Source organism: Pseudorca crassidens, chromosome 1, assembly GCF_039906515.1.
Source record: "Pseudorca crassidens isolate mPseCra1 chromosome 1, mPseCra1.hap1, whole genome shotgun sequence".
NCBI lineage: Eukaryota > Metazoa > Chordata > Mammalia > Artiodactyla > Delphinidae > Pseudorca > Pseudorca crassidens.
The window spans coordinates 7,015,416-7,087,504 of record NC_090296.1 but is presented as its reverse complement, the minus strand read 5'-3'; positions in this window follow the sequence as shown (position 1 = coordinate 7,087,504).

Below are 72,089 nucleotides of genomic sequence, written 5' to 3'. Positions count from 1 at the left end.
CAAACTCCTTCAACAAATGTTCACAAATGAATTAAGTGGAATCTATGCTTTAATCAAGTTCCTTCTATCTCCATCAGATCTTTCTCTGCAATTCTATTATGCACCCACTCACCCTTTCACATATTTTCCCGCTAAATTATTCCTTAAATGTCCCTGGGTGGCAGACAAATGTGTCCTACTTCCTGATCACAGAAGTCCTATAGAGGGAATATCTTAGTTAACTTCATGTTTACTCAGTTCTTTGCACGTAGTCGGTACTTAATAAGTTTGTATTAGAACTTCTACTTTTAATAAAATTAATAAGGGGAGCAGAAGGAGAACAACAACAACAACAATTGTGGGTCAGAGTGAACCAGACCATTTGCGTGAACAGTTGTTTTTATAACAAGACCTAATGTATGAATCTACACACTCCTTCAAATGCATAAACCGATTCCATCAGCTCAAACTGGAAATTCAAACCAGGTAAATGAAACTGAAAACAAGCTTCAGTATATTCTGTCTAAATTGCTGAATCACCAGACTCCAGTAAATACTGCTTCCACCTCCAAATACCTTCACAGATCCAATGAGAAACAACGCCATTCTTTTCTGTAGTAGCAATAATTGTCTCTGCTCTGAGTCAAATCTTCTCTCTAATCAGGCTCTGTTACTTATTCCCTGTATGATCTCAGAAAAATCACTTAACATGTTTCTACCTCAGTATTTTCAACAGTTAAAAAACAACAGGTTGACAATAAGTATTCCCTATACCTCAAAAGGAAAGTCTTTTTAGCAATATTCCCAAATAACCAGATATCTATAAAAAAAAAGTAGCCTCAACCTCTGTCACACAACCATTTTCTCATACACAAAAATTAATCAAGACCAGTCATAGATGGAAACATACATGAAAGCTAAAAATTACAGAAGAAAGCATAGGTGAGGATCTCTGAGTTTAGCTTAGGTAATGATTTCTTAACATACAAAAAGTACTAACCAAGAAAAAAAAATGGAAAACTTGAACTTCAACATAATCAAAAACTTCTCTTCATCAAAAGACACCAACCACTCTGGAGAACAGTATGGAGGTTCCTTAAAAAACTAAAAATAGAGCTACCATATGATCCAGCAATCCCACTCCTGAGCATATACCTGGAGAAAACCATAATTCAAAAAGATACATGCACCCCAATATTCATAGCAGCACTATTTACAGTAGCCAAGACATAGAATCAACCTAAATGTCCATAGAATGGATAAAGAAGTCGTGCTACATATATACAATGGAATACTACTCAGCCATAAAAAAGGAATGAACTAATGCCATTTGTAGCAACATGGATAGACATAGAGATTGTCATACTGAGTGAAGTAAGTCAGAGAAAGACAAATATCATATGATATTTCTTATATGTGAAATCTAAAAAATGGTACAAACAAACTTATTTTCAAAACAGAAATAGAGTCACAGGTGCAGAAAACAAACTTATGGCTACCGAGGGGGAAAGTCGGGGGGGATAAATTGGGAGATTGGGATTGACATATACACACTACTATATAGAAAATAGATAACGAATAAGGACCTACTGTATAACACAGAGAACACTACTCAGTACTCTGTAATGACCTATATGGGAAAAGAATCTAAAATAGAGTGGATATATGTATATGTATAACTGATTCACTTTGCTGTACAACAGAAACTAACACAAGATTGTAAATCAACTCTACTCCAATAAAAAATTAATTTTAAAAAAGACCACATTGGGCTTCCCTGGTGGCGCAGTTGTTGGGAGTCCGCCTGCCGATGCAGGGGACACGGGTTCGTGCCCCGGTCCAGGAAGATCCCACGTGCCACGGAGCGGCTGGGCCCGTGAGCCATGGCAGCTGGGCCTGCGCGTCCGGAGCCTGTGCTCTGCGGCGGGAGAGGCCATAACGGTGAGAGGCCCGCGTACCGCAAAAAACAAACAAACAAACAAAAAAAAAAAGACCACATTAAGCAAAAGAATAGCCAAGCCATGGACTGGGATAGCATACCTGTATATGCAGTATATGTATCTGATGAAGCATCTGTACCCAGAAATATAGGGAAATCCCACAACTCAATAATAAAAATGGGCAAATGACTTGAGTGTATTTTTTGCAAAAGTAGATAACAAATGGCCAGTAGGCACATGACATCACAGAAATACAAATAAAAACCACGTGAGGTATTACTACATGCCTATTAGAAAGGCAAAGTTAAAAAGGCTGATAGCACTAAATCTTGGTGAGGATGTGAGAGAAACAGAGCACTCATCCGTTGGGGATAAAAGTGTAAAACAGCAGACAACTTTGGAAAACCACTTGCCAACTTCTCATAAATTAATCACATACTACCTCTCTTAGTCATTGGCTGCTGTGTAACAAATTATCGTAGACTGGGTGGCTTAAGTAACAGGCATTTATTTTGCACAGGTCTGGAGGCTGGGAAGTCCAAGATCAAGGTGTCAGCTGATGTGATGTCTGGTGAGGACCCTCTCCTGGTTTGCAGAAGGTTGCTTTCTTGCTGTCTCCTCACATGGCAGAGAGAGAGATCATCTCTCTGTGTCTCTTCTTTTAAGGCCATTAATCCCATCATGAGGGTTTCATCTTCATGACCTAATTGCCTCCCAAAGGTACAATCTCCAAATACCATAACATCGGGGATTAGGGCTTTAACATATGAATTTAGGGGTGGGGGACACAAACATTCAATCTGTAGCAGTACCTAGTTGCTAAGCAAAACCATCCACAGGGTTTTACCCAACAGAAATTTACATAATGACATGCACTTGTCTTTATTCAAACAGCCAAAAACTGGAAACAACTATTTTGGAAATGAAAGTCAATAGAAAGGTAAACAAATTATGCTCTACTCCTACAATGGATTATGACTAAGCAATAAGAAAGAAAATGAAACCCTGACATGCAACAAGATGATAAATTTCCAACTCATTGTACTGAGTGAGAGAATCCAAACACACAAGACCACATACTGTTTGATCCTGTTTATGTGAAATTCTCCACCAGGTAAAAATAAGCAATGGTGAAAGAACTCCAAACAGTAGTTATGTCATTCATGCCAAAATAAGATTAGATTTAAATTTTTAGATGAACTGTTTCATTGGTAATTTTATATTTCTATAAGTATCTGGAAAATAATACTGCTTTTAAAGTTGTAAAAAGATAACATATCTACATTTAGGAAAATTTCACATAAGCTTTCCCAAACCCATGATTGCCCTAATAAAAATTTATTTTCTCAAAAAAAAAAAAGTTACTAGATCATACGGTAGTTCTATTTTTAATTTTTTAAGGAAATTCCATACTGTCTACCATAATGCCTACACCAAATTACATTCCCACTAACAGTGTATAAGAGTTCCCTTTCCACCGTGTTCTCACTAACACTTGCTCTCTTTTGTCTTTTTGATGATAGCCCTCTGACAGGTGTGAGGTGATATCTCATGATAGTTTTGATTCTCATTTCCCTGGTAATTAGTGATGTTTCACCTTTTCATAAACCTGTTGGCCTTTTGTATATCTTGTTTTGAGAAATGTTTATTCAGATCCTGTGCCCATTTTAAAAATCAGGATATTTGTTCCAAAGGAAATGAACTCAGTATCTCGAAGATGGTCATAGCAGCACTATTTACAATAGACAAGGTACAGAATCAACTTAAACTTAAGCAGATGAATGGATAATGAAAATGTGACACACACACACACACACACACACAGAGGTAACTATATGAGGTGATGGCTATGTTAATTATCTTGCTTATGGTAATTATTTCACAATGTATACATATATCAATATAAGCATATATATATCAAAACATCACATTATGCACCTTAAATATATACAACTTCTATTTGCCAATTATACCTGGAAAAAGCTGAAAAAATTTAAATGATGGCTTCTGGGCTGGAGGGTCTTGGCAGATTTACTTGGGAATGTACATAAGGGAGCTTTCTGAGGTGATAGATATATTTAATAACTTATAGTGGTATGGGTTACACAGGTGTGTCAATTTGTCAAATCTCACAAAATTTTATACTTAAAAACTTATGTATTTTACTGTATGTAATTCTATCCCAAGTTAAAACAAAACAAAAAAGTAAAAAAACCTCTTTAATGCCCTACCTCTCAGTGTGTTTGAGAGAATAAAAAAAAAGGATTCTGCCTATAAACTAGGTTTGGTCAGAGTGTCTGGTTTATAGCACATACTTAATGAACTAGGTCTTTTATACACTAGTAGAAGGCTGATTAAATAAATAGAAACAAAGTACTATAAGCTATCTAGGAAAATGATAATTTTCATCAAGGTTTATTCCACCACCTAAAGAGCATGACAAAGTCCAAACACAACCATTTCTAGAATTTTGATTCATCTACCAGCCTGGCCCTCCTACACTTACTCCCAATCATCTTAGCATCCCAGGTGGGGACCAGGTGAGCAGCCTGTGGGCGTGGCTTAATTCATTAATTTTTTAACTTTGTTTCTGTACGGATTTGTGCAATTCAGGTCCTTATGTCGCTCCACCGGTCACTCATTTTTCTCTGTAATGGGTTGAAAGTGTGTGCCTATAGTTCTCCATTCTGCAATATCAGAGAATCAGGGAGACTTTAATTAATCCCTTTCTGCCTTCATGTCTAAAAGCTAAAAGACATTTTAATGAGAAGGCAGCAGCAGAGAAAAAAAATCAGTAATAAAATAAATAAAAAATAAAATCATGAGGCTCATAAGCAATCCCACAGATGGAGGCATTCAGCTCAATGAAATAAAAGATTAATTTATTTGACTAATGTAAATAGAGAGAAAATGAGGCACTTCCATGGTGCTCAAACCGACTATGAATAGATGAGTAATGTCAGAGTGTCAGACCCACGGTCGTAAACTCCCAGGCGCCAACAATGGTCATGCCCGATTTAATGAAAAAACAAATGAAATGCTACATATTACTGTTTGCTTCCCCCGTCAAATGAGTTGTCTGAATATTTTATTCAGTAAGGAGTGTTTTATATATGAAAGATAATTAAATATTGTAGAAAAGAAGTGGGTTATATGATATTATGTTGGGGAGCGGTGAGTGTATGGTGGGGCTGGGGAAAAAGCAACTAAGCTACTGTGCTTTCGACAGTGAGATTACAGTTAGGAATGAGAGCTTCCCACGTGCCCAGCACTGTGCTAATTAAACCATCAAGGATGGGATTCAACTGCAGGCGCTGTGGTACACACCAAGAGACATAGAAAAAGAGAGCCAGGTACCAGGAGACATCACAGTCTCAATGGGAAAGTAAGACAAGGCAAAGCCTTGTATATCGTAGTTGTTCAACAATGCTTATCGAATGAGTAAGTGATTGAACATAAATAGTGGTAAAATAAACATGTCAAACACCTAAACGAGAGCATCAGTCTCTTAGATGCTACAGGATGATTCCCTGAGCTTGGGGCATCAGATTTCTCTACTTGGGGACGGTGGTTAGATAGAACAGAAAGAGGACAAGTTTTAGATCAGGGTTTCCCGATCTTGGCACTGTTGACATTTGGGGCTGAAAGATTCTTTGTTTTGGGGGACCAACCTGTGCACTGTAGGAGTTTAGAAGCATCCCTGACCTGCCAGATGCCAGTATCATGTCCCACCCCGAGTAGCGACAACCAGAAATGTCTCCAGATAGTGCCAAATGTTAATGTTGCCTGAGGCTGACAATTGACCTGGCTGACTACCAGAGTTAGATAGACCTAGACCTTAACCCAGGCTCTATATCTTATCAGCCTTTTGATGTCGAGAAAGTCACCTCATCTCTTCTAACCTCAATTTCTTCATCCATATAATGAGTATAGTAGATTGAATACTTAACTCTAACTTTTCATTTTTTCTGCATCCCCAACCCTTGATTATGAGCTTGGTCATGAGACTTGCTTTGGCCAAGTCAAGTCAACAAGGCATCTCATGTGGTTTCTGCTGGCTCTTTTGTGCCCCTGCAAAAATCACCACAACAGGAACAAGTCTCAACCAGGCTGCTGGTCTAATAAGGAGGAAACTCATGTGTTGTAGACCCAAACCTACAGAGCTGCAGCCTAAAGATGAGCTGCATCAGTGTACTTGCAGACAGATAGGTACTTGCTTTATACCCCTGGAGAGCAGGAGCACTTGTTATGTAGCATTATTGTGACAAGGGCTAACTGATACAGTAAGAATAACTCTAAACAGACCCAGTCACTTATCAGATGATCAATGCATGTTAGATGCTTTTTTTCCCTCCTCCTTTCAGCTGCCTTCCAATATGAATGTGCCTGGCTCTCTTCTGGCTGCAAGCATGGCCCAGTTTTATCACAAGAACATGTCCTCCATCATTTGGAGGATGATTAAAATAATAATGGCAATAACAACAACAAACACATTACAATAAAAGTTAGAAATTGATTTCCTACCTCCTGCAACGCAACTATACCTTGGCATGCACGTGTTTCTGAAAACAGGACTTAATTTACAATATGCTCCATCACTTAAACCAGATGCATGTTAGAAGAAAGTTTCTACATATCTTTCATTTATGAAACGTGTTATGTCCATGTTTGGGGTCCCAGTTGGAAACCAAGAGTGTATAAAACATGAAGAATCAGTCCAGTCAACACAGAGCTTTAGAACAGTTACATCAGCCTTACAGATATCATGGTGGAACACTCCTGTTCTCCTGGATTTCTGAGGTCCATGCCTCTGATCCTTGTGGCATGCCAATTCTGGAGGAAACCTTCAGCTTCAACTCTGATATTGCAACATGTTTGCTAGCTCAGCCCTCTTGTCATCTCTCTCCAACTGGCAGTCCAAGATGGTTTTCCAGTAGAAGAGGCTATAGGATATAATTGAGACTTCATTCATTCATTCCTCAAACATTTATGGGGACCTTGTATATGAAAGGAATGATTATAGGCTCTGGAGACATGACAATGACTCAACATTGTCTCTACCTTCAGGAGCTTATGAGCCCACAGGAAGAAAGCCAAAGAAGATTACAAAACTATGATAAAACATAAAAGATGTTAATATTCATTGATGAACCTAGAGATTATCATACTAAGTGAAGCAAGTCAAAGAGAAATATCACATGATATCACTTATATGTGGAATCTAAAAATATGATACAAATGAACTTATTTACAAAACAAAAGTAGGCTCACAGACATAGAAAATAAACTTATGGTTACCAAAGGGAAAAGGTGGGAGGGATAAATTGGGAATTTGTGATTAACAGGTACACACTACTATATATAAAATAGATAAAAAGCAAGGACCCACCATATAGCACAGGGGACTATATTCAATATCTTGTAATAACCTATAATGGAAAAGAATCTGAAAAAGAATATATGTATAAATGTATAAGCTAATCACTTTGCTGTACACCTGAAATATTATAAGTCAACTATACTTCAATTTTAAAAAATAGAAAGTATAAAATACAAAATAAATAAATAAAGATGTTCATTCTAATCTCTGGAAACTGTGAATGTAGTAACTTACATGAGATGGGGACATGATCTTAGATCTTAGATCTTTGGGGTGGGCCCAATGTAATCACAAGAGTTGTAGTAAGAGGGAGACAGGGGAATCAGAGTAAGAAAAAAAAGATGTGACAACAGAAGCAGAGGCTGGAGTGATAAATCATGAGCCAAGGAATGCAGGCAGCTTCTAAAAGCTGGAAAAAGCAAAGAACATATTCTCTTCTAGAGCTTCCAGAAGGAATACAACCTTCCCTCTCAATACCTTAATTTTAACATCATCAGATCCTTTTGTATTTCTGATCTCCAGGACTGTAAAGGTAATAAATGTGTGTTGTTTTATGTCACCATGTTGGTGGTAATTTGTTACAGCAGCAACAGGGAACTAATACAGGGGGAAAATATGTGGTAAGATCCTGACACATACTGGAAGGATTAAGGAGGGCTTCCTGGAGGAGATAATGAGAAAAGTGAAGGACATGAAGGAATGAGCCAGGGGAAGAGTTGGGGAAAGGGAATTTCATGCAGAGGGATCAGTATGGAAGGAAGCCTGGGAGAGTGAAAAATATTTTTAAAATCTGATTTGTTATGCTCAGGATTTGGCATATGGCAACCCTCAGTATTTATTGGATTATTTTTATTTAAACATGTACATAGACATGGAATTCATGGTTATGCAAGACAGAGTGTACACAGAAGATAGCAATGCTAAATCCAAAGTAAGGGACCAGCAAAGACCCCATGGGGGATCAGTATTGGAGCTGAGTCCTGGAGAATTTTGAGGCATTCAAGGAGCTGCCCCTTTATTTATCCCATAGCCTATGGGAAGCTTTGAAACTTTTTGAAAGTTATATGGCCATGTTAAAGTTTGGGTCATGGAGTAGCCACTGTGGTATGGAGACCAGAGAGAGGTAATGTCTAAGTCAGGTGACCAGGTAAGTGGTTTATTGCAAGAGTCTACACAGGAAGGTCAAGGATTCTCATTCCTATCAAGGACAGAGCTGTTCACACTACTATTCATTCAACAGTTCCTATAATCAACAGTGTACCTTGGCACACAGGGGCTTTTGTGGCATGGCCTTTTTCCACCCTACATGTCATGTCTGAGACAGTTGAAGACTCACTTTTCTGTGCCAGAAAAAGCCTTTTTACACACCAAGTCAATCAGGTATCTTGCCATATTACCAACCTGCTTCCTCTACTGTCTACATAATTATGCAAGATCTCGAAGATGTTTTATTCATTTTGATAACCAGAATCCTTGGTTTTATAATTGACATATAACATTGTATTTGTTTTAGGTGAACAACTCAATGATTTGATATATGCACATATTGTGAAATGATTACCATAATAGGTTTAGTTAACATCCATTGCCTCACGTAGTTACAATTTTTTTTCCTGTGTTGGGATCTTGTAAGACCTACTCTCTTAGCAACTTTCAAATATACAATATAGTACTGTTAACTATAGTCATCATATTGTACACTGTATCTCAAGAACTTACTTATAAGTGGAAGTTTGTGCTTTTACACCCATTTTTCCCCACTCCAACCTCTGGCAACCACCAGTCTGTTCTCTGTATCTCTAAGTTTGTTTTTTTAGATTCCACATATAAGTGATATCATACAGTATTTGCCTCTGACTTATTTCACTTAACATAATGCTTTCAATGTTCATGTATTTTGTCAGAAATGGCAGGATTTCTTTCTTTCTTATGGCTAATATTCATGCATTATGCATATATATTATTCATATATATATAATATTCATATATTTTTTTTTCTTTATCCATTCATCCATCAGTGGATGCTTAGGTTGTTTCCATATCTTGGCTGTTGTATATTGATGCAATGAACATGGGAGTGCATAAATCTTTTTGAGTTAGTGTTTTCATCTCCTTGACATAAATACCCAGAAGTGGAATTGTTGGATCATATGATACTTCTATTTTTAATTTTTTGAGGATCCTCCACTATGGAAACATAGTGACTGCACCAAGTTACATTCTCACCAACAGTGTACAAGTGTTTCCTTTTCTCCATATCCTCACCAACACTTGTTATCTCTTATCTTTTTGATGATAGCCTTCCAAATCGGTGGGAGGTGATATTAAATTGTGATTTTGATTGAATAACCAGAATTTTAACATTCTGAAGTTACAATTTTAATAGTTACCATTTATTGAGCACTTTCTCTTTGCCAGGCACTAGACAGTAAACTCCAAGAGGGCAGAATCTGCTTCTACCTTGTTAAATATTTTACCCCCAGACCTTGGCATAGTGCTGGCATCAATCCACTACTTGTGTTAGTCAGGATAGGCAAGACTACACTTTGGTTACAAATGAACCACAGCATCTCACTGGCTTAACATGACAAAGATTACTATCTCACTCATAGTGTATGCTCAACACAAACTGGTATGCTCAACACAAATGGGTCCAATTGTGGCTCCCAAAAAGTTGTGATGAAGTCCTGGCCCCAGTATCTGTGAATGTACCCTTATTTGGAAATAAGGGCTTTGGAGGTGTAATCAAGTTAAGTTGAGGTCATTAGGGTGGGCCTTAATCCAGTATGCTTGCATATCCGTATAAAAAGAGGAGAGGACGATATGATGAAAGGACGATATGATATAAAAAGAGGAGAGGACGATATGATGAAAGCTGCATCACTGGAGTGATGCAGCTTCAAGCCAAGGAGAGCCAAGGACTGATGGTTATCACGAGAAACTAGGAAGAGACAAGGCAGGATTCTCCCAAGAGTCCCAGATGAGCATGGCCTTGCTGACACCTTGATTTCAGATTTCTAGCCTCCAGAACTGTGAGACAATACATTTCTCTTGTTTTAAGCCACCCAGTTGGTGGTACTTTGTTATGGCAGCTGCCCTAAGAAGCAAATATGACTTGGCTCCACATAGTGACTCAGGGACCCAGGCCAACCAAGGCTCTGCCCCATTGTAGACACACATTCCCATTTGTCAGAATCCAGGTGTGTGGCTCCAACTCAACTCCAAGGGCAGATGAGAAATATAAGGAGGCACATGGAGACTTGAACATCAATGGTCTCTGCCATGGTTTAAGTCAATATTTGTTGAATAATTAAGTACCTCCCTTTTCCATATAGATCTCACAATGACCCCAATGCAATTGGGACCTATTGAGTTCCACCTGTCATCAATGAGGAAACTAAGGCACAGAGAGATTAGTGACTTTTCCACTGTCACACAGCACATACTTGTCTAATAGGGGCAAGGCCAGTGTTCAAATCCAGGGCAGTCAACTCTGAACTCTGTGTTCCGGCCTCTCAGTAAACGAGTCCTGAAGGAATGAAAATGGAGTCCTTACAGCAAGTGACCTTGTGCTACATCACTTAAAGGTGTTCCCCAGGCAAAAGGCTTAACTGTTTCAAAGAGCAGAAAGTTTTCCTTCCAATTAAGATGTGCCTTGTGTATAAAGCTCCCTTCCGTATGCTCAGAGATGGTCTGCTCACCATCATCTGAATTTAAAGCAGGCCATTTGGCATACCTCCATTTTATTGCCATTAATCTAGTCATTTTCAGGGGGAAAAGTCTATAGCCTTCGAGAAGAGCTCTATTTCTGACCAGGAAAGCAATGAGACCTGGAGGTCAGAGCCTGCAGTTCAGCCTTGTCCTGGATCTTGAGAAAGTACTTGTCATGTTTGATGTCGTTCTCATTGGGTGAGGTATTTTAATTCAAATTGTGCCGACTGATTTGGACATCTCTGGTCAGTGAAGATCTATCATCAGAAATTGACGGAGGCTCCGCACTGCCACATTCTCTTTGACTTGACAAAAGAACGCTGGTCTGGTGGATGCTGCAGAAAGCAGTTTTGCAACTTAATGCTGATTTTGCCCAGACGTAATTAGTTCATTAACTGTGAGCACAGGAGCTCATTAAACGGGGAGGTGGATGATGCAAATCAGTGGCCTGTGTAAGTCCGTCAAAAATGAGAAGGAGCTGGAAATGGTCTGGCTCAATCTTCCTGCCCAACACCTTCATTAACCAAAGAGGTTTCTCAAAGCCTAAGAGTCTCTGGAGATCAGCGACATTTAAAGGCACCGGCTATGCTGGAAAGCAAGGAAGACGGTCGGAAGAGGAAGGACAGAGGGAACCGTTTATGGAATGCTTTTCAGGGAGCCTACCTTATACCAGGCATCTCTACTTTCAGGATCTAATGCCTGCAGAAGCAACCTCACTGCTTTCTACACATGGGCGTATAGGCTCAGAGCATTTATGACTTGCCAAATGTCTCAGTGAATCAATGGCAGAGCTGGAATCCAGACCTGTGTCTTCATGAACCCCCCAAACCAATGATTTTTCCATCACATCAATACATTTTCCAGCCCAACTTGGAGACTCAGTCACATGACCAGCTCTGGTCCTCTTATCTTCTAATCTCAGAACACATTTGGAAGCATTCCTGGTCAGTGCTATATTGAACGGCAGTTTGCAAATGTTTATTTACAGGGGATTAATTAACTTTGCTATTTGCAAGTACTGAACTAAGGGGAAATTGGCTTTCTCAGAGTAAGTGTGGTGACATTCCAAGGTCCTCAACCCCAAGCTCGAAATGTCAAAATTCTTCTAGGCCAAACCCTGAAGAAAAAAATGGTACATGGTGTGACAGGCAAAGAGAATGGCTGTAGGGGCTCAGAAAATGTGGGCAGATGCTGCAATTTCAAGTCTCTGCCTGTCACTGAAGGGCCATTGGGACCCCAAGCAAGACCACTTATTTCTCTCAGCTCTGATTCTCTCTGGAAAGAAAAATAAGGAACAAAACATGTTTCCTGAAGTCCTGCATGGTTCTGAGACTATCTGAGGAGAGCCTGGGGGGTCTGAGTCCTTGTCCACAGAGAGAATTGAAGTGAGGCTCTTGGTGGAAGATGATAGATCAAGTCAGGGGTCATGAAGGAGAGCTTCCTGATTCCTGGACTCTGGTCTAAGCTCTCCCACCTCAGGGGAGACACCCTAAAGGAGAAGGGGCAGAGCTGCCTTCAAGAACACATCCCAGTACCCAGCAGTCTCATTCCAAGATGTCATAAATGTAGTAGTGAGGAAAAGGAAAGGATGCTTCCCTCTGCAATAAGAATAGTAGTTCTCCCAGGGCCTAAGAGGTCAGGAGCATCTAAGGAAGAGTGTGGGTGACCAGAAACACAGGAAGAGGACACCAAGAAAGGGGCAGATAGGATTATTCCAGTGTCTTACACAATCAGAGGATGAGCGTGCCAGCCTGCAGGACATGCAGAAGAGCCATTCCCCCTCCACTCACTCATGAGTCCACCCACCCCTTCATCCATCCATCCAACCATTCATCCATCTATCCATTTATTCATTCAACACCTGGTCTATAGTGAGAGCTGTCCTTGGCCCCAGGAGATAAATGGTGAGTGAGAATACGCACAGCTCCGTCATCATAGAAGGTACAGCATAATGAGGCAGAGTCTTCTTTTTAGAGAGCATTGCCCACAAAAGGAAAATCCAAAGGCTCAGCATGACATACATTGAAGACAGAGTCAGATCCTTTGAACTTCATGGCGAGCATGCTTCTAATCCCCTCCCTGCCTCCCTCCCTCCATCTGACTCTAGTGAGTCAAAAGACACATGGACTTGGAGAGCTGAAACCTTAGACTTGGTTTCACCCCCTTTTAACAGAATATCTTTGAGACCCACTTAACCCTACCTCTAAAATATGAATGATAATGCCTTCCTAGCCTGCATCATAGAGTGCGAGAAGCAAATGAGAAAAGGGAGGCAAAATAGTTTATAAACCATTAGTTTATGAGCCATGAAGACTCCCTGCATGACTATTGAGTCTGTGGTCATAACTGACCTGGGACTGATCTTGGTGGAATTTCTAGAACCTGTTGGATCAGGGTGTCTGCTTGACTGTGGCTGTGCAGCATCCCGCGTCTGGGTTTCATCAGGCCAGGTGTTGCCCAAGCAGCTGGAGACAGATGCTGCCCAGGGAGACAGGGAGGCTAAGCCTGCACCGGGGGGCTCCCTCCATCCAGGAAAGCAATAGCAGCAGTGGATCCCAAGACCCCTGGGAGGCCTGGCTCCGAAGTCTAGGCACAAGACCAGGAGCTGATGATCCCAGGAACAGGTCAGAAAACACAGTTCAAGGTGAGAGGAGGTGATAAGGAGCCGTGGATTGCCGAGGACAGTTTTGGAAGTCTGGAGGCTGCCCTGCTTGGGAGAGGAAGGTGTGGGTCAGGCTGGACTGCTGGTTTCCTAGACTCAGATCTGGGTCAGGAGCAGTGAACTCTCCATCCCCAGGTACAGGCTGCATGTCAGGTGACTGATAAGGCTGTGTCCTGCTAAACACCATGTTAGTAAGGATTGCAGCTGGACGATCCCATCAAGTGGGGGTCCTTTTTCCCAGATTCTAAGTGAGAACTGAAGCCAAGTCAACTGTGAAACCCTTTGCTGAGCCCACCTAAAGCCCAGGTTGCCTGTAACACAAAGGTTATGCCCCTAAGATCGTGGCAATTTGTGAATATTGCCTGGGAAAACATCAGGTTCCTTTATAAAGCTCCTTGGACAGAACTCAGAATGACACGCCTGGAAAGCATGACTTTCCAGGAGGGACTAGCCCTTGCCAGCATTTTCCCTCACACAGGCTCTGCTACCATAGCTGGTCTGTCATGGCGACTCTGCACCCCCGAGACATGGACGCAGAGAATTGTTATCCATTCCTCTCTCCACTCCATTCCCTTCCAAGGATTCCGAGAAGTGATACATCTTTTCCTTGCAGCCATGGTCAGTGCAAAAGGAAAGAAGCACAGAATAGATGATCCCACATTTGGAGTAGAGGGGTGAATTATTTACGAAACATAGATAGAGCCTCCAGTGGAGTCTAGGGCTGGGCAAAGTGTGAGAGATTCTTTTGTTCTTGCAGCTGGCCTTTGGAGTTGCACAGAGCCAGGGCAGTAAATAATACTGCTATTGTCTGCCTGTGTCAGAGACAGACAGAAGGTACATTTGGCCCGTGTCCAAACACCGCAAGGGCCACTCATAGTCACAGTGTCCAATTACTGCTGGCTTGACTATAAAATGCACTTCTTTTTTTTTTTTTTGCTGTGCTAATTTAAGAATGGGCAGTGTTAATGGTCCCTGCACAAAGAGGGGTTTTGCTGCATCTTTCAATGGGGGAAAATAAAGTTACGTTCAGAACAGAAACCAAACTGGCATGGGGTGGAGATTGTCCAAACAGCAATCTATTGATAGCAAGGTAAACTATGTTTGGGTTCCCCTTTAAGAAGAAATAGAAAAAAATTAAAACTGGGCTCTGAGTTTACTTACAGGGTATATTCAGGATGTCAAAGAAGATGTAAAAAGGAACAAGCGGAAACCAAAGAATTGGACAGCTCTGGTCCATTCCCACAGACACCACAGGATGCAGGAGAAATGTTACCCCATCTCTCAGTGAACAGATTACGATGACAGTGACCATAAGGTCATGATAAGAGGTAGCGTCTGATGGGTTCTAACTATTTGCCAGGAGCTGCAATAGCACTTTTTTCTCCTTTGACATTCCCAACCATCCTATACAGGTTTGCAAATATTTTATGTATGAGGAGAATCTGAAGTTTACTTAGTTCAAAGGACTCCTTTAGCTTCACAGAGTTGGTAAGCAGGTCCCTGGGATTTGGAGAATTTGTCTGACTTCAGATTGTCTGCTTCCTTAAATACCTTAAAATGCTTTCTCAGGTTCCCACAGGCTCCCAGGCTGACAGCCTACACTGGGTGTCCAAGGATATGTTTTTACACCCAGCCCTGGTTGGGACCTTATGCTACTCACCAGCCATCTGGTGATGGTTAGCAAACAGGAAAGTTCCTTAGGAAGAAGCTGCTGAGAATCCAGGCAGCACCTCCCAATGCAGCATCTCTGAAGAGATAGTATTCATCCATCCTTTGTAGGTTCTGTTGATCTGAGGCCACTGTTCCTGCCTGGATTTGTCCTTGGAAATCTTCAATTCTAGCATCATCTACTTAATGGGGCTTCCGAGATCAGTAATTGTCAATAATCTCCCTTTGTCTACCACTTTCCCCAACAGGGAAGCATTCATTTGTGTTTTGGATAAAGAAAGGACGGGGGAAAGGGTGATATTACATTTAAAAGAAATTTTTTTTTTTAAGTGGAGCTTCAAAACCCTCTGTCTCCATCACCAAACCTGTCACTTGCACACTGAAATGTCAGAAAAATAAACCTAGGATTTATGTTCGGGAATGTTAGAAAACTGTACACAACTTGCTCTTTCCTTCCTTGTAGGGGGAAAAGCAGATGCATCTTTCAGATATATTCGCTCCAAATTTCAGAAGGTTTTCAAATACGCGTGTCTATGACACAGCAGGGTTATCAATCAAAACATTAAATCCTCGATAGGCTCACGAACGGTGAGTTCGACCACTGTCCCTTTCATCTTGAGATGTCTCACCGAGGGCTTCATTTGGAAAGAGACTAAAAAACCACATCAGTGTAATGAGGAGGGATAAAAAGGAAGAACCGTCTATTCTGATTTGCCGGTCAGCAACATGGAGAACACAGCACATCATCTGTCAAGGAAAATGCGGACATTTTTTCTTGCCCCTTTGAATCCTGAAAAGATACACGTGCTTTGGGAAGAGAAAAAGTGATGTCTCAATTCTTAAGGCAAACTTTTCAAAGAGTTGAAAGTTGGATAGAGCCAACACTGATCCTTGTGAATTATTGGCTTATGGGCTGTCTGATATCTCAGAGAAGGGGAAACGTTGAAGACATTGATCTTCTAAGTGATGGCTATGGATGGTGAGTCCATGCAGAGAGCTGCTCAATGACTGACAGCAGGGCTGAGGGTGCCGCACTGGGGAGCTACCTGGAAAGCTGGCCAGATTCATTGAGGGCTTCTTCTCCCCATTTCCCTAAAAACACCAAGATCCATTTCTGCCTCTCCCTCATCTCGTTATAACCTCAGAGTCTTTCCCAAAAGCCCTGTAAGGTCGACTTTTTCCCTATTGTGTTCATTTTAATTAATAATTTTTATCCACTGAGAGTCAGGCAGACCTCTTAAATCTATACAAAAGTAGGTCAAAACGTCTTGGTTTGCTCTGAAGCACCCCTAGACTTATCCATTAATTCATTCCTTTAACAAAAGTGTCTGGCATCCAGCATGTGCTTGGTCCTGGGGATGCCCAGACAAATGAGATAGGCATTCACCTCCTGGAAACATTGTGCAAAGAAGAAAAGGAGCTACCATTTTAACAAGTGGTAATAAGTGCTCAGAAAAGACAAAGACAGGGTGCCCATCCCAGTCTGCACAGGCCAGAGGAGGCCTCCCTGAAGCAGGCATGAAAGATAATTGGAAGTCACCCAAGAAGAGGTGTAGCATCTATGTGGGTAAGGGTGTATGTATGTGTTGGGAGGCACAGAAATGCACCCTATAAAATATTATACTTATTTTTGTAAGCACAGCTCAGATGATGTCACAGCCCTCACGGTAGACCTATTAATATTATAACTAATATTATAATTCAGACTCTTTATTGTACCACTCAAGATCCAATCATGCTTTCTCCCTTTGCTTTATATCCCCCCATACCTGCCCATGAATATCACAATATGATTTTGTCATATCAGGTGCCTTGCCAGTCACAGAACCTGTCAGTTCAGGGGTAATACAGGCTGTTCTTAAACATTCCATGTTCTGTCACTTTGGTCTGGACTGTTCTCTACACCCACCTCTTCTGCCCGTCAACATCCTCCTGACTTATATTAGTAGTCCTTCTCTTGAAATTTCTTTTAGCCCTGGTTGCAGAATAAATCTCCTGCTCATGTGTGTGCATGCGTGTTTATATGTGTATGTGTAGATTTGCAGAAAACTTGTAAAGATAGTAGAGAGCATTTCCGTAGACCCTCCTCCCAGTTTTTTCTGCAATTAGCATCTTGCATTACTGTGATATATGTGTCATAAATAAGAAACTAATATTGGCACATTACTATTCATTAAACTCCATGCTTAATGAAGATTTCATTAGCTTTCCTGCCAATGCCATTTTTCTGTTCCAGGAGCCAATGCAGGACAAAACATTGCACTTAGGTACCCTTGTGTTTTCATTGAATTTTGCTTGTGCCTCTGATTTAGCACTGGTTACAACTGCTTTCTGTTAGGGTTTAGAAATGAGAGTCCCAAAACTGCTCAGTGTGGAATTCTGGAATTCGGGAATATCATCTCATGTTATTCTGTGAAAAGCAGCATCTCTTTCAACACTAAGTTCCAGTCATCTGGAAGACACACTTTGGAATTGCCAGCTGGTCTTATGACCAAGACTTTCAGAGAAAAGGAGGATGATAACCTGTCAACAATTCCATGAGTCATCCCATTTGGACACAGACATCACTCTGAGGTTAAAAGAAGCAAAATGCATCACTAGTTATTAGTTACCAAAGGTGGACTTACTTGACTACTACTCTGAATGGCATCATCCGAAATAATGGTGTACAATTGACATTTTTGATATCAGAGTGAAAAGTAAGACAGATATAAAAATGTTGAAATCAAGTCAAATGAAAGACATATGCATTGTGAGCTATAATCCTATTTGTCATTCTTGTAAAGCAATTTCAACTCTGGTAGAGAGAACTCCCTTCCTTCCTACAAGGAAGGAAACAATAAACAATGGGAGTCTCCAATACAGCATCATTAAGACCAAAATTGCATGAGGCTGATATCAATATTTGTCTAAAATTTTTCTAGATCAGCCCATACTGCATTCAAGAATGACAGCATGGCAAGAATGACAACATGGCAAAGGGGAGAACATTGCCATCTGTGTACATCTCTGTATGCAAGGGGAGAGCTTCTGAACCATCTCAGAACCTTGACCGAGGGTTCAAGGGTCTTGCATGGACATTGGGAAGAATTCAGAACAGGAGACAACCATTACTATCTCTCACACCCATGGTTGACCACCTCCTATATTGGTAATTTCTTGCTATGTAAAAAATCACACAAACTTAGTGACTTAAAACAACAAACTTTTATTAGCTCACAGTTTTTGTGGGTCAGGAATCCAGGAGTGGCTTTGTTGGGAAGTTTTGACTCAAGATCTCTCATGAGGTTACAGGTAAAGTCAGCTGGGGCTGCAGTCATCTCAAGGTTTCAATAGGATAAGATTCATTCTCAAGCAAATTCATCAACTATTGACAAGTTTCAGTTCCTCACCACATGGGCTGCTCCATCAGCTACCTGAGTGTCCCTATGACAGAGTGGATGGCTTCCCTGTCACCTGGACCTGATTGCCTGCTGTATGGCAGATGGATTCTCACAGGATAAAGGAGGTGATACACACACACACAGATAGAGAGAAAGAGAGGAGACCCAAGATGCAAGCAACAGTCTTTTTTATAAATTTATGACATCCCATCATGTCTGATGTATTCTGTTTTACAGAAGTGAGTTACAGTCCAGCCCATACACAGGGGAGGTGTATCAAAGAATTTGAGAACATATCTTTAAAACAACCACACTGTCCTTAATGGTGTAGACAAAGGGGATTCATGTCTTGTAAACATTAATTACGCATCTTCTATACTCCAGGAATTATACCAAGAGAGGATAACAGGACTAGGTAGACGTAGTACCAAGTAAAGATATGAAGAATAAACTATAACCTACCATTTCTATTAAAGTAGAATAAATGTGAACTAAAAGAAAAGAAGACAACATTTTTCAATCACTGTGCATCTCACACTCACTGCACCTAGAACCTCTGTGCTTTTTTATTCTTTATTCCCAAAATACCTTAAGCCCCTTTCTTCAAGGAGGCAAATTTGAGATTCTCCTATTGCTTGGCTACCTTGTAAATAAACTCTCTGTTTGCTGCAAACCTTGGCATCTCAGCATTTTATTTGCTGCCCATAGGCAAAAACAAGCTGGTACGGTAACACTAGGACCTCAGGAGTTCACAAATGGGTCTTGGTGCACTGGCCAGGTGTCAGGCCTAGGCCTTAGAGGTGGAAGAGCTGAGTTCAGGACATTGGACCACCAGAGACCTCCAGGCCCCACATAATATCAATGGGCAAGAGATCTCCCAGAGATCTCCATCTCAACGCTAAGACCCAGCTACACTCAACAACCAGCAAGCTCCACTGCTGGACACCCTATGACAAACAACTAGCAAGACAGGAACACAACACCACCAGTTAACGGAGAGGCTGCCTAAAATCATAATAAGTTCACAGACACCCCAAAACACACCACAGGACTTGATCCTGCCTACCAGAAACACAAGATACAGCCTCATCAACCAGAATACAGGAACTAGTCCCCTCCACCAGGAAGCCTACACAGCCCATTGAACCAATCTTAGTCACTGGGGGCAGACACCAAAGACAATAGGAACTATGAACCTGCAACCTGCCAAAAGGAGAACCCAAACACAGTAAGTTAAGCAAAATGAGAAGACTGAGAAACACACAGCAGATGAAGGAGCAAGGTGAAAACCCACCAGACCAAACAAATGAGGAGGAAATAGGCAGTCTACCTGAAAAATAATTCAAAGTAATGATAGTAAAGATGATCCAAAATCTTGGAAATAGAATAGAGAAAATACAAGAAAGGTTTAATGAGGACCTAGAAGAACTATAGTGCAAAAAAACAATGATGAACAACACAATAAATGAAATTAAAAATTCTCTAGAAGGAATCAATAGCAGAATAACTGAGGCAGAAGAACAGATAAGTGACCAGGAAGATAAAATAGTGAAAATAACTATCACAGAACAGAATAAAGAAAAAAGAATAAAAAGAATTGAGTTTCAGAGACCTCTGGGACAATATTAAATGCACTAACATTAGAATTATAGGGGTCCCAGAAGAAGATGAGAAAAAGAAAGGGGCTGAGAAAATATTTGAAGTGATTATAGTTGAAAACCTCCCTAATATGGGAAAGGAAATAGTCAATAAGGTCCAGGAAGTGCAGAGTCCCATACAGGATAAATCCAAGGAGAAACATGCCAAGAAACATATTAATCAAACTATCAAAAATTAAATACAAATAAAAAATATTAAAAGCAGCAAGGGAAAAGCAACAAATAAATACAAGGGAATCCCCATAAGGTTAACAGCTGATCATTCAACAGAAACATTGCAAGCCAGAGGGAGTGGCAGGACATATTTAAAGTGATGAAAGGGAAGAACCTACAGCCAAGATTACTCTACCCAGCAAGGATTTCATTCAGATTCGATGGAGAAACTAAAAGCTTTACAGACAAGCAAAAGCTAAGAGAATTCAGCACCACGAAACCAGCTTTACAACAAATGCTAAAGAAACTTTTCTAGGCAGGAAACAAAAGAGAAAGAAAAGGCCTACAATAACAAATCCAAAACAATTAAGAAAATGGTAACAGGAAACATACATATCAATAATTACCTTAAATGAAAATGGATTAAATTCTACAACCAAAAGACATAGACTGGCTGAGTGAATACAAAAACAAGACTCGAATATATGCTGTCTACAAGAAACCCACTTCAGACCTAGAGAAACATATAGACTGAAAGCGAGGGGATGGAAAAAGATATTCTATGCAAATGGAAATCAAAAGAAAGCTGGAGTAGCAATTCTCACATCAGACAAAATAGACTTTGAAATAAAGACTATTACAAGAGACAAAGAAGGACACTACATAATGATCAAGGGATCAATCCAAGAAGAAGATATAACAATTGTAAATATTTATGCACCCAACATAGGAATACCTCAATACATAAGGCAAATACTAACAGCCACAAAAGGGGAAATCAACAGTAACACAGTAATGGTAGGGGACTTTAACACATCACTTTCACCAATGGACAGATCAACCGAAATGAAAATAAATAAGGAAACATAAACTTAACATGACACATTAATAGAGATGGGCTTAACTCATATTTATAGGGCATTACATTAAAAAACAACAGCATACACTTTTCTCTCAAGTGCTCATGGAACATTCTACAGGATAGATCATATCTTGGGTCACAAATCAAGCCTTGGTAAATTTTTAAAAATTGAAATTGTATCAAGTATCTTTTCCAACCACAACATTATGAGACTGGATATCAATTACAGGAAAAAAATCTGTAAAAAAGACAAACACATGGAGGATAAACAATACACTGCTAAATAACCAAGCAATCATTGAAGAAATCAAAGAGGAAATCAAAAAATACCTAGAAATAAATGGCAATCAAAACACGATGATGCAAAACCTGTGAGATGCAGCAAAAGCAGTTTTAAGAGGGAATTTTATAGCAATGCAACCCTACCTCAAGAAACTAGAAAAATCTCAAATAAACAACCTAACCTTACACGTAAAACAATTAGAGAAAAAAGAACAACAACTAAAAAAAACCCAAAGTTAGCAGAAGAGAAGAAATCATAAAGATCAGATCAGAAATAAATGAAAAAGAAATGAAGGAAAAATAGCAAAGATCAATAAAACTAAAAGCTGGTTCTTTGAGAAGATAAACAAAATTGATAAACCATTAGCCAGACTCATCAAGATAAAAACGGGGAAGATTCAAATGAACAGAATTAGAAATGGAAAAGTAACAACTGACCTTGCAGAAATACAAAGGATTATGAGAAATTACTACAAGCAACTATATGTCAATAAAATGGACAATCTGGAAGAAATGGACAAATATCTTAGAAAAGCACAACCTTCTGAGACTGAATCAGGAAGAACTAGGAAATGTAAACAGACCATTCAAAAGCACTGAAATTGAAACTGTGGTTAAAAATCTTCCAACAAACAAAAACCCAGGACCAGATGGCTTCACAGGTGAATTCTGTCAAACATTTAGAGAACAGCTAACACATATCCTTCTCAAACTCTTCCAAAATATAGCAGAGGGAGGAACACTCCCAAAATCATTCTACAAGACCACCATTACCCTGATACCAAAACCAGAGAAAGATATCACAAAAGATGAAAATTATTGACCAATATCACTGATGAACATAGATGCAAAAATCCTCAATAAAATAGTAGCAAACAGAGTCCAACAACACATTAAAATGATCGTACACCATGATCAAGTGGGATTTATCCCAGGGATGCAACGATTCTTCAATATACACAAAACAATTAATGTGATACTATCATATTAACAAATTGAAGAATAAAAACCATACGGTCATCTCAATAGATGCAGAAAAAGCTTTTGACAAAATTCAACAACGACTGGTGATAAAAATTTTCCAGACAGTGGGCATAGAGAGAACCTACCTCAACATAATAAAAACTGTATATGACAAATCCACAGCAAACATCACTCTCAATGGTGAAAAACTGAAAGCATCTCCTCTAACATCAGGAAAAAGAAAAGGATGCCCACTCTCACCACTATTATTCAACATGGTTTTAGAAGTTTTAGCCACAACAATCAGAGAAGAAAAAGAAATAATAGGAATCCAAATCAGAAAAGAAGTAAAGTTGTCATTGTTTGCAGATGACATCATACTATACATAAAGAATCCTGAAGATGCTGCCAGAAAATTACTAGAGTGAATCAGTGAAGTTGGTAAAGTAGCAGGATACAAAATTAATGCACAGAAATCTCTTGCATTCCTATACACTAATGATGAAAAATCTGAACGAGAAATTAAGGAAACACTTCCATTTACCACTGCAACAAAAATACCTAGGAATAAACATCCCTAAGGAGACAAAAGAACTGTATGCAGAAAACTATAAGACACTGATGAAAGAAATTAAAGATGATACAAACAGATGAAGAGATATACCATGTTCTTAGATTGGAAGAATCAACATTGTGAAAATGGCTATACTACCCAAAGCAATCTACAGATTCAATGCAATCCCTATCAAACTACCAATGGCATTTTTCACAAAACTAGAACAAAAAAATTCACAATTTATATAGGAACACAAAAGACCCCAAATAGCCAAAGCAATTTTGAGGAAAGAAAAAAAAAACGGAGCTGGAGGAATCAGCCTCCTGGATTTCAGACTATACTATAAAGCTACAGTAATCAAGACAATATGGTACTGGCACAAAAATAGAAATAGAGATCAATGGAACAGGATAGAAAGCCCAGAGATAAACCTATGCACCTATAGTCAACTTACCTTTGAGAAAGAAGTCAAGAATATACAATGGGGGCTTCCCTGGTGGTGCAATGGTTGAGAGTCTGCCTGCCGATGCAGGGGACATGGGTTTGTGCCCCAGTCTGGGAAGATCCCACATGCCGTGGAGCGGCTAGGCCTGTGAGCCATGGCTGCTGGGCCTGTGCATCTGGAGCCTGTACTCCACAACAAGAGAGGCCACAACAGTGAGAGGCCCGCGTACCACAAAAAAAAAAAAAAAAAAAAAAAGAATATACAATGGATAAAAGACAGCCTGTTCAATAAGTGGTGCTAAGAAAACTGGTCAGGTACATGTAAGAGAATGAAAATAGAACACTCCCTAACACCATATTCAAAAATAAACTCAAAATGGATTAAAGACCTAAATGTAAGGCCAGACACTTTAAAACTCTTAGAGGAAAACATAGGCAGAACACTATATGACATAAATCACAGCAAGATTCTTTTTGACCCACCTCCTAGAGAAAGGGAAGTAAAAACAAAAATAAACAAATAGAACTTAATGAAACTTAAAAGCTTTTGCACAGCATAAGAAACCATAAACAAGATGAAAAGACAACCCTCAGAATGGGAGAACATATTTGCAAATGAAGCAACTGACAAAGGATTAATCTCCAAAATATGCAAGCAGCTCATACAGCTCAGTATCACATAAACAAATAACCCAATCCAAAAGTGGGCAGAAGACCTAAATAGACACTTCTCAAAAGGAGATATACAGATTGCCAACAAACACATGAAAGGATGCTCAACATCACTAATCATTAGAGAAATGCAAATCAAAACTACAATGAGATATCACCTCACACCAGTCAGAATGGCCATCATCAAAAAATCTAGAAACAATAAATCCTGGAGAGGGTGTGGAGAAAAGGGAACCCTCTTGTACTGTTGATGGGAATGTAAATTGATACAGCCACTATGGAGAATAGTATGGAGGTTCCTTAAAAAACTACAAATAAAACTACCATATGACCCAGCAATCCCACTTCTGGGCATATACCCTGAGAGAACCATAATTCAAAACGAGTCATGTACCACAATGGTCATTGCAGCACTATTTACAATAGCCAGGACATGGAAGCGACCTAAGTGTCCATCGACAGATAAATGGATAAAGAAGATGTGGCACATATATACAATGGAATATTACTCAGCCTTAAAAAGAAACAAAATTGAGTTATTTGTAGTGAAGTGGGTGGACCTAGAGTCTGTCATACAGAGTGAAGTAAGTCAGAAAGAGAGAAAACAAATACCATATGCTAACACATATATATTGAATCTTAAAAAAAAAAAAGTTCTGAAGAACCTAGGAGCAGGACAGAAATAAAGATGCAGACATAGAAAATGGACTTGAGGACATGGGGCAAGGGAAGGGTAAGCTGGGAAGAAGTGAGAGAGCAGCATTGACATATATACACTACCAAATGTAAAATAGATAGCTAGTGGGAAGCAACCACATAGCACAAGGAGATCAGCCTGGTGCTTTGTAACCACCTAGAGGGGTGGGATAGGGAAGGTGGGAAGGAGATGCAAGAAGGAGGAGATATGGGGATATATTTATATGTATAGTTGATTCACTTCGTGATACAGCAGAAACTAACACAAAAATGTAAGCAATTATACTTCAATAAAAGTGTTAAAAAAAGAGAGAAAAAAGAAAATAAGACCTCCTATCTGCATTACACCAAAGCTATGTGAACTGAATATACTAATTCATGCTTATTTGTAGTTTATTGAGGTAGCTCCTAAGCCTTTGAAATTCTAGACCAGAGGTTGGCAAGCTTAGTTAAAGGACCAGTGAATCTTTTCAGCTTTGTGGTCCATACATCTCTGTTGCAACAACTCAGCTCTGCCACTGTAGCACAAAACAGCCATAGATAATTCATAAATGAAAGAATATGGTTGTGTTCCAATAAAACTTTATTTACAAAAACAGGTGTCTGCTCTGTGGGCCATGGTTTTTGCTCACCCCCCTTCTAGACTGCAAACTTCTTAAAACTGTTCGATGCTGAACTCCTTGAGCATTCTTCAGCAGAGGCTGTGCCTTATTTCACCTTTGCATCCCTATTCCTAGCACAGCACATAAATGATTAGGCAGGCACAAATGTATGTGAATGAATAAATGAACTTATGCCCCAGGCAGCATTAAAAGATAGAGTCAATGTAGTAAAAATTTTTATTTGAAACTTTTAAACTACATGGTTGATGTATAGAGTGCCTTTTGAATAACTTCAATTCGCTTTCTCAGCTGTCAGTCTGACCTACACAACCCATAGGCCACATTGGAATACCAAGGCCTACTTACAACAAAGACCTGTCATGTCTAAATTATTGGCACAATAGACCATTGTAACTCCTCTGGACTCATTAGGCTTAATTATGTCAAGGTCTCATTGAGGACTCTTTAAATCTGAATATTCGTGAGATAATAAAATATAATAGCTCCATCGGAGCCATAAAGGTCTTTTTATGCCATGGGCTATTTGGAGATTCAATATTCCATAAGATTAATAGCACAATATTGTAAAAATGACAACAATTACCACACCCTCAATGTCTACCAAGTGTAATTTAATAATCAGGATCAAGTAGGCCCACTTCTCATTCACTCTGGGGGTGTTTGTCAAGGAGGAAAGGTGAAGGATTATGTGACTTCATTGTTACCCACTTTCATCATGCCTACTCCCTGGTACACACATCCTTCTAATTCTGGTACATGGCCCCATCTTGGTACTTCCTGGCACAAAGCTCCTCTTCTTCTCACCTGGGGGAGACATGACCAGGTGGGGCTACTTAGTCTTTGCTGTCCCAGTCTCTCTTTGTGTTTAGATACTAGACATGAAATAGATTGTAGGGAGAATCAACAACCTTAGATAGGATATTATAAGTAATGGTCATTTTCCAAGACTACCTCAAAAAATGCTGCTAATGACCTCAACTGAAATCATGTGCTTTTTCAATGACAAAAGCAGAAAAGAGAACTGCTATATTATCTAACATAAGTAATGGAAAAATAATGAAATTCAAGGATAAATGATTGTTTAAAAATGAATTACTGCATCCCTGAGAAAAGATATATTTAATAAAAGGTAAATTAGTTAGTTGATGATCAACTATGGCACTTGAAAGTTAAATTATGTTAAATTATAAGCATAACAACTTTACAACAAATATTTTATCAATAAAAAGCAGAGACAGGAAAGTCACCTGTAATGCTCCAACCCCCAACAAGTTGCAGTTATTTGGTGTGGTGGACAGATTTTAAGGTGGTTCCCATAACCCCTGCCTTCTCGTTCACACCCTTGTAGAGTTATTTCTCATTGTTGAGTGTGGGCAGGGCTTAGACTTGCTTCTAACCAGTAGAATATGGTAAAAGTAATAGGGTATTACTCCTATGACCATGATACATTACATGGCAAAGATGAGGAGACACCACTCCTATGGTTATATTTACATTACATGGCAAAGATGATGGGATGTCATCCCCATTGTCACATTACACTATATAAGACTCTGTTACTAGAACACTCACTCTAAAATCTGTCTTTCCTTGGTACCTTTAAAAATGCAACCTGTTATGACCCCTTCAGCAGCAAGAAAATGAATTCTGCCAACAATATAAGTGAGCTTTGAAGCAGACCCTTCCCCAGTTGAGCCTCCAGTTGAGTATCCATCCCTACTGAAACCTAGATTGTAGTCTTGCAGAAGACCAAGCTAAGCTGTGCCTGGACTCCTTACCCACAGACCCGGTGAGACAATTATTGTGTGTAATGCTTTAGGCCACTAAGTTTATAGTATTTTGTTACAAAGCAATAAAAATACTAATATAATGGGGTATTTTGAATTCAGTCATGTTTTCATCTGAAAATTAGAATCACGGTGCTAGAATCTATCTTCTATACTGTTTATTTGTGTAATGTTAGATCGTTTAACATTGCAGTTTTGATTTAGAATATAAATCCAATGTGGGTAAGGACTTTGTCTGTCTTGTGTACTGTTTATCCAAAATGCCTAGCACAATGCCTGGTACTTATCAAGTGAAAAATAAATATTTGTTTAGTTAGCAAATTAATAAATACAATGATATTAGAACATGGATAATATTTCAAAATGTTGATATACCCTAGTTCACTTAGCTAATAAGAAGTTGATCTGCTAATTAATTTGGCATGTGACATTATAAATGTATTCATCCATATAATATGAGTCAAGTGGGTATTATTTCCTTAGGATATATACCAAAAGTATGACTAAGCTCCACGAGAAAAGAAATTGTTCCTGTAATCAACACTGTATCCCCAACTATTTAGCATAGTGACTATTATGTGATAGATCCTAAAAAAATTATGTTGAGTGAATGAATAAATGAGATTTTTCTTGCCCTTAATTAATATGGTTTGATTATTTTCAGGCTGCATTTATTTATACATTATGAAAACCACTTATCAATGTCCTTATCATGGTGTGAAAGCATAATTATATGGTCCATTTTCCAGCATTGAGTATTAAAACTTTTTTAAAAATTAGTCAATACACACACAGAAAAACATAGTTATTTTATTTTATGTTTTTTTGGTTACTAGGAAGGCTTAGGATGTATACTTATGCTTCTTTACCAGTTGAATTTTCTCTTTAGTTAATTGTCTTTCATGTTGTTTATAAGTTTATATATTGAGATTTCAATGTTGTACTTCTTTATTAACTTTCATGAACTCTTTAGAAATAAAACTGACATTTCTTATTGGGTGTCATATTTGCTACATATATTTGTTTCTGAACACTTTCAAGACTTTAGATAATGATGATAGTATAAATTTTAATTAGGTTTAATTTCACACAAAATGTATAACATTTTCATTTTCTCAATATTGGATATGAATGTAGCAACAGAGCTTTAAGACACATAATGCAGAATCCCAAAGAATTAAAAGCAGAAATAGATAAATTCACAATTACAGATGAAATGTTTCACACTGATCTCTCAGTAATAAAGTAAAAAAAAAAAAAAACCCAAAAAACTTAATAAACATATAGAAGACCTAACACTACTAATTAATTTGATTTATTTACCAATTATAGAGCAATCCACTCAATAACAGCAGAATACATTGTATTTTTCCAGTGGACATGAAAATATAGTAAGATAGACTATATACTGGGTCATAAAACAGGTCTCCATAAATTTAGAGTTTGTTGTCTAATCACAATGACATTAAATTAGAAACATACAAGGAAAATATCATAAAACAATTCAAATAATTGAAAATTGAACAAAACACTTCTAAGTAAACCATGGGTTAAAAAAGAAGTCATAATAATAAGAAGAAAAGATTTTTTTAACTACCTAAATAAATTAAGTGAAAACACAGCATATCAAAACTTTTGGGATGCAGCTTAAATTATTCTTAAAGGAAAATGTATACTTAGAAAGGAAGATTCCAAACCAGCCAGTATTCTTAGTTTCCATAGTAGGAAGGTTAAAAAAAAGAGAAAGAAATAGAGAAAAAGAATTAAGAAGGCAATACCAAATACAGTGAGAAATAATAAAAGAGCAATAATTGATTGAAAAAATAATAGATAAACAATAAAGTAAATCAATGAAACAAAAAATTAATTTCTAAAACAGAATCAATAAAAATTGAAAGAACTCTACTTTGATGAAGGATAAAAAAGAGAAAGGACAAGTTTCAGGAATGAAAATGAAGAACTTACTACAGATCCAACAGACATTAAAAGATAATAAAAAAATATTATGCCAATAAATTTAACCACTTAGATTAAATTGAGAAATTTCTTGAGACACAAATTATCAAAATTGACCAAGATGAAAAGGAAAGTACAAGTAGTCCTATATCTATTTAAAAATTTAAATTTGTAATGAGAAAATACCCCCCCCACACAAAATGTTTTTCCCCAGATGCCTTCACTGATGAATTTGATGACACATATAATGAAGAAATGATGTGAATATACTTAAATTCCTCTAGAAGAACAAACAAAGTAAGGGAGAATACCTCCAAATTCATTTAATAGGGCTAGGTTAACTTTGTTACAACAACCAGACCAAAAAAAAAAAAAGATGTTACTACAAAATAGAACTATAGATCAATATCTCTAAAATAACCCTTCACAAAAATATTAGCAAATTTGTTCACACATATGCATACACCTATACTAACATACATATAATTTAATGCATATGATATATAACAATATATAATATTAATATAATTATTTAATATTATTACATTATATTGTATATACATAAATTGTGTATAGAAATACCACAAAATACAGTAAATTCAAAGACTGCAATGTTGATTTAACATTAAAATCAAAGAGTGAAATTCACTATACCAATTGATTAAAAAAAATTAAAGATCATCTTATTAAATGCAGAAAAATCATTTATAAAAATTGAATACCCATACAGGTTAAAAGCTCTCAGCAAACTAGAAATAGAAGGAAATATTCTCAACTTGATAATGGGTATATGTAGCTAAGATTATACGTAATCACAAAAGATTGAATATTTTTTCCTCTGTGATAGGGAACAAGGAAAAAATGCCCACTCACACCATTTATATTCAACATTGTACTAGACATTGTAGCCAGTGCAATATTATAAGAAAACAAAATAAAATGTATGAAAATTGGAAAGAAAAACTTAAACCATCTTTTTTTACAGACAGTCATAGTGTACCTAGATAATCCTAAGGGATCTATAAATTTTTTTTTCTAGGACTAATAAGGGAGTTTAGCAAGGGTAATACACAAAAATTAGTATTTTTCTATACAATAACAAAAAGTAATTAGAAATTTAAATAAAAATACTATTTTAATAGCATTCCAAAACATGAAATAACTAGAGATAAATTTAACAAAACATGTACAAGACCTATACACTAAAAATTATAAAATACTGCTAAGAAAGTAATGAAGACATAAATAAATGGAAAACTATACTATGTTTATGACAATGTCAGTTCTCTTCAAATTGATTTATAGATTCAACACAATTCCAAACAGAATTCAGCTGGTGATTTTGTAGAAATTTACAAGCTACTTCTAATATTTATATGGAAATGTAAAAAAACTAAAATTGCCAACAAAGTTTGAAAAATAAGAAACAGTCAGATGACTGAGATGTCTGATTTTAAGACTTGTTATAAAGGTAGAGTAATCAAGGTAGTGTGCTACTGGCATGAGAAGAATGTTTGAAAAATGTACCAAAACAACTCAATGGGGAAAATACTATTCAACAAAGGATAGGGGAATGAACAGGCATCCATGTGAAAGTAAACATTTTGTATGTAAAAATGAACTTAAAATGGATTTACAGCTAAACACAAAAGCTAAAATTATAAATGTTTTAGAAGAAAACATAGCGGAACACTTTGTGAACTTGTAGTTGATGAAGACTTCTTAGAGGGAACACAAAATTAATGAATAATAAAAAATAATTAATAAATTGAACTTCATTATAATTGAAACTTTCAGCTCTTCACAAAGCACTGCTAAAACAAACAAACAAACAAAAAAACTCTGCTAAGAAAATGAAAAGGCAAACCACACACAAGAAGAAACTATTTTATATATGTATATTTGACAAAGGATTTATGTCCCGAATATATAAAGAACTCTGAAAACTCAATAACAAGAAAGAAACCCAATTTTTAAAAATAGGTAGAAGTTTTAAATAGACACTTCACTAAAGAGTGTACACAAGTGACAAATAAGCACAAGAAAACAATCCTTAAAGTTATTAGTTGTAAAGTAAAACTGCATTGAAACTCTACTACATACCCACTAGAATGTTAAAATTGAAATGATAAAGAATGCCAAGTGTTGGTGAGGATGTGGTATAACTAGAATTCTCATATATTGCTGATGGAAATATAAAATGATGTAAATGCTTTGCAAAAATTTTGAGTTTGGTATAAATTTAAAACTACTGTTACCATATAACCTGGCAATTCTCCTTCTAGTTATTTACTCAAAAGAAAGGAAGATGTATGTCCACATAAAATTGTATACAGAAATGGTCATAATAGATTTATTCATCAGACCTCCAAATTTGAGTCAACTGAAGTGTTCGTCAACAGATGAATGTATAAATATATTTTCTTATGTCCAAACAATGAAATACTACTCAGCAATAAAAAGGAATAAATTGCTAAGATATGTAACAATGTGAGTGGATCTTAAAATCATTTCCTAAGCAAGCACAGAAAAATAAACACAAAAGTGTCTATGACCTAGGCTCTGCTCTCAAGGAGCACAGGTGCTACTAGGGAAGATCAACTTGTAAGCAGATAGAATACTAGTCCAAAATGGTGAGCACTAAAACTGAGACATGCCTTGTCTGAGGAACATTTATGAGAAAGCTACTGATCTGACCCAGCATTCAGTTGGGTGTGAAAGAATGGGGAAGTTTGTCAGTGAAGGAAAGAACGAGGTACTTCCTATGAAAGTGCAGGGCACTTTCATAGGAAGATGATGATAGTGTATGATCACCATGCAGAGAGCAGCATGGAGACATCTTTACTGATTCTTGGTCTCTGCCTGCCTCCTTCACACTCCTTCACACCCCTTGCCCCATTGCTCACCAGGCTGGAGGCCTCCAAAGATGTCAGGATCTTTCCCACTCCCAGGCCTTCTTATCTACTGCTCATCCATTTGACAAACATATAACAAGACCTTACCGTAAACCAAGTGCTTTTATCGCCATCTGAAATCGAATAGTTAGCAAAGCTTCCTGACTTTATGAAGCTCATATTTTGGTGGAGAGAGACAGAGAAGAATATATAAGTAAACAAATAAGCCCAATAATTTCAGGTAGACACAAATTCTATGAAGAAAATAACAACAGGGTAAGATTAGAGCTACACTGTCCAATACAGCAGGCATTAGCTCCCTTTGACTATTGAGCACTTGAAAAATGACCAGTCTAAATTGAGATGTGCTCTCAGTATAAGATACACACTAGATATCACAGATTCAGTATGAAAAAAATGAAAATATTTCATTAATATTTTTGCATTAATTAACATATTGAAATGACATTTTGGATATATTGGGTTAAATAAAATATTAAAAAATAAATTTCAGCTATTTCTTTTTACTTCTTTTAACACGACAACTAAAAAAAATTAAATTACCTATATGGATTGCATCATGTGTCTACTGGACAATATTGTTTTATAAGGATGGTTACAAAAGACCTCTGCCTAAACAATGTGTTCCCCCAGGATTTTCCTAGCTAACTTGTACCTGTTCTGCAGATTTCATGCTCAAAAAGACATTAATTCATTTTTTTGTCTCTTCTGTCATCAGGAAGCTCTGTGGACACAGGGATTATTGAAGTGTGAGAGAATTGGCAGGAAGTTCAGTGTACTTGGAGGTTAAGCCATGAGAAAAGATTGGCTTTCAAGCCTTAAGGATGTGAAAGTGTCTGAAAAACAACAGGGAAGAACTGTAGGGTCTTCTGCAAGGGGACAGAATCAGCAGGGCACTTTCATAGGAAGATGATGATAGTGTATGATCACCATCAGAGTAGGGAAGGCCTGGTGGATGGAGGGACCAAGTAGGTTCTGATGGAGCCTGTTGGGTAATGACAAGCTATTTCTGCAACTGCTGTGTATCCAGGCTTGAAATATAGATGCCAGTCAAAGAATTTACCTCCAGAATTCCAAAGTATTCATACTGTATCTTAGAATCTACTTAGTACTCACCTGTTATTATTGTTTCATTGTTTAAAAGAAAATAACAATTGTTAGAATAACCTCTGTATTTTTCTGAATGCTTGAAATATTTCCCAATAAAAATAATATACAGATAAGTAGTTAAGACTTAGATAGATGATAGCTAGATAGCTGTTAGATAGAGATAATAGATAGATGATAGATAGATAGATAGATAAACAACAAAAGCTCTCTCAGAATATTCTACCCTGTGTGAGATGATCACCCCATATTATCATAAACTTTCCTACTTGGTGCATTAGGTCCTCATTGATTTTTCATGCACAATTTTCCTGGAGCTGCTTGCGAATGTAGAAATAATACAATAGTCCTTAAAATATGTAAAATTATGTTCAGGTGCCATGCTCTTGCTATCACTCCCAACACTGGTGCACTTGAATCAATTATCTGTTATTCTTTTATGTTCATCTTTCCAACTGGGAAACATCTGTATCCCAATCACTGATAGGTTGACCCATTTTCTGATCAAATTTGTCTTACTTATGGCACCATTAAGTAGAAAAAAAAAATCAACATCAAGGGTTTCACCTCCTCACAATCTCCCACTCACACATTAGATGGTATTTATATCTTGTATCAGGAATGGCAAACCCCAGTTTGCCATTAAGGAACCCCGGTTCCTTAATGCACATGGGAATTTCTGGAATGACATGATTGCATGACTTTTCAGTATCGGTTTAGAGTTTTCACTCCCAGTGTTAAATGCAAGAAGAGAGTTTAAAAGTCGCAGCACTGAAGAAAGAATGTTAAGCCATCCCTAACCTTTCTGAACTCATGATTCTCTGCTTCCCTTTACCTAGCCAAGGAAAACCTACATATGCAGCCATTAAAAATGTGCTATGTTATTTCCCATCCCTACACATTTGCAAACACTTTCACCTCCAACTGGAAAATTATATCTGCACAAAAGTATACCTGAAAAATCCCATTCAATCTGCACAGCTCAGCTTGAATGTTGCATGTGATCTGAGAATTCTCCACTTCACAGCTTATCCTCACCCATATATGTGCATGATCATGCAATATTTGGTTTCCAAATCTCATACAATACTGTTAGGTTTCAATGTTATTTTTGTAATAGTTATTTGTAGCAAGGTTCATGTGGTCAGGACTCAGTAGCTGGACTGCACATGTTCAAACTCTGGCTCATCATACACTAGCTGGGAGCCAGAGCCATGTGTAAGTTAACCTAACTTCTCTTTGCATTTAACAACTGGGAAATGAAACTGTAGTGCCAGCCTTACTGGGTTATTATGGAGATTAAATTAGTTAATATTTTAATATCTGAAAAGTGCTTACAACAGGATCTGGCACATAGCGTTTATTTAAATTTTAAAACATTCACATGCCTATTCATGCCCTAGGAGACCTTTAAAAGTAGGACATATGCCTTACATATTTCTGTCTCCTACATACCTAACACTGGGCCAGAAACAGTTGGCACTCATTAAAAGTAAAAAGAAAGAGGAAAAATAATTTAAAAAAACAACACTTCTCTGTCATTTTCTATAATTGACTGCTATATGTCCCAAATCAAGGGCACAAAAACTTTGGCTACTAAAAATTTTAAAAGGTGATAGACAAATATAATAATATAATAAATAATGGAATAATAGTTTACAACCATAAATTGGATGACTATAAGCCATACAATTACATTTATATAATTTCCTCCTCACCACAAGAAAGTTATAGGCATTATCCCCAGTACAAAGAAACAGAGGCACAGGCTAGTAAGTGACCATCAGAATCCAGAACTTTCATTTAAGCCCTGCCCTTGGCCTCCCTGCCTAACTGCAGACACTAATTCCAGCCCAGGGATATTGCCATTTCAACTCAGATTCCCAGATCCCTTCTCAAAACTGTCTAGTTAACCATTGTCTGTAGGGTTCAACTTCAAATGAGAATTAGGTTGTGATTTTTATTTTATCCAAGCTAGGCAATGATATTCTAGGTAGCTATTTAGCTGAACTTTTGAGAGGGACTGACTCATGCATGCACTAGATACTATCATTAAATTTCTTAGACCTGAAAGACCCACAGTTTCTAAAAGTTGTTGTTGCTATTGTTGGGGGAGAAACACTGAAATAATCAGGCTATCCAGTAGCACTGTTCCATAAAGAGCTGTCCATGTGTGTGTGTGTGTAAGTGTGATTTCTGTGTATTTTCTGAAACAGCAAGGACATTGGAGACAAAGAGATCCACGTTCAAATTCAGGCTTTGTCACTTATTATCTGTGTGACCCTGAGGCAAGTGACTTATAATCTCTCAACCACTAGCTGATTATCTGTAAAAGGGGAGAAATAATACCTCAGAAGAGTATTATAAGTAAACAAAAATATGCAGGCTAAAAGTTTAGAAAAAATAGTTTAGGACAGAGCCTGGCACATACTAGATGTTGAATAAATACTGTTTATGATGTTGGCTGTGATTTATCTTCATTTATGTTATTAACTTAAAAATAAATTGCCTGGTAATAAAATTGTTAGTATCACATAATAATCAGAAAATGCATACATTGGGAACTAACCATATGCTGGGCATTGTACAATTGTACAATGAAACTAGGCAGTACAATTGAAAAATGAAAAATGCCTTTTTTCTAAATACATTACATATATCAACTCATTTACCTCTCAGAACAATCCTGTAAGGTGATATATTTTAGTAGTAAATGAGGAAACTGAGACACAGCTTCATAGACAAGAGGTCTCTTAAGTACTAAGCCAGGCTGTCTTTGATACAAATATTTATTGAGTACCTATCATGTCCTAGACGCTATTCCAGTTACATAGGATTGGAATGAGAAGAAAGGGTTCATGTCTGTGTCTGTTAGCTTTGCTGTGTAACAAACCAACCCAAAATGTAGTGGCTTAAAACAGCAATCCTTTTATTTAGTTCACAATCCTGCAGGCAGTTGAATGGTTTTCAGGCTGATGGCTTGCTGATCCCTTTCATGCTTCCCCAGAAAACTGGCAGCTAAGCTGGTGGTTGGATGATCTGGGTGATAGCCTTCTTCACATGTCTGATGGTTGGCAAGCTGTCTGGAGACTGGCTAAACTATCAGCTGGAGCACCTTTGTTCCCCTCAGTGTGGGCTCTCAACCTCCAACAGTCTGGCTTAGACTCATGCATGTGGTGGTATCAGGGTTCCAAGTGCAGTAGGAAGAGATTAAGCTCCAATGTGCAAACACTTTTCAAGCCTCTCTTGTATCTCATTTCCTACTGGGCAAGGTCAGTCATGTGACCAAGCCCAGTGTATCATGGGAAGTGACTACCCAAGATGATGAAGAGAGACTCCTGTCTCATTAACACTGCACATTTGGTCAAGTCATTTAACTTCTGCAAACCTTAATTACCCTTGCAGTAATTATCCTTGAGTGGATAAATGAACAAATAATTAAGTGACCATTTTGTCATAGTGTTTCTGTGAAGTTTGGATAATAGATTTATAACTAATGGGGAAAGTATGTGCAAATTTTAGTTATTGTTATTAGGAACTGGGAAGCTGATTTTTGTTGTGTATATTGCCTATAGTTCACTTTTATGTTGTCTGCAGAAAGATCATTGAATGACTGCCTGTTGATTTAGAATATTCTTTTCAGTTTTTTTCTACAGATCAGTAATCCTAGCAACTGATCTACAAAAAGATAGTATTTTTTCAAAGTATTTTGAGTCTTAGTTGTGGTATAATATATATTTATATATATATATATAATTCTAGGACAATTCTAGGATTAAATTGGCATTTCTTTTTGTCCAGAATATACCAATCCCTGACCTGACGTTTCTGAGCTCAGGACAGGGAAGTGAGCAGGGAATTTGGAACTGTTTTTTTCTTTTTTTTTTTTTAATGTATGCCATGGGAGCTGATATCTAAGTAACTTAACAATAATGATGTTACAGGAAGTAATTTCTTCATGCAAATTAATGCAAATTAATGTAAATTTTCAATGGCCCACAGGCCAAAGCCTCAAAGTCTTCATGCTGTGGACAAGTAAAATTTTGAATAAAAAAGGAAAGTGTGAAATTTATAAAATTTGTAAAATCCAAATTATATGAGAATATTTTATGGTACTCTATCAGAGAATAATAAACCAAGAAAACAAAAATGAAGAGGAAAAAGATGATTAAAACAAATTGTAATATGTTTATATGAGTGTTCTTATGGGAAATGGACAGTAACACAATAATAGTGGAGGATTTTAATACCCTACTTACACCAAAGGATAGATCATCCAGACAGAAAATTAATAAGGAAACACAAGCCTTAAATGACATGTTAGACCAGTTAGACTTAATTAATATTTATAGGACACTCCATCCAAAAGCAGCAGAATACACTTTCTTCTCAAGTGCACACAGAACATTCTCCAGGATAGATCACATCTTGGGTCACAAATCAAGCCTCAGTAAATTTAAGAAAATTGAAATCATATCAAGCATCTCTTCTGACCAAAATGCTATGAGGTTAGAAATCAATTACAGAAAAAAAAAAAACTGTAAAAAATACAAACACATGGAGGCTAAACAATATGCCAATAAATAATCAAGTCATAACTGAAGAAATCAAAGAGGAAATCAAAAAATACTTACAGACAAATAACAATGAAAACACAATGACCCAAAACCTATGGGATGCAGCAAAAGCAGTTCTAAGAGGGAAGTTTATAGCAATACAATCCTACCTCAAGAAACAAGAAAAATCTCAAATAAACAACCTATCCATACACCTAAAGCAAATAGAGAAGGAAGAACAAGCAAAACCCAAAGTTAGTAGAAGAAAAGAAATCGTAACAATCAGAGCAGAAATAAATGAAACAGAAATGAAGAAAACAATAGCAAAAATTCAAGGAAATTAATAGATGGTTCTTTGAGGAAATAAACAAAATTGATAAACCTTTAGCCAGACTGATCAAGAGAAAAAGGGAGAGGATTCAAATCAATAAAATTAGAAATGAAAAAGGAGAAGTTACAATGGACACCACAGAAATACAAGAGATTGAAAGAGATTACTACAAGTAACTATAAGCCAGTAAAATAGACAACCTAGAAGAAATGGACAAATTCTTAGAAAGATACAAACTTCCCAGACTGAACCAGGAACAAATAGAAAATATGAACAGATAAATCACAAATACTGAAATTGAAACTGTGATTAAAAATCTTCCAACAAACAAAAGTCCAGGGCCAGATGACTTCACAGGTGAATTCTATCAAACATTCAGAAAAGAGTTAACACATAGCGTTCTGAAACTTTTCCAAAAAACTGCAGAGGAAGGAACACTCCCAAGCTCATTCTACAAGGCCAACATCACCGTGATACCAAAACCAGACAAAGATATCAAAAAAAAGAGAATTACAGTCCAATATCACTGATGAACATAGATGCAAAAATACTCAACAAAATACTAACAAACCAAATCTAACAACACATTAAAAGGATCATACACCCTGATCAAGTGGGATTTATCCCAGGGATGCAAGTATTCTTCAAACTATGTAAATCAAACAATGTGATACACCATAATAACAAATCAAAGAATAAAAACCATATGATCATCTCAATAGATGCAGAAAAAGCTTCTGAAAAAATTCAACACAAATTTTTGATTAAAAAACTCTCCAGAAAGTGGGCCTACAGGGAACCTACCTCAACATAATAAAGGCCATCTATGACAAATCTACAGCTAACATCATACTTAGTGGTGAAAAGCTGAAAGCATTTCCTCTAAGATCAGGAACAAATCAAGGATATCCACTCTTGCCACTTTTATTCAACATAGTTTCAGAAGACCTAGCCATGGTTATCAGAGAAGAAAAAGAAATAAAAAGAATTCAAATTGGGAAAGAAGAAGTAAAACTGTCATTGTTTGCAGATGACATGATACTATACATAGAAAGTCCTAAAGATGCCACCAGAAAACTACTAGAGCTCATCAATGAATTTGGTAAAGTTGCAGGATACAAAATTAGTACACAGAAATCTATTGCATTCATATACACTAACAATGAAAGATCAGAAAGAGATGTTAAGGAAACAATCCCATTTACCATTGCATCAAAAAGAATAAAATATCTAAGAATAAACCTTCCTAAAGAGGCAAAAGACCTGTATTCAGAAAACTATGACATTGAAGAAAGAAATCAAAGACGACACAAACAGATGGAGAGACATACCATGTTCTTGGATTGGAAGAATCAATATTGTGAAAATACACTGCCCAAAGCAATCTACAGATTCAATGCAATCCCTATCAAATTACCAAGGGTATTTTTCACAGAATTAGAACAAAGCATTTTACATTTTGTATGGAAACAAAAAAGACCTTGAATAGTGAAAGCAATCTTGAGAAAGAAAAATGGAACTGGAGGAATCAAGCTCCCTGACTTCAGACTATACTACAATGCTACAGTAATCAAAACAGTATTGTACTGGCAAAAAAAACAGAAATATAGATCAATGGAACAGGATAGAAAGTCCAGAGATAAACCCTTGCACCTTTGGCCACCTAATCAATGACAAAGGAGGCAAGAATATACAATGAGAAAAGATAGTCTCTTCAGTAAGTGGTGCTAGGAATGGACAGCTGTATGTAAAAGAATGAAATTAGAACACTGTCTAACACCATATCAAAAATAAACCCAAAATGGATTAAAGATCTAAATGTAAGACCAGATACTATAAAACTCTTAGAGGGAAATATAAGCAGAACACTCTTTGACATAAATCACAGCAAGATCTTTTTTGACCCACTACCTAGAGTAATGAAACTAAAAACAAAAATAAACAAATAGGACCTAATGAAGCTTTAAAGCTTTTGCACAGCAAAGGAAACCATAAACAAAACAAAAAGGCAGCACTCAGAATGGGAAAAAAAATATTTGCAAACGAAGCAACTGACAAGGGATTAATCTCCAAAATATACAAACAGTTCATGCAGCTCAATATCACGAAAATAAACAACTCAATCAAAAAATGGGCAGAAGACCTAAATAGACATTTCACCAAAGAAGACATACAGATAGCCAAAAAGCACATGAAAATATGCTCACCATCACTAGTTATTAGAGAAATGCAAATCAAAACCACAATGAGTTATCACCTCACACTGGTCAGAATGGCCATCATCAAAATACCTACAAACAATAAATGCTGGAGAGAGAAACCTCCTACACTGTTCGTGGGAATGTATTGTTATCGTAACTTTCTTTTCAATACAGTAGTTTTTGAAATTCTTGAAGGACCCCACCCCCTATGTTTTACCTGGTTCTTCTCAAGATTTTGTTCTGCAGATTTGTTCTCAAAATCTCAACTTCTCCTAACAGTTCCTGCATGACTGTGAGCACCCTGATGTCCATTGCAGCACTATTTACAATAACCAGGACATGGAAGCAACCTAAATGTCCATTGACAGAGGAATGGATAAAGAAGATGTGGTACATATATAAAATAGAATATTACTCAGCCATAGAAAAGAATGAAATAGTGCCATTTGCAGAGACGTGGATGGACCTAGAGATTGTCATACTGAGTGAAGAAAGTCAGAAAGAGCAAAAAAAATATTGTATAATATCGCTTATATGTGGAATCTAGAAAAATGACACAGATGAACTTATTTGCAAAGCAGAAATAGAGAAACAGATGCAGAGAACAAACTTACAGCTACCAAGCAGGGAATGGGGTGGGGGATGAATTGGGAGATCGGGATTGACATATGTACACTACTATGTATAAAATAGATAACTAATGAGAACATACTGTGTAACACTGGGAACTCTACTCAGTAATCTGTGGTGACCTGAATGGGAAGGAAATCTAAAAAAGAATGAATATATGTATACATATAACTGATTCACTTTTCTGTGCAGCAGAAACTAACACAACATTGTAAAGCAAATATACTCCAATTTAAAAAAAAATGTTTTCTAATTGATTATGGAAGGATTTTTTTCAGAAAGAAATACAGTTCAGAATTTTCAAAAAGAAAAAGAAGTGAATATAATATATTTCAGCATAGAAGGTAATATGGAGTGAATGTTTATGTCCTCCCCACCCCAGTTCATGCGTTGAAATCGTAGCCCCACAATATGATGGTATTAGGAGGTGGGGCTTTGGGGAGGTACTTAGGTCTTGAGAGTGTAGTCCTCATGAATGGAGTTAGTGTTCTGGTAAAAGGGACCCCAAAGAGCTCACTCACCCCCTTCATTAGGTTTAAGGAACAGCAAGAAGACGGTCTTCTGTGAATCAGGAAGTGAGACCTCACCAGACACACAATCTGCCAGTGCCTTGATCTTGGACTTTCCAGCCTCTAGAAATGTGAAAAATAAATTTCTGTTGTTTATAAGCCACTCAGTCAATGACATTCTGTTATAGCAGTTCCAACAGACCAAGACGCTATGAATAAATAGTGAATACATACCAGGAACAAAACACTGAAAACTATAAAACTTTGCAAAGAGAAATTAAAGGTGACCTAAATAAATACAAGGCTGTCAATGCTAGCTCAATACAAATCTTTTCAGGCTATTTTATTTTTTTTAAATTTTACAGGCTTCCCTGGTGGCACAGTGGTTGAGGGTCCACCTGCCGATGCGGGGAACGCGGGTTCATGCCCCAGTCTGGGGGGATCCCGCATGCCGCAGAACGGCTGGGCCTGTGGGCCATGGCTGCTGGGCCTGTGCGTCCAGAGCCTGTGCTCCATGATGGGAGAGGCCACAGCAGTGAGAGGCCCACGTACCGCAAAAAAAAAAAAAAAAAAAATTTCCAACTCATTTTTTAAATTTATATGAAAAAGCAGAGAACCTAGAATAAGCAAAATAATTTTGAAAAAGAAGAACACGTAGAGGAGAAACCTTCAACATGGTGGAGGAGTAAGACGTGGAGATCACCTTCCTCCCCACAAATACATCAAAAATACATCTACATGTGGAACAGCTCCTACAGAACACCTACTGAAAGCTGGCAGAAGACCTCAGACTTCCTAAAAGGCAAGAAAATGCCCACGTACCTGGGTAGGGCAAAAGAAAAAAAAAACACAGAAACAAAAGAATAGGGACAGGACCTGCACCTCTGGGAGGGAGCTGTGAAGGAGGAAAAGTTTCTAGACACTAGGAAGACCCTTCACTGCGGGGGATGGGTGGTGGTGGGCAGGGAAGCTTCAGAGCCATGGAGGAAAATGCAGCAACGGGGTTGAAGAGGGCAAAGTGGAGAGATTCCTACACAGAGGATCAGGGCCGACCAGCACTCACCAACCTGAGATGCTTCTCTGCTCACCCACTGGGGTGGGTGGGGGCTGGGAGCTGAGGCTTAGGCTTTGGAGGTCAGATCCCAGGGAGAGGACTGGGATTGGCTGTGTGAACACAGCCTGAAGGGGGCTAGTGCACCACAGCCCGTTGGGAGGGAGTCTGGGAAAAAACCTTGAACTGCCTAAGAGGCAAGAGACCATTGTTTTTGGGTGCTCAAGTAGAGGGGATTCCTGCTCCGTGTGCCCACAGAATGCAGAGCAACACCTAAGCAAGCTCCAGAGATGGCATGAACCATGGCTATCAGCTCAGGCTCCAGAGACAGGCATGAACTACTAATGCTGCCGCCGCTGCCACAAGAATCCTGTTTGGAAATGCCTGTCACTATTCACATCCCACCGGGAGCCTGTGCAGCCCACGATCCAGGAACAACTTCCTCCGGAGAACACACAGTGCCTAAGGCTGTTGCAATGTCACGCTGGCCTCTGCTGCTGCAGGCTAGCCCTGCATTCCAATTATGACAACTGTTCCACTCCCTCTCCCTGGCCTGAGTGAGCAAGAGAGCCTTAATCAGCTGCTGCTTTAACTCTCTCCTGTCTGGGCAGGGAACAGACGCCTGAGGGTGACGTAAATGCAGAGGTGGGGCCAAAACCAAAGCTGAACCCCAGGAGCTGTGCAAACAAAGAAGAGAAAGGGAAATTTCTCTGTGCAGCCTTAGGAGCAGCAGATTAAATCTCCACAATCAACTTGATAAACCCTGCAACTGTGGAATACCTGAATAGACAACAAATGTTCCCAAAATGGAGGAGGTGGACTTTGGGAGCAAATATAGACTTGGGGATTTCTTTCTGCATCTAATTTGTTTCTGGCTTTATGTTTATCTTAGTTCAGTTTGTAGTGCTTGTTATCATTGGTGGATTTGTTTATTGGTTCATTTTATTTTTTTCTTTATTTTATTATTTTTTATTTGTTTTCCTTTTTTCTCTTTTGGTGAGTGTGTACATGTATGTTTCTTTGTATGATTTTGTCTGTTTAGTTTGCTTTTACCATTTGGTTTGGGGTTATATCTGTTCATTTTTTTCTTCCTTTTCTTCCGAGCCATGTGGCAGGTAGGGTCTTGGTGCTCTGGCCGGGTGTCAGGCCTGAGACTCCAAGGGGGGAGAGCCGAGTTCAAGACATTGGACCACCAGAGACCTCCCAGCCCCACATAATATCAATCAGCGAGAGCTCTCCCAGAGATCTCTGTCTCATCACTAAAACCCGGATCCACCTGATGGAGAGGAAGCTCCAGTGCTGGATGCCCCATGCCAAACAACTAGCAAGACAGGAACACAACCCAACACATTAGCAGAGAGGCTGCCTAAAGTCATACTAAGTTCACAGACACCCCGAAACACACCACTGGATAAGGCCCTGCCCACCTGAAGGACAAGATACAGTCCCACCCACCAGGACACAGGCACAAAACCCCTACACCAGGAAGCCAACACCAACAAAAGCCACAGAACCAACCTCACCCATGAGGAGCAGACACCAAAAACAATGGGAATTATGAACCTGCAGCCTGAGAAAAGGAGACCCCAAAGACAGTAAGTTAAACAAACTGAGAAGACAAAGAAACATGCAGTGGATGAATGAGCAAGGTAAAAACCCACCAGACCAAACAAATAAAGAGGAAATAGGCAGGCTACCTGAAAAAGAATTCAGAATATTGATAGTAAAGATGATCCAAAATCTTGGAAATAGAATGGAGAAAATAAAAGAAACATTTAACAAGGACCTAGAAGAACTCAAGGACAAACAAACAATGATGAACAACACAAGAAATGAAATTAAAACTTCTCTAGAAGGAATCAATAGCAGAATCACTGAGGCAGAGGAATGGATAAGTGATCTGGAAGATAAAATAGTGGAAATAACTACCACAGAGCAGAATCAAGAAAAAAAGAATGAAAAGAATTAAGGACAGTCTCAGAGACCTCTGGGACAACATTAAATGCACCAACATACAAATTATAGGGGTCCCAGAAGAAAAAGAGAAAAAGAAAGGGTCTGAGAAAATATTTGAAGAGATTATAGTCAAAAACTTCCATAACATGGGAAAAGATAGAGTCAAGTCCAAGAAGCGCAGAGACTTGGAGAGTCTCATACAGGATAAATCCAAGTGCAGAGAGTCCCATACAGGATAAATCCAGGGAGAAACATGCCAAGACATATATTATCAAACTATCAAAAATTAAATACAAAGAAAAAATATTAAAAGCAGCAAGGGAAAAATGACAAATAACATAAAAGGGAATCCCCATAAGGTTAACAGCTGATCTTTCAGCAGAAGCTCTTTAAGCCAGAAAGGAGTAGTAGGACATATTTAAAGTGATGAAAGGGAAAACCCTACAACCAAGATTACTCTACCCAGCAAGGATCTCATTCAGATTCGATGGAGAAATTAAAATTTACAGAGCAGCAAAAGCTAAGAGAATTCAGCACCACCAAACCTGCTTTACAACAAATGCTAAAGGAACTTCTCTAGGCAAGACACACAAGAGAAGGAAAATACCTACAAAAACAAATCCAAAACAATTAAGAAAATGGTAATAGGAACATGCATATCGATAATTACCTTAAATGTAAATGGATTAAATGCTCCAACCCAAATTCACAGACAGGTTGAATGGATACATAAACAGGACCCATACATATATTGTCTACAAGAGACCCACTTCAGAACTAGAGACATATACAGACTGAAAGTGAGGGGATGGAAAAAGATATTTCATACAAATAGAAATCAAAAGAAAGCTGGAGTAGCAGTACATATGAGACAAAATAGACTTTAAAATAAAGACTATTACTAGAGACTAAGAAGGACAGTACATAATGATCAAGGGATCAATACAAGAAGTAGAAGATATAACAATTGTAAATATTTATGCACCCAACATAGGAGCACCTTAATACATACGGCAAATGCTAACAGCCATGAAAGGGGAAATTGACAGTAACAGAATAATAGTAGGGGACTTTAACACACCTCTTTCACCAGTGGACAGATCAACCAAAATGAAAATAAATAAGGAAACACAAGCTTTAAATGACACATTAGACCAGATAGACTTAATTGATATTTATAGGACATTCCATCCAAAACCAAAAGAATACACTTTCTTCTCAAGTGCTCATGGAACATTCTCCAGGATAGATCATATCTTGGGTCACAAATCAAGCCTCAGTAAATTTAATAAAACTGAAATTGTATCAAGTGTCTTTTCCAACCACAACACTATGAGACTAGATATCAATTACAGGAAAAAAACTGCAAAAAATACAAACACATGGAGGCTAAAGAATATGCTAATAAATAACCAAGACATCACTGAAGAAATCAAAGAGGAAATCATAAAATACCTAGAAACAAATGACAATGAAAACACAATGACCCAAAACCTATGGGATGCAGCAAAAGCAGTTCTAAGAGGGAATTTTATAGCAATAAAATCTTACCTCAAGAAACAAGAAAAATCTCAAGTAAACAACCTAAGCTTACACCTAAACCAATTAGAGAAAGAAGAAGAAGAACAAGAAGAGTTAGAAGAAGAAAAGAAATCATAAAGATCAGATCAGAAATAAATGACAAGGGACTTCCCTGGTGGCACAGTGACTAAGAATCCTCCTGCCAGTGTGGGAGACATGGGTTCAATCACTGCTCCAGGATGATCCCACATGCCATGGAGCAGCTAAGCCCATGTCCCACAACTACTGAAGCCCACGCCTAGAGCCCATGCTCCGCAACAAGAGAAGCCACAGAAATGAGAAGCCCGTGCACCACAATGAAGAGTAGCTCCCTCTCACTGCAACTAGAGAAAGCCCATGTGCAGCAATGAAGAAAAAATGCAGCCAAAAGAAAAAAAAAAGAAAAGAAAAGAAAAGCAAGAAATGAAGGAAACAATAGCAAAGATCAATAAGTCTAAAATCTGGTTCTCTGAGAAGATAGACAAAATAGACAAACCATTAGCCGGACTCATCAAGAAAAAAGGAAGAAGACTCAAATCAACAGAATTATTTTTTTTTAACATCTTTATTGGGGTAAAATTGCTTTACAATGGTGTGTTAGTTTCTGCTTTATAACAAAGTGAATCAGTTATACATATACATATGTTCCCATATCTCCTTCCTCTTGTGTCTCCCTCCCTCCCACCCTCCCTATCCCACCCTTCCAGGCGGTCACAAAGCACCGAGCTGATATCCCTGTGCCATGTGGCTGCTTCCCACTAGCTATCTACCTTACGTTTGTGTATATATACGTGTGTATATGTCCATGACTCTTTCTCGCCCTGTCACATGTCACCCTTCCCCCTCCCCATATCCTCAAGTCCATTCTCCAATGAAAAAGAAGTAACAACTGTCACTGCAGAGATACAAAGATCATGAGAGATTAGTACAAGCAACTATATGCCAATAAAATGGACAACCTGGAAGAAATGGACAAATACTTAGAAAAGTACAATATTCCAAGACTGAACCAGGAAGAAATAGAAAATATGAACAGACCAATCACAAGCACTGAAATTGAAACTGTGATTAAAAATCTTCCAAGAAACAAAAGTCCAGGACCAGATAGCTTCACAGGTGAATTCTATCAAACATTTAGAGAAGACCTAACACCTATCCTCGTCAAACTCTTCCAAAGTATAGCAGAGGAAGGAACACTACCAAACTCATTCTACAAGGCTATCATCACCCTGATACCAAAACCAGACAAAGATGTCACAAAAAAAACTACAGGCCAATATCACTGATGAACATAGATGCAAAAATCCTCAAGAAAATACTAGCAAAGAGAATCCAACAGCACATTAAAAGGAACATACACCATGCTCAAATGAAGTTTATCCCAGGAATGCAGGGATCCTTCAATATATGCAAAACAATGTGATATACCATATTAACAAATTGAAGGATAAAAACCATATGATAGTCTCAATAGATGCAGAAAAATTCAACACCCATTTATGATAAAAACTCTCCAGAAACTGGGTATAGAGGGAACCTACCTCAACATAATAAAGGCCATATATGACAGACTCACAGCCAACATCGTTCTCAATGGTGAAAAACTAAAATCATTTCCACTAAGATCAGGAACAAGACAAGGGTGTCCATTCTCACCTCTATTATTCAACATAGTTGTGGAAGTTTTAGCCACAGCAATCAGAGAAGAAAAATAAATAAAAGGAATTGAAATCAGAAAAGAAGTAAAGCTGTAACTGTTTGCACATTACATGATACTATACACAAAGAATCCTAAAGACTCTACCAGAAAACTACTAGAGATAATCAATGAATTTGATAAAGTAGCAGGATACAAAATTAATGCACAGAAATCTCATGCATTCCTATACACTATTGATGAAAAATCTGAAAGAGAAATTAAGGAAACACTCCCATTTACCATTGCAACAAAAAGAATAAAATACCTAGGAATAAACCTACCTAAGGAGACAAAAGACCTGTATGCAGAAAACTATAAGACATTGATGAAAGAAATTAAAGATGATACAAAAAGATGGAGAGATATACCTTGTACTGCATTGGAATAATCAACATTGGGAAAATGACTATACTACCCAAAGCAAACTACAGATTCAGTGCAATCCCTATCAAACTGCCAATGGCATTTCTCACAAAACTAGACCAAAAAATTGGACAATTTATATGGAAACATAAAAGACCCCGAATAGCCAAAGCAATCTTGAGAAAAAAAAAACGGAGCTGGAGGAATCAGGCTCCTGGACTTCAGACTGTACTACAAAGCTTCAGTAATCAAGACAGTATGGTACTGGCACAAAAACAGAAATATAGATCAGTGGAAAAAGGTAGATAGCTCAGAGATAAATCCATGCACATATGGTCACCTTATCTTTGATTAAGGAGGCAAGAATATACAATGGAGAAAAGACAGTCTCTTCAATAAGTGGTGCTGGGAAAAATGGACAACTACATGTAAAAGAATGAAATTAGAACATACCCTAACACAATACACAAAAATAAACTCAAAATGGTTTAAAGACCTAAATGTAAGGCCAGACACTATAAAATTCTTAGAGGAAAACATAGGCAGAACACTCTGACATAAATCACAGCAAGAGCCTTTGTGACCCACCTTCTAGAGAAATGGCAAAGGAGACCATAAACCAGATGAAAAGACAACCCTCAGAATCAGAGAAAATATTTGCAAATGAAGCAACTGACCAAGGTTTACTCCAAAAAATATACAAGCAGCTTATGCAGCTCAATATCACAAAAACAAACAACCCAATCCAAAATGGGCAGAAGACCTAAATAGACATTTCTCCAAAGGTTTACAGATTGTCATCAAACACATTAAAGGATGTTCAACATTACTAATCATTAGAGAAATGCAAGTCAAAACTACAATCAGGTATCACCTCACACCATTCAGAATGGCCATCATCAAAAAATCTACAAACAATAAATTCTGGAGAGGGTGTGGAGAACAGGGAACCCTCTTGCACTGTTGATGGGAATGTAAATTGATACAGCCACTATGGAGAATAGTGGGGAGGTTCCTTAAAAAACTAAAAATAGAGTTACCTTATGACCCAAAAATCCCACTACTGGGCATATATCCTGAAAGAACCTAATTCAAAAAGAGTCGTGTACCATAATGTTCACTGCAGCACTATTTACAGTAGCCAGGACATTGAAGCAAACTAAGTTTCTATTGACAGATGAATGGATAAAGAATATGTGATATATATATATAGATAGATAGATATAGATAGATAGATAGATAGATAGATAGATAGATAGATACAATGGAATATTACTCAGCTATAAAAAGAAATGAAACCGAGTTTTCTGTAGTGAGGTGGATGGACCTAGAGTCTGTCATACAGAGTGAAGTTAAGTCAGAAAGAGAAAAACAAATATAATATGTTAACACATATATGTGAAATTTAAAAAAAAATGGTTGTGATGCACCTAGAGGAAAGACATGAATAAAGACGCAGATGAATAGAATGGACTTGAGGACACAGGGCGGGCTTTAGGGGAAGCTGGGACGAAGTGAGAGAGTAGCATTGACATATATATACTACCAAATGTAAAATAGATAGTCAGTGGGAAGCAGGCATATAGCACAGGGAGATCAGCTCAGTGCTTTGTGACCACCTAGAGGGGTGGGATAGGGAGGGTGGGAGGGAGACACAAGAGGTAGGGGATATGGACATATATGTATACATATAGTGGATTCACTTTGTTATACAGAAGAAACTAACACAACATTGTAAAGCAATTATGCTCCAATAAAGATGTTAAAAAAATTGAATAAGAAAGTCATAATTAAAGGGAGCTAAAGAACAGAAGTGAGCTGCAATTACTAAAAATTGGTATAAATATGGTTAAAATTCTAGGAGAAGCTACATATTATTAAAAAGTAATGATTTATTTATTTATTTTTATTTTATTTTTTAGTTTCCATATCTATGTGTTTGCATACGGTATTTGTTTTGATCTTTCTGGCTTACTTCACTCTGTATGACAGACTCTAGTTCCAGCTGCCTCATTACAACTAACTCAATTTCATTTCTTTTTATGGCTGAGTGGGAAGGAGGCTCAATAGGGAGGGGATATGGGGACATATGTATTCATACGAATGATTCATTTTGTTGTACAACAAAACTTACACAGTATCATGAAGAAATTATACTCCAATAAAGGTCTTTTTAAAAAAAGTAATGATTTAAAACTAATACAAATACTAATCATTCAAAGTCTATAACCTTAGAGAGCGTTACCAAGAAGTGGATGCAATCAGTGACTGGAGACAAATTTTAAGCATATTCGGAGCACAGTTCATACAGCGTAGCAAGGTTAGAAAGAGGAATGACAACACACTTCCTTATTTTGCAGAGTGCTGTTGTATGTATGGTGTCATTCGAACATGATGTCATTTGGGTTTCACATGACCCTGGGAGAGTTGAGAGAGTTAACAATATCAGCAAGCACATATTTCTCATCTATACCTCTGGAAAAAACAAGGCTGAGGGAGCTTTAACAGATCACCTCATATTTAGCCACTAGCAAGTAGCAAGATCTTGTCTCCAAGTTCAGAGGGCAATTCCAGACTAAAGTGAGGTGTTTCTGTTGGGTTTGTCCAACTCTCAAATCCAGTTTATTGCTAACTAAAAGGTCAGAGTAGCCACTCCCACTCAATATTTGTTGGTTAATTAACATTTTTTTCAGTCATTTCAACTGATTATTGATTGAGTTTCATGTTCTCTTTCATATTCTCCGGGGTACATAGAAATTGTGTGAAACATGACATTTGTCTTCTAGATTTAAAATCTACTTAGAGAGCAAACTAACATACATGGGACAACCTGAAAACTTCAGGGGAGGGCTAAGTTTCTGAGCCAGAAAATTACAAAATAGTACTAACACAATGCTTCTAATTTTTCAAATCTATATATTTTTAGTTACACTGAGGAGAAAAACATGGAATACTGGGGAGTTTTATTTTCTTCTCTGTAATTTTCTGTATTTTCCAAGTTTTCTACAGGGAATAGAAAATACTTTGGACATCAAGAAAAAGCATCTTGTTTTGTTGAGTTTAAAGTAGATATTTTACAGAAGAACAGAGCTTGGAAATGTTGCCTTCTAAAAGGTTGTAATTCCAGACCTGCATTATCAGATATGTGGCTGTTGACACCTGAAATTCAGCTAGTCCACATTTCCAGGTGGTGTGAGTATAAATTACACTCCATATTTTGAAGACAGTACAAGAAAAAGATGTCTCAATAATTTTTACATTGATTACATGTCAAAATGATAATATTTTGGATATATCGAGTTAAGCAAAATACTTTATTGGGTCAAATAAAATAAAATTAATTTAAAAAAAAGAACATGTGTAAAGTATTAAACTTCCTGATTTCAACACATTCCATGAAAGTTCAATAATAAAGATGATGTGATATTGCTATCAGAATCTGTATATAAATGATTTAAATGGGATTGAGTCCAAAAATAGACCCACACTTAGATGATTATATTGTGCCAAAGATGCTAAGATTATTCAATGAGGAATTGATAGTTCTTCAACAATATGAATAACTAGATTATCTGTACAAAAAAATTAACATTGACACATCTTACACCATACAAAAAATTAACTTGATTATAGACTGAAATGTGAGAGCTGCAACTGTTAAGTATCTTGAAGAAAGCCTAGGAGAAAATCTTTGTAACAATGGTTTAGACAATGATTTCTTAAATAGAAGAGCACAAGCCATGCAAGAAAAAATTAAGAATGTCTTAATCAAAATCAATAACCTTTGCTCTTTGGAAGACACTGTAAAAAAAAATAAAAAGCTATGCCACACACCAGGAGAAAATATTTGCAAATAATATATCTGACAAGGAACTTAATGCAGATTACATAAAGAAGTCTTATCCCTCAACAACAAGAAAACAAACAAATCAATGAAAAAACATTTGAAGAGATACTTCACCAAAGGAGATGTATGAATAAATAGTAAGCACATAAAAAGATTTTTATTGTAAAAAAACGTTATTGTAAAAAGTGAAAATAATTGCAGAATGATTTATTTATAATATTTAATAAAAACATGTAAAGAATGCCACAAGTAAAATTATATTTATGGAGTCATATCAACATATAAATGTAAACAAATACACTTATATATGCAAACAAATGCCTATATGTATATAATAATAAAATACCTGTGGTATTTAAATTAACATATGTTAGCAAAAAACTTGTATGGAGATAATAGATACCAGTATTCAAAATGGGGATTTTTGAGGAGGAAAGATGGAGAACATTAGGCTAGTAGAGTGGTATAATATATCTATATTTAATCTATTTCTCTAATATTTAATTGCTTGAAGTCTGTTAGAATTTGATAGACTATAGGGCGTACCCATAGGATCTGTATACTAATATACAAATCCATAATCTCTTGGCTGAAACCTTTGGGGCAGATGACTTCATAATTCAAAACTTCTTAGATTTTAGAAGAGTAATCTGTATATGACTTAGCCACAGCAGGATCTGAGGCAGTAACCTGTAATTAAACACATGAATATTTCTGCTGCAAAAGATGAATATTCACACAAAGAGGGCTGTGATCAGGATTATAAATAGCCTCACTTCCCTTCAGGTCAGGATCTGCTATCAAATAAGTCGGCCACAGACTTAGTAAGGAATGTGGTTTTCAGAACTTTCTGGATTTTGGTACTGCTGTTAAGAGTTTGGTCGGAAAAGATACTTGATACAATTTCAATTCTCTTAAATTTACCAAGGCTTGATTTGTGACCCAAGACATGGTCTATCCTGGAGAATGTTCCATGAGCACTTGAGAAAAATGTGTATTCTGTTGTTTTTGGGTGGAATGTCCTATAAATATCAATTAAGTCCATCTTGTTTAATGTATCATTTTAAGCTTGTGTTTCCTTATTTATTTTCATTTTGGATGATCAGTCCATTGGTGAAAGTGGGGTGTTAAAGTCCCCTACTATGACATAAATCACAGCAAGATCCTTTTAGATACACCTCCTAGGGAAATGGAAATAAAAACAAAAATAAACAAATGAGACCTAATGAAACTACAAAGCTTTGCACAGCAAAGGAAACCATAAACAAGACCAAAAGACAACCCTCAGAATGGGAGAAAATATTTGCAAATGAAGCAACTGACAAAGGATTAATCTCCAAAATTTATAAGCAGCTCATGCAGCTCAATAACAAAAAAACAAACAACCCAATCCAAAAATGGGCAGAAGACCTAAATAGACATTTCTCCAAAGAAGATATACAGATTGTCAACAAACACATGAAAGAATGCTCAACATCATTAATCATTAGAGAAATGCAAATCAAAACTACAATGAGATATCATCTCACACCGGTCAGAATGGCCATAATCAAAAAATCTAGAAACAATAAGTGTTGGAGAGGGTGTGGAGAAAAGGGAACACTCTTGCACTGCTGGTGGGAATGTGAATTGGTACAGCCACTATGGAGAACAGTATGGAGGTTCCTTAAAAAACTAAAAATAGAACTACCATATGACCCAGCAATCCCACTACTGGACATATACCCTGAGAAAACCATAATTCAAAAAGAGTCATGTACCAAAATGTTCATTGCAGCTCTATTTACAATAGCCAGGAGATGGAAACAACCTAAGTGTCCATCATTGGATGAATGGATAAAGAAGATGTGGCACATATATACAATGGAATATTACTCAGCCATAAAAAGAAATGAAATTGAGTTATTTGTAGTGAGGTGGATGGACATAGAGTCTGTCATACAGAGTGAAGTAAGTCAGAAAGAGAAAGACAAATACCGTATGCTAACATATATAAGGAATATAAGAAAAAAAAATGTCATGAAGAACCTAGGGGTAAGACGGGAATAAAGACAGAAACCTACTAGAGAATGGACTTGAGGATATGGGGAGGGGGAAAGGTAAGCTGTGACAAAGTGAGAGAGTGGCATGGACATATATACACTACCAAAAATAAAATAGATAGCTGGTGGGAAGCAGCCGCATAGCACAGGGAGATCAGCTCGGTGCTTTGTGACCACCTGGATGGGTGGGATAAGGAGGGTGGGAGGGAGGGAGATGCAAGAGGGAAGAGATATGGGAATATGTGTATATGTATAACTGATTCACTTTGTTATAAAGCAGAAACTAACACACCATTGTAAAGCCATTATACTCCAATAAAGATGTAAAAAAGAAAAAAAGAGTCTGTAGATCTCCAGTAGTTTGTCGTAGGCCTCATAGGCCTCATACATTATAAACAATTATAAGGAATGGGAGACCTGATGCTCAAAACTGGGCCCTCTTCATTTTCCTACACAATTAGGTTAGGCCTAAAAATAAACAATTATTATCTGCTGAACTGAGTTTTGTAACCAACTTCTCTGTTCTCCCTAAAGAGCTGCAGGGAACCCTCATCTGACATCTCTGATTGTGTTTTCTTTGGGTTCAGGTTCAAGGTCAAGTACAAGTGTGCTCTCTGTGGCCCTCCCCCCATTCATTCTCACCCCACAGTGTTAGGCAGGGTTTTCTAATTTCATGACCCACACTTCTGAGTTCTTATCCTTACATCTGCAAATGGTCAAAACTAAATTTAAATTTAGCTTGCTCTACTTCCTTCCAATATGCTTGGCAAAATACTGGCTGCCTGTTTAACTCTTTAACTTACAAGTGACTTTAATCTGATGCCTGTTCTGGCAGATTTCCCTGTAACCTGCATGTGCTGCTCTGCCTATAGCCTCTGTTGTCATCAACAGACTCTGGTTGCTGTGGTGATAAAGGGAGCGTTGGAAGTCCCTTTCACAGTAAGAGTCACTTTCTGCTTGAGCCACATTTGCCATTAGACACTGTGATGATACTTCCTGTGTAACATCATCAAAAGTCCCCAAACAACAGCAGTAGCACAGGACACAATTGAATCACTTCCTATTCATTCTATGTGGGTCAGTTGTTTCTAGATCTGGGCATTTCATAGGCCTATAAAATTTCATGAAAAGTTTTTGAGGGTTGACAATTTTTGTATTTTGCCAAGTTAGGCATTAACAACACACAACCAGGCACCTCCTATCACCATAATTTCCAAGTAGGGAATATATTTGGCTCTTTGGAATATATATTACTTTGGCTTCATTTTTCTCCTTTTATCAAGGACCAATGAAAATTGGTCACAGACAAAAGGTCTTGGTGACTGGACTGCGTTTATGGACCATTAGACAAATGCCCAGTTAAAAGATAAATGTGTGTCAATCCATAGATTCAGAGTTTTACTCTGAAACGGCCACTAGATATTCCCCTGCTAGAAGGCAATTTGTTGACAAGTTAGAAAATATATAGCAAAAGACAAACATTTATAGAACACTCAACACCTTTTCCCTCTGAGGTGAAAAGAAGAAATAGCATTCACACCAATGATCCAAGTTTTTAAGTAACTCTGATTTCATTCCTGTGAACCTCCTTTTAGTCTCTTGTAATCACCTTTTTGTAACAGGAAATAATCAGAGATACAAGAAAAGATTTATGTATAAAGCTGTTCTTTGCAATGTTCTTCACACACACACACACAAAGAGCCAGTTTCCTCAATTGGAAAATTGGGTAAATGGATACATAAAGTAATGGGACATTTTATTGCAAGAAAGTATGCATCCATTAAAAATCATACTATCGGGGCTTCCCTGATGGTACAGTGGTTAAGAATCCGCCTGCCAATGCAGGGGACATGGGTTCAAGCCCTAGTCTAGGAAGATCCCACAAGCTGTGGAGCAATGAAGCCCGTGTGCCACAACTACTGAGCCCACGTGCCACAACTACTGAAGCCCACGTGCCTAGAGACCGTGCTCTGCAACAAGAGAAGCCACCGCAATGAGAAGCCCACGCACTGCAACGAACAGTAGCCCCCGCTCGCCGCAACTAGAGAAAGCCCATGTGCAGCAACAAAGACCCAACACAGCCAAAATAAATAAACAAACAAACAAAAAATCATACTATCAAGGAGTATTTACTCATATAAGAAAGTGGTTATGATTGACATAAAGTGAGAAAAGCAAGACACAAAGCTATATATATCACTGAGGTCAATGTGGTGAGGTTTATTCATATATACACTCAGGTAACAGTGCTTCCTTCTAAAATACAATTATCATCTATACACATTTTTTCCAATTTTTCAAAAATTAACATGTATTACTTTTAAAGACAGAAAAGATACATGTATATTTATTTTTTATCAAAGAATACAATGATCGGAAGCCACCTCAGCTGTCTCTTGGTGTGTCTCTATCTGCTATACCTGTCCATTCGTGCATATAGTCTCAGTATTTAACTAAATAATATTGTGGCAAATCTCACAGTCACTGATAAATGACAAATCAGCTAAAACCTGATTGATTTAAAGCCACGTCTTCAAAATCTGAAAGAATTCAGATTATTATTCACATTGTTTATTATTCACATTGATTATTATTCACATTATTATTCACATTGTTTCTCTCTCTCAAGGGTTTGCTAAGGAAATTAACAGTAAGAATTCATAGGGAGACCTATTTCAAATATTTTGGTCAGGTCCTGGCAGGCAACTCTGAAGCCAAAAGTAATATTTTAAATGCATATGGTTCTCCTCTATCCATTAAAACGGGTCCCCCATGTAGGCCTCCAGGGATGGCACTTTCCTAGCCAGTTCAAGAAGAAATATAACAGAGTAATTAAGTCCATGAACTCAGGGGTTAAGTTGCTTGGATCTGAGTCTTGGTTCCATGTCTCACTGGCTATTCATCTTTCACAAAGTTGCTGCAACTCCCTATGTCTCTGTTTTTCACTTGTAAAATGAAGGTAATAAGAAAAGCTTTCTGTCCAGGTTTTTGTGAGGCCATGCATTCATTTATTCCTAATCCAGAATAAAAGGGTCCTGGACAATTTGCCAGTCACTAGAGGTAGCACAGCGAATGTGACAGGTGAATTTCCTGCCCACATGGAACTTAGCATTTCATTTGAAGAGAAACACAGTTAACCAGCAAGCAATAAACAGTCTGGTTTGAAGTGCTGTGAAAAGCCATAAAGAAAAATAAAGCAGGATAAGGGAATAGAGAATTTCAGGGTTGCATGCATATTTTAGATAAGGGGGTTTATGAAAGCATTTCCAGGTGCAACTGAGAGCCAGAGAAAAGGATCAGAAGAGAAAGAGGGAGTTTAGTGAGTTTATGAAAGAGGAAGGAAACCATTGTCCAGGTGCAGATCTATTGCAATAATGCAGGTGAACCACTGTGACAGTTTCCCTACAGATGTGCAGACAGGGTCTAGGAAGTCATTGACTTAGATGCAGTTGGAGAGAAAAGCATTGACAGGATTTGATGATGGGTGGGGCACTCGGCTATGAGGAAAAATAGGCAAGAAAGATAACAACCAGGTTTGGGGCTGAGCAATAGGATCAATGGTGACATCATTGCTGAGCAGAGAAGATGAGTTGGAGTAGGTCTGAGAGGGAAATTGAGTCCAGATTTGACCTTATTAAGTTTGAGAGATCCCTTAGGCAGCTGGGCGGTGTGTTGAGCAGGCAGTTAGACACACACACCCATCCTGGTGTGGAGGGCATTTAAAGTCATGTGATTAGAGGAGATGACCTAGGATGTCTGTGCAGGGAAGATGAGGGCTGAGGAACATGTGAACCCATGGAGATCAGGATACAAAGAAGCAGTCAAAACATGGGACTGAGAAGGAACAGCTACAAAGGAGACTTGGAAACCGCAGAGTATGGTGTCCCAGAAGCCAAGAACCTGAAATAATGGGTGAAATAATGTATATTACAGAAGATACTCTGTATATATGAGAGTGCCCTTGGGCAAGTCACAACCTTTCTGAGCCTCAGTTGTCTCAACTGAGAAATGGGGATAAAGCTCCATCATAAGGAGGTTCATATAGGGAGTGGTTTCATAGGGAGAATTCACAGAGGTAAAGGATGCAAAGCATTTGGCACACTGCCTGAACATATTATGTGCTCCTTACTCATTAGGATATGGTAATATAATAATAATCAGCAAGAAAATTTTTAACTGAATGAAAAACACAGCTTTCATGGCTTGCCAGCTACCTGTCTCAGAAGGCTCTTCTGGGGATACCCATCTCCCTCCCTCCCTCCTTCCCCCCTTTTTTCCCCCCAATTTGTATTGCATGTTTCCTTCCTTCCTTCTTCTCTCCCTCTCTTCCCTCCCTCTTTCTTTCCCTCCCTCCCTTCCCTCCCTCCTTCCCTTCCTTCCTTCCTTCCCCCTTTCTTCCTTCCTTCTTCTTTCTTTCCTTCCTTTTTATTGGCATCGAGTACACATAACTAAATTAATTATCATTTCGGTTCAGGACACACTTTCATTTATTTAGTTCAGTGTACAGATATTTTTAATAACATGCAACATAAATCCAACTTTCAAAGTGAAAGCTAGGTCCTTGACTACGTCTAACCCTATGTCCCCACCCCCATTCCAATCCCTGCCTGCTCTCACCCATGGTGATCGATGTCCTCAGCCCTCAGCTTATCACTGACTTGCTTTCTTTGTTTCATAGATTTATAGCATCTACGAGGATTCCTAAAAAGTACTTCTAATTTACTGGTTTTAAACTTTATAAAAAGAGTGTCATGTTACTCAATGTATTTTGGACTTCCTCCATGTAATGTCATATTGTTAATATTCAGCCTTTAGTTGTGGACCATTGTAGTTAATTATTTCTGACTGCTGTCTAGTATTCCCTTTTTTGAATATACCATGCTTTATCCTTTGACTCTCCCACTGATAGGCAATGTTGTTGTTCTTAAATTTCTCTGTGAGCAATGAGGTTATGACCTGCTTACATATGTCTTCCACTCTGTATGTGTAAGAATTTCTTTCAAGACTATGCTTAGAAACAGAATTATTAGGGCTATTGGTTTTGTGAAAACTCAACGTTAAGAAGTAATGCCAAATTGATCTTTAAAGCATTTGCATCCATTTTCCTTCTCAACAGTGGTGTGTAGAAGATCCTATGGATTCTTTAATGTCCATCACTTGGAACTTTTAGAATTTAAAATTTTTTCCAATTGAAACTATATAATATATGGCTTTGTGGTCTTCGTTTAAATTTCCATATCCCCAAGCATGTTGCATATTGTTTTATGTGTTTATTGGCTTTATTGTTCACAGGTATTTTGTCCATTTTTCAAAACGATTTTTTAATTTTTATATAAATTCTTTGTTAAGTGTATGTATTGAAAATATCTCCTCCTAGTTTATAACTTGTCTTTTTACTTTCTTTAAAGGGTGTTTTCATTAATTTTACTAAGGTGAAATTTTGTATCCTTTATTTCATAGTCAATACTTTGTCTCAATTCTCTAAATCTAAAGCATATTCCCATCTATTTTCTACAGAGCTTTTAGTGTTTTGTCTTATATTTGAGACCTTAACCCATCTAGAATGAATTTTTATACATGATGTGAGGTAACGGTCCAATTTTCTATTTTTGCATATAGATAACCATTTTTCCAATTGATTTTTTAAGTCCATTCTCCCCTCTGTCATCTCACATGCTACTCTGATGTTTACACAAATCCCTGCACATGTAAGATGGATTTCCCCCTTATACCCCTTTGGTCAATATGTCTTTCTATTTCCACACTTCTGTGATGTCTATAGTTTCATAATAGATGCTAATTTCTGGTGTCACCTCTTCCTACTTTTCTCCTTCAGAAGAGTCCTGGCTAAACTTGCAGTTTAACCTTTACTCTCTAGTATATTTTAGAAATCACTTTTAAAGTTTCATTAACTGTAACCATTAACTGGAAAGATCTATTTAGGTAAAACTGATATCTTTATAATATCATTTTCCTATCTATGAAGATAGTATATCTCTCTCTTTATATAGATGTTCTTTACCATCATTAAAGTTTGCCTAGGTTTTCTTACAGTTTTCTCTCTTTTTCCTTCTGTAGCTCCTCCAGAGTGTTCTTGGGGAAGAGATTCAGCAGTTGTTTCTTCAGAATTGTGCTCATAAGCAAACCCACAAGTCTTTCCATCTCCCACTCTGCCTTTTTGCCTCTAATAATGATGTTTGTCATTGTCAGCACACAGCATGCAATTTCACACCTTAGTTTATGTTGTTTTTCTCTGCTTTTAATGTCCTGTGTTCTCCTCTCATCTTGGTGAACATCTACTCATTTGCTAACATTTAACTCATGCATCACCTTTTCCATGAGAGACTGTCTGAGCCTGGGTGAGCTTCCCACAATTCCTTGTGCTTAAGTCTTACACAAGCCTTTCAAATTTCAATTGACCCGCTCTATGTGTTTGTCTTACCCATTATGCTATGAGCAAGGGGACAGTATTTTATTTGTCTTTGGTTTTCCAATGCCTAACATAGAGTCCTTCATATACAAAATATTTCTTAAATGTTTGTTCAATTAAGCTCCAAAGTCATCTTAAAAATGTAGAGGTCATTGGGCTGGGGCCTGGGATAAGTCAACATCATTAAGTAAAAATTATTCCAAAAAAACAGTCAAGGAACCTGAATCTTAGTTCTTCTTCATCCCTAAAACAATTTGAGACCATTGATGGACATTTCTCTCTGAGCATCAGTCTTTTCATTACAACTCGGGTGTAACTCCTGGCCTCCATAGCTAGTTGGAAGCTCTTTGAAATGTAGAAATGTTGAGCATTTTGAAAATACAAGGATGAATGCTACACCCGGCTTTGATTTTACTAATCCTACCACAACCCTCAGACTTTCAAAGAAGCATCAGGATGTATTTCGTAGCATGAATGCTCTTGCTAGGGCATAAGTAAATTTTCATATGCATGGCACAGTGAATCTCTCTCTCTCTCTCAATATATATAAAACCTCAATAGTCAGGTAGCCTTTGCTGAAGAATCATTAAAAAATGATAAGACACAAAGGCTGTCCTTTTTTATTTCAAGAATGTAACAACTACTTAAACAGTAAATTAAAGATTCATTGTATTCTATTATTTAACAACATTTATAAGGAACTCTATATTGCTTCAATGAAACAACTTTTAAACTATACATTAAAGATTCAATTCTATTTTATTATGTCCTTAATCCCATTTGAGGGGTTAAATTTCCTATCACTAAGTATCATTTAACATTTTAATGAAACACTTGATTATTTTGACAGAACTGGCTCTAACTACAATGATCACATTTTCCAAAGAAGGAGATAGTCCTTAACCTGGGGCAGTAGATTCAAAACTCAGCTCTGGGAAATCCTTCAGTCCCAAGGTGGTGACTTGGGGTCACCATAAAGAGTGAGGGGGGGCTAGGCAGGCAGGGACAAAAAAGTGTTTGTGCTCTTTTTAATAGTTAAAAAGTATTTGAGTATACATAGAAGTAAAGGTATTAAGTTCACAAATGCCCATGTGCCTAACACCCCAGTGTAGCAAATGAACGGATACACCACCACAGCTGCTTCAGATTTGACTAACACATCAGACATAAAGTTGAGATCGCCTTTGTAAATTTCTCATTCCTCTCTCTTTTACCCTAGAGGTCATTGGCATTGTGAAGTTGTTGTGTATCCTTCCTATCCATACTTTTAACACTTATACTACATATCTTTTTATTTATGAATAACAAACGGTATTGTTTGATGTATATTTAAAATTTACATGAATGGTGTCATACTGCATATATCCTTCTGTAATATTCTGTTATCACTCAAAATTGTTTTAAGATTTGTCCATGTTGATACGCACGGATCTGGTTCAATCGTTTTAACAGCTGTGCATCTGTAATTGTCAAGGGTCTTGTTTGCAAACAACAGAAAGCGACTCTCATTAAATTAAGCAGAAACGGATTTAATGAGAAGGATTTTGGGGGATTGATAGAAGAAATAGAGAGTCTCAAGAAACTTCAAGTAAAGGGCAGCTTGGGGGGCAGGTCAGGCAGCTGAAATCACAGTCGCCATCTTATCAAAGGAAGTGGGGTCAGTTACCCTGCTGGCGCCTCTGGACTGTGCATGACACCAGCATGTCCATCACTACCAGTGCCATTGAATTATGCATGCCACTCAGTCATAGCACGGTTGCTGGTATGGCTGAATTGTGCAAATCTCCCCTGCGCATTCATTGCTGCTAACACTGCTGCACTGTGCATGCCACCTTGCTGGCACTCGTCACTAGACAGTGGCTCCCAGTATGGTCACTGTCACCGTTGCTGATGCAGGCTGCTGCTAACTCCTTCTTCAATGTAGTATTCTCTTTATTCTCTTATTTCTCAGGCACTGTTTTATACCCTGAGAACAGAGCACTAATACCACTGAGTATTTGTCCTCACAGGGCTTATACGCTTGAGCAGAAGACAGATAATAAGCAAATTATATTTATCTCTGCATCTGCATTTATATCTACATGACTGGTGACACTCACTCAGGACTCAAAGTCCTCAGCAGAACTTTGGGGGAACGTGTGATTGTTCAAACTCAGATCTGATCAATGCTATACCTGTCAAGAAGACAGAAGAAGGAATTTCTACTTCTCGTTTGCAGCCAGGAGTAACAAACTTTGTTTCTACCAAAAGAGGGCATGGGGTCTGGAAATTGCCATCTTTTAAATTTTAGCCACTCCATCAGGAGTGAAATGATATCCAGTGTTGTTAGTGAGAAACTTGTTCACTACCCACTGGAGTTTCCTCCTCTATGACCTGCTATTTATTTCTCTGCCTGCTTTTCCCCTGCTTTGTTCTCTCTTTTTATTATATTGTAGCAGAAAATCCATATTCTGATTTCAGTGTACTAATCCTGGATAGCTGAGTGTGTTGCAATTATATTCTCCCAAACTTTGAATTGTCTTTCAACAGTGTTTATGCTATGTTTTTAACCAGCTTTATTGAGTTACAATTTACATAAAATAAAACTCAGCAGTTTTAGTGCACAATTTGAAAAGTTTTGACAAATATATATAGTTACAATCATGGAATAGAATATTTCCATCACCCCAAAAAGTTCCCTCATACCTATTTGCAGTCAATCCCCTGTTTTAATTGTAGTTTTAATTTAGTTTTCCTTAAAGACAAATGAATTTGAGTGATTTTCAATGTATTTATTTGCTATTCCTATATTTTCTTTAGTAAAATATTTGCTCAACTCATATCCACAATTTAAAAAATCAGGTTGTTTTTCTTTTATTTTTCAAGTACCATTTATTATTGAGCTGTAAGAGTTCTTTATATATTCTGAATATGAGCCCTTTGTCAGATAAATGTTTTGCAAATATTTCCTCCCAGTTCATGGCTTGCCTTTTCATTTTCCTGTCTTATCAAAGAAAAGGTTTTAATTTGTGTAAAGCTGCACTTTATTTTAATTTTTATGATTTATGTTTCTTGTGTCCTAAGAAATTTTTGCCTAGCTCAAGGTCACAACTATTTTTTCTACCTTTTTATCTAGAAGAGTTTTAGTGGCTGTTATATTTAGGTGTATGATTCCTTCCTAATTACTTGTTTGCATAGTGTGAGGTAAGGGTTGAGCTTCACTGTTTTCCATCTGGATGTCCAATTATTCAAGTACATTTTGTTGAAAAGACTATTCTTTCCCTTTTGAATTACTTTCCAGCTTTGCTGAAATTCAACTGACCGTATATTGAAGATGTACTTGTTCACTTTCCATTCTTTTCCATTTATCTATTACGTCTGACTTTGCACCAATAACACAATGGCTTGATTACAGTAGCTTTATAGTAAGCTTCAATTCAAGTACTGTAATTCCCCCCCAAAACTGTTTTAAGTACTTAACATTTCCATATAAATTTTAGAATCTACTTGCCAATGTAAAAAATAAAATCCTGCTGTGATTTTATTTGGGACTTTTCTGACACTTGAATTTTAAAATATTAAATTGAGTGATACTGAATCTTCCAATCCATAACATGTTTATCTTTTCATTTATTTGGATTTCTTTCACTCAGTTGAGCAGTATTTTGTAGGTTTAGTGTACAGATCTTGCAAATATTCTTTTAAATTTTAACCTGTGTGTGTCATATTTTTGATGTTCTGGTAAATGGCATGGTTTATTTAAATTTCTTTTTGTAATTGTCCGTTGCCAGTATGAGAAATAAATTTGATTTTTATTTTCTGCGGTACTCGGGCCTCTCACTGTTGTGGCCTCTCCTGTTGCGGAGCACAGGCTCCGGACGCGCAGGCTCAGCGGCCATGGCTCACGGGCCTAGCCACTCCGCGGCATGTGGGATCTTCCCGGACCAGGGCACGAACCCGTGTCCCCTGCATCGGCAGGTGGACTCTCAACCACTGCGCCACCAGGGAAGCCCTAAATTTGATTTTTGTATTCTGATATTGTATCTTGTGACTTTGTTAAATTAACTTATGAGGTATAAAATTTCCTTTATATTTTTCTTTGAATTTACTTAGGCAATCACATTTCTGTGAATAAAGATAGTTTTACTTCTTCCTTTCAAATTTTGATGCCTCTTATGTCTTTTTTCATGTCTGATTGCACAAGCTGGGACCTCCAGTGTAATATAACATACAAGTGGTAAGCATGGACATCTGCACCTTGTTTCTGATCTTTAGAGGAAAACATTCAGTCTCTTGCCTTTAAGTATGATGTTGGCTCTAGGTTTTTCCCAGATTTCCTTTATCAAGTTGAGGAAACTCCCTGCATTCCTAGTTTGCAGAGTTTGTTTCATTTTGTTGTTTTGTCATGAATAGGTGCTACATTTAGGAAATATATTTCTACATCTATTGCAGTGATCTTTCTTTTTTTAGTCTTTTATTATCGTGAATTACATTGATGGATTTTAGAGTGGTTAGCTGAAATTACACTACTAGAATAAAGTCCTTTTGTTATGATGAATTATGACTTCGTGTGTGTTGTTGGATTTGACAAAAAAACTTATGAATTTTTACCTCTATGCTCTTGAGAGATATTGCTCTATAGCTTTCTTTCAGTGTGATAAAGATGTCTAGCTTGAGAATAATAGTGTATGACTCATAAAACAATTTGAGAAGTAGTCCCTCCTCTCCCATAGTCTGCAAGAGTTCCTATAGAATTAGTTAGAGGTCTTCTTTAAATATATGATAGAATTCATCAGTGAAATATATATTGACCAGGAGTTGTTGTTGTTTTATGTTTATTTTGTTTAGGATTTTTCTGTGTGTGGAAAATTTTTTAACTACAATTTTGATTTATATAATAGATACTGAAATTTTCAGGTTATCATCTTGAGTTAGTTTGGTGCTTTGTGTCTTTCAATGACTTTGCCCATTTTACCTAATTTGCTGATTTTCTTTTGCCATAAAGTAGTTCATAATATTTCATTATTGCCGTTTTAATATTTTTATCATTGTTTGGGATGTCACCTCTTTCATTCCTATTAAGGATAATTTGTGTCTTCTCTCTGTTTTATCTTGATCAGCTTGTCTGGAGATTAACCAATTTAATTAATCTTTTCAGAGAACTAGATTTTGGCTTCATTGATTTCTTTCTATTGTTTTTCTGTGTTCTATGTCACTGATTTCTTTTATTTTTTATTGTTCTGGATTTACTTTGCTCTTTTTTCTGTTTTAAGTTTCTTTTGTAGAAGATTAGATCATTGATTTGAGATATTCATTGTTACTACAAGCATTTACTCCTAAACATTTCTCTCTAAGAACTACTTTAGCAGTATCCCACACATTTTTATATATTGTGCTTTTATTTTCATTTCATTTACGGTATTTTCTAGTTTTATTGCAATTTTTTATTTGAAGAGTTTTTTAGAAATAGTTTAATTTTCCAGTATTTTAGGATTTTCTAGGTAAATTATATTATTAATTTCTGGTTTAATTTTGGTATGGTTAGATAACCATATTATTTTATTGTATTATTTAAATCCTTTTAAATTTATTGAGACCTTCTTATGGTCAGTATTGATAATAGACACTCTTCTTAGTTTTTCTAATTTGTTTATCAAAAGTTTAAGATAAAAGTTTTGATAAGTTTTACCAAAATGTCTGCATCACTTGAGATGATCATATGTACATTTTTTCTCCTTTAATTTGTTGATATGGTGATCCATATTAATAGACTTTATGATTTTAAGCAAATTTTGCATTTCTGAGGTAAATCTAGTATGTAGCATTTTAAAACACAACTGACTTGGCTTGCTAATATTTTACTTATGATTTTTTGCCTACATCTCAGTAAGAGTCATCTATAACTTTTCTCTTCTTGCCCTATCCTCCAGTTTTGTAACCAAGCTAGTACTCGCATTATATAATAAGTTGGGTAGCTAGCTTTCTTTTTCTTTTTTCAGAAGTTATTTATAAAAGACATAGTTCATTTTTTCCCTGATAGTTTGATAAAATTTATTCATAAAATAATCTACATCCAGTATCTTTCTAGAAAAGACACATTAATATAATCTATATGTCAGAAAGTTTATTTTGTAATAATAATTGGTTTATTCAGATATTTTATTTCTTTTACTTCAATTCTCATAATCCATGTTATTTCAATAATTATCAATTTCATATAAATCTTCACATTTACTACAACAAAGCTATTCATAAAATCTCCACTATATCTGTTATTAATCTTCTTTGTTTCTAATATCTTTATTTGTTACTTTTATCTTTTTTCCTGCAATTAATCTTACCAGAGATTTTTGTTTCAATAATCTTTTAAAGAGCTAGCTTTGATTTTGTTGATTCTTTCTATTTTTTCCTAATATCTGCTCTTATATTTTATTATCTCTTTGTTTCTAATTTCTTTGGGTTTACTCTATTGCTCTTTATCTAATTTATTGAGTTAAGCAGTCACTTCATCAATTATTTAAATTTAATATTTCTTCATATATACCTTTAAAGTTACAAATTCCCATCTAACTCTTCAATTTTACCTGACAGATCTTTATGGATAATGATTTTGTTATTATTTAGTTTTAAATATTTTTTTTACTTACATTATGCCTTCTTATTTGTTCCATCAACTATTGAGTTGCCCTTTTTTCTTTCTTAGTGTCTAAACATATGGTGGGCTTGAGAGAGATTATTTCATTAATCTCTGCTTTTTCTGAAATGTATTTAGAGATAATGGTCTATTTTATATAATTTTTGGTATTGGTTGAAATTTCCATTACAGACATTACTTGGTCAATGTTTGGGAACAACACATGTATATTCTTCAAAACTGTATTCTCTGTATTTTTTAAGATTTTATATATAGCTTAAGCTTTTCAGTATGTTGTTCATATTTCTTACATCTTTATTAAATTTTTAATCTTCCCTTTATAAAGTTTCAAAAGAGGGTTATTAAAATACCTCTAATGGGGGCTTCCCTGGTGGCGCAGTGGTTGAGAGTCCGCCTGCCAATGCAGGGGACACAGGTTCATGCCCCGGTCCGGGAAGATCCCACATGCTGCGGAGCGGCTGGGCCTGTGAGCCATGGCTACTGAACCTGCGCTCTGCAATGGGAGAGGCCACAACAGTGAGAGGCCCGTGTACCGCAAAAAAAAAAAAAAAATACCTCTAATGACGGATTTGCCAATTTCTCCCTACAACTCTGTTAATTTCAGTTTTATACAGATTATGGTTCTGTTGTTAGTTGCATTAAGTTTCATGATTATTATATAGACTGATAAAGTATTCATTTTATTATAAGTTACAACTTCCAAATCTCTACTGTCAATTTTGACTTGAAATTTATCTTTCTGATATTCATTTAGAATATCTTTATTTTTATTTAACATTTGCCTGATATATCTTTTGGCATTCTTTCACTTTCAAACATCCTACATCATTTTCTTTTTAGATGTGTCTCTTACAAACAGCACATAGCTAGATATTGTTTTGGGAGACACCACCATTCATGTTTACCATTTCCCAGTTCATAAGCTAAATAAAGTTCTTGGCATACAACAGGCAATAAATCATGCATATTTAATGAAAGACTTACCAATAGCTACACCCACACGTATAAGTAGAGGCAAATTTGACTCTACAACTCAGACTTCCCACATTTAATTCACAGGGCTTTTCCTTTATGCTATGTATGTTTGTATGTAGAAGGAAGAAATACTTCAATGTGGAGAATATATATATATATATATATATATATATATATATATATATATAAAATGGAGAGGCCACTTGACAGAGTAGAAAGAGCTAATCAGGCAGCAGGGAGCTCAAGCCCTCCAGACTTTGCCAGTTATTCGCTGTGTGAACTCAGGTAAGGCATTGCCCTCTCTAGTCCTCACTCAATCTGCCATGCTGCTGGATCAACAAAAACATATATATCCCTTTCATATAATTATCACTAAATCCATTTTAAAGTTGAAGAAATTCACAGATATGTACACAAGGAGATACCATGTGAAGATAGAGGCAGAAATTAGGGTGATATTTCTATAAGCCAAGGAACACCAAAGAGTGTCAACAGACCCCAAGCTAGGAGATAGGCATGGGATATATTCTCCCTTGCAGCCCTCAGAAGGAACCGAACCAACTCTGCTCAAACCTTGATCTTGGACTTCTAGCTTCCAGTACTCTGAGACAATAAATTCTTGCTGTTTAAGCCACTCAGATTATGGTACTTTGTTACGGCAGCCCTAAGAAACAAATACAGCATCTTTATATTGCAAGTGGAAAGCTTCTTGCTGAATATCCATGTCTGTCTTCTGTAAATACATACATACATATCTATGTACTATCTTACAGACATACCATGGAGAAGGGCTGCCTTATATGTGACATTAGGTAAGAAAAGCTCACCATCTCCTTGGAAGATCATGCAGGTAGTGGACTAAAAATGGGTAAGACCCTGGGCTAGGTCAGAAAACTTGAGTTTGAACACTCATTTAGACAAAAACCCTTCTTGCTAGGTTTTGGTGTCATTTACACAATGAGAAGGTTACCACTCTAATCAAGCCTTACTTGACTGAACTTCACATTTTCAAAATATTTTGCCAACAAATCTGCATTGATGATGACATAATTAATTTGATTGCCCAATGTTTATTAATCAAAGACATATATAACAGGATATGCAATAAAATCACTTCTCCCAAATTCCTATGATGTCACTGGCAGCCAATCAGAGCTGAAAGGGACATTCTTGTGGATTAGTTCTAAAGCTCCTGCACAGCTGGGCCAGATGAGTGAGGTCCTGGCAGGGTGGCCCTGTGTGGCTGGGGGCCAACATCTGCCCCAAACACCCCGTGTGGCCTTGTGAGTCGAGCCTGGCTGTAGGGAAGCTCTCCCATCTGGCCCAAGTGTCAGGCGTTCCCTGGAAAGGGGCATCTGAGAATGGAATCCTTTTCTCTCACTGCTCCAGTCTGAATGTTCTTTCCCATGGAGGGCCTGGGAGAGGGGAAAACTGGACCAGGACAGGGCAGGTCCAGAAAACACAGCCATTGTCTTGGCCACATGTTAGCATGAAATTCACGTCCCCACTGTGGCCACCACGAGGAGAAGAGAAGCAAAGTAGGGATGGACCGGTGCCGATTTGCTGTCACCTTCATCACCTTTGCACAAGCAGTGGACCCGAGCATCAGGCCATCCCCAGCAGTCACTGTTATTCTGTCCCCAGCTCATCAGGGGGTGTTTGAAACATGTGCTTAGTGTTCCGTACTTCAGCCAACACGCTCTGAGCATTCTGAGTTGTTCATCTGTGCAACCAGCAAAGATATACTGAAGGCCTACTGTGTGCCAGGAAGCAAACCAGGTGCCAGAAACATCAAGATGAATGAGTTGACAGTCTAACGGGGACAAGAAACAACCACACGTGTTAGGATAGGGATGTGCTGAAAGGGAGAGGGTGCCCTTTGGGATGCAGGATACCTCTTTCAACTTCTGGCTAGTCGGTGGGGCTGTTTAAGGGAAGCACCACCAAGGCAGGCATCTTGGCTTGCGTGGGATCCTGAGGAGGAGAACGAGTTCTCTGGTGGAGGCGAGGGGTGGTAAGGTGGCTCCAGGCTGGGAAGACCTGGAGCAAAGGAGTGGAGGCCTGAGGAAATGCAGCAAGCCCAAAGAGGGCAGAGTTCTGTGGCTGTCCAGAGAGTCAGAGCAGGCTGGAGAAATGTATTCTTCCCTTCAACAAGTTTAGAGAGGGACAGTAAAGCAACATACTTGAGAAACCCCATTTCTAAAAGTTAAAATGAAAAGTTATAGCTATTGGACTCCCCCGGTGGCGCAGTGGTTGAGAGTCCGCCTGCCGATGCAGGGGACATGGGTTCGTGCCCTGGTCCGGGAAGATCCCACATGCAGCGGAGCGGCTGGGCCCGTGAGCCATGGCCGCTGGGCCTGCACGTCCGGAGCCTGTGCTCCACAGCAGGAGAGGCCACAACGGTGAGAGGCCCGCGTACTGCAAAACAAACAATGACAACAACAAAAAGTTATAGTTATTTTCCCTGGGCCACATGAGCAATGGTATAGTGAGTCTGAGGGCAGAGAGATTGTTCCTTGCTTGGGTGCAGGGGCAGGGAGTAGGTCTGGATTTCTGAGTGGGAGAAGATTCTGGAAGGCAGAGGCTGGGATCCGCAAAGCAGAAGAAAGAGAGAAGCCTGGGCAGAAGCGTGAGGTCTGGAGGAAGTCGAGCCTGCCTGAGCAATGTGAAGCAGGTCTGTCAGGTAAGCAGTGGGCAGATTGGGGCCTGGAATGCCACGGGAAAGAGATGGCAGGAATCCATGGAGGAAGGACAGTGTGCTCTCACTCAGCCTCCAAAGAGCATCATGGGCATAGGTCCCCAGCATAGGAGGAGTGACCACTGTGGAGACCAGCAGATCTGGCTTTGAATCTGACTCCATCACTCATTAGCTAAAGGTCACCGTGAAAGTGGATGCCTCTGAGCCTGAGTTTCCTCAGCTGCAAAATGGCCTGTGGGGCAGGGGGAGGGTGGCAAGGCCTTCGGAGCTCTTGCCAGCAGAGCTCCTACTGTGGAGGAAGCCTGAGCTCCACCCTTCAGAGGAGATGGCTCTAGAACAGCGGCTTCTGACCTTGCTCTGAGCAGGAGGGACGACCCCTCCTGGGGCCAGACAGCTGCCTTCCGTCAAACCTGCCTCTGCTGACAGCGTCATGGACAGGACAAAAAGACCAAGCTGTGACTCTAGGTAAAGGATGCTGTCCCTGTTAGGTAGAAGAAACTGTGACTGTTCATCCAATTCTGTAGAAAATAAAGCAACACAAATTTTAAAAAAATAATAATAATAAACTAAAAAAAAATGAAAACCACGAAACTTCCATCATCATTTTTGTCAGTTTTCCTTGGGGCTGCTAGCATTCAATCTTTGGGATATTTCTAGAAATATTGAAAAAGCATGTTTTGCTCAACCAGAGTTTTAGGCCTTGGTTCTTCTTTCCCCCTTAATTCTGAAGTCAGAAGTTTCCCTGGGTCCCAAAATGCCTCTCACCTGCCCTCAATTTCTCCCTAGATCTATGTTTATCTCCTCCATTTCCTTTGCTTTACACCTATATGGAAATAGAGACTGGAAAGTATGCAGCCAGATTCACCCCCAGATATGGAAGGGAAATGGAATATTTTTAATCCAACACATATTGGCTTTGGGTTGTAAGATCCAAATTTCCCAAGCAGGTGCACCCTGCTCATGGAGCTCCTGTAGGATGAATCTCCAGCAGATGACAGGACTGAGATTTCTCCACCATCTTCCTGGGACCCCCAGGCAACTGAAGGGCACAATGAACCCAAGGAGGAAAGAATGAGAGCATGACCCTTTGTTGATGAAATCTCCCCAGTTTACCTATTCGTTCCATGGCTGGCTGTTCTCTTTCAGCCCGTGACCTCATTCAGTAGCACAGGTGGGGATCTGTTATTGGTCCCATTTGACAGATGAGAA